General features: G+C 35.4%; 1 protein-coding gene and 1 pseudogene across 2 annotated transcripts; both read right to left on the bottom strand.

Moving 5' to 3' along the window:
• Nucleotides 1–41,581: 41,581 nt before the first annotated feature.
• Nucleotides 41,582–58,925, bottom strand: LOC149551266 (zinc finger CCCH domain-containing protein 28-like). 2 transcript variants are annotated; one of them, XR_016352713.1, is made up of 5 exons: nucleotides 58,283–58,772; nucleotides 57,859–58,191; nucleotides 42,340–42,466; nucleotides 42,131–42,257; nucleotides 41,582–42,049 (listed from the first exon to the last, which is right to left on the bottom strand). XR_016352713.1 is itself a non-coding variant. In XM_089786826.1 (2 exons), exons 1-2 carry the CDS (start codon nucleotides 58,656–58,658, stop codon nucleotides 57,872–57,874), a joined length of 696 nt encoding a protein of 231 aa, XP_089642952.1. In that variant the 5' UTR covers nucleotides 58,659–58,925; the 3' UTR covers nucleotides 57,761–57,871. The 2 variants fall into 2 exon arrangements, 1 of the variants encoding a protein (XP_089642952.1); XM_089786826.1 differs by lacking the exons at nucleotides 41,582–42,049; nucleotides 42,131–42,257; nucleotides 42,340–42,466 and having other exon boundaries at nucleotides 57,761–58,191; nucleotides 58,283–58,925.
• On the bottom strand, nucleotides 53,773–54,455 carry LOC149551267 (aldo-keto reductase family 4 member C11 pseudogene; annotated as a pseudogene).
• Nucleotides 58,926–72,089: the final 13,164 nt, after the last annotated feature.

The raw sequence follows: 72,089 nt of genomic DNA, 5'->3' as shown, positions 1-72,089 counted from the left end.
TGAGATTAATAATTCTCTCAAATTGCTAACAATGGACATTGTCATAGAGAGAACCTCTTAATTTTTAAGAAATATTACAAAGTCCCTCAAATTTTCTTCAAGAGATTGAATCTAGTCAAACTGAACAATAAGAGCATACTCATGGTCTCCTATAGGAGGAGAGTTCACTAGAGAAGAATTCTTGGACCTAGATTTAGGAGAATTATTAAGCCCCAATATAAGACCATTGAAGAAATGTGATCCCAAAAGATCATTAGGATATTTGTTCCTAGTAAACATTAGGACCAATCTAGATGACTATACTAGTTTGGAGGAATATTGGTATCAAAGATCCTCTTATGAAAGCTCTTTAAGTGGCTTGAGTTGTGAAGCTAATTAAAAAGTCTCACAACATTAAAACAATCGATTAGTGCTAGTCGAGTTCACCAAAATGTAGAGAAGAAAATTTTCCATCCACAAGATTGATAGAATTCCCATTGAATTGGTCCTTTTGCCATCTCACTTCTACTGGCACTCTAGTGAGCTAGGGTGATCGAGACAACTTGATTGATTAAGGATGTGTTCTAAGGTTTAAATGAAATGCTAAGTGAAATACATGAATTGAATTAATTAAAAAAGACTAACAGATAAAAATATTTTGATTATTTGAGAGTATCCCCCACCTTTTTCTACAATCACCACCCTGCTAAGAGAGTTAACTATCAAGATTAACTACTAGGCTTTGCAAGCTTACTATCTCGAAGACCCGAGAAAGTCTAGGACTACAATGCAGATGTAGGACATCCGTGCATCACACTTTCACCTGTATGAACAAGGCACAAAGAATGAGACAACAAATCTAGACACTAACTAGTTTAACATAAAGTCAACTAAACTGATAACGATAAATACAAATGTACAATTTCATAAACAGAAACAACATAAATGAAAGGAACAAAGAAGAGGAATATATGGTACACCAGCACCCAAAAGAACTTTGCATTTTTTATATGTTTTATGTAAGTTGATGCAATAAATCCTTTTGGCAACAAATCTAGTGTGATTGAACCAAAGGAAAGCAATTTTGGCTTTGCAAGTCCTAAAGTTGCATTGATGCAACTAATAGGTCAAGTTTACTAGGGGTGGTCAAAGTTAAATCAAAGGGTGGTTAGGCACGCTAGAGTTTATATTTGATGTTGAGATGACTAAGGTGAGGTGTTGGAGTTATTAGAGAAAGTTTTGCTTGGTGATGCAACAAAGTTGTCAAAGTTGCTCAAAAGTTGCAATGTTGAAACTTGACAAGTTTTGAAATTTTGTCAAAAGTGTAAGAAATGCCACCTATGACCCGACCATCAGTTGGAAGGTACTTTAACTGATCCAAGAGAATACAAAAGCCATGGAGAATTGAATTTGGCTAGTTGCTGATCAATCAAGACAATAATTTTGCAAGTTTATATTGTTTTTATGAGTTTTCGGTGCATTTTTCCATACTATTACGTATTGTCCCATCATCAAACCTATCGGAGTTTTTAAAGGTGATGCAATTGGTTTGAAGTCTTGAAGTGACTAGGTGTGCATTTTTTGTGAGTTTTAATGCAAACAGGTATGAAACCTTCCAAAACAAGGGTTTTGATTGAAAAATAGGCAAAAACATGACATTCTACAATTAGAATTTCAAATGGCTTAGTGGAATGTTAGGTTTGCTTGTATAGATTCCATTTTACGTAGTTTTAGGAAGTTCTTGATTGATTTGCTATTTTTGAACTGATGCACTAGGCTGAGCACTCTGTAGTGATGAGCTAGGAAAGCTTGGGAAAAGCCCATGAGAGGTAATTATTTGGATTGAACAAGGTGAAAGAGTGTTGAAAAGGTGTTTGACAACCTCTAATAGAACTCATCCAAGAGTTAGCATCCAAGTGTTAGATCGAAGAGTTGAATCCATTGTGGTTAGTTTAAATTCAAGATGTCAAATGTTGTAGCCTAAAAGCCTAAGAGCGGGGGTATTTTGGGTTAGGTAGGTCAATGAACAAAACCAGATGCAATTTTGTGATATTGTTTGAATCATCCAAATGGGTGTCTGGAAAGGTAAAAACATCATACCCTTGTTCAGTTGATTTCAGAATGAAGGTGGAAAAACTAGAAATGAAGGCCTAATTCTAGTAGATCTATTAGGCCTAGTTTACAAGCGTAGTTGAATCTTTCCAAACTATTGTGAACCCATGACTCCCCAACTTAAGAATTGTAATTGGTGTTGTCCTGCATTTTGTGACCACAAAATGCAGGTAACAATACGAAACTTTTTCAAACTAGTTTCACATCTCTCTAAGTTGAATTTGATATTCAATTGCTTAATGTTGATTGATCAATCAACTCCAATTCATGTATCAAATTCTTTTACTAAAGGCTTTCATCAAGAATTTTTTATTTTTCTGTCTGTCGAGCCTATGCTTGATTTTTGAGGCCTTCATCGTCATTTTCTTTGCTTTTGAGTGTGCGTTTGTTGGTTTTTAGTCCTTTGGTCTTGCTCAAGTCAACTTAGAAACATAAATCCATCAAAAGTTGACCTTTTTCATGTCTTTGCATGTAAAAGTCATCAAAAGTGAACCTTTTTATGCCATTGCATATAAACTCACTTGAAATGTGCAATGACATCAAAAAGGTGAGTTTTATAACTTAAACATGTTATTGCACCCAAAATGTGAGCTTATACTTTAAATATGAAATCACCCCAAAAAGGTGAGTTTTCAAGCTAAATGCATATTTTAAAACATGCAATGCCTCCTAAAAGGTGCGATTTACATCTTAGCATGTTTTTAATATATGCTATGGACACCAAAAGGTGCATTTTGCATGAAAGTTCATGTTCTTGCCCTCAAGAAACCCATTTTTGAAGAAAACACATGCAAAGAGCCTTCAAGAACCCATTTTTGAAGATTGTGGAAGATTTACTTTATGGTTTTTCATGAAATCTTCTCTACTAGAGTCGTTTTTGCCTATCCATGGGTTTTCAAGCAATGAAAATGGACTTATCTTGATAAAAATGTTATTTCAAACTCCTTCCAAAAGCACGTTTTTGGAAAAATCTTCAAAAAACTCCATTTTTGGCTCACATTTTTGCCCAAAGAGGAATCGATTTGGCATTCTTTGGTGTTTACATTGCATTGTTATACACGTTTTGTTTTGATTGGTCACCTTGAGAAACACGTTTTTGGTCAAAAACATCTCAAGAACATGTGCAACCAAAAACATTGGAGTTTAGAGCAAAGATAGGGCACATTTTTGGCATCTACCATTAAAAATGCCTCATTTGCTGCCTTCTCTAATTCGAAATTGCAAAGTTTGAAAGAGTCCAAGTGTTTTTGAAGAAATTTTCAACTTTGGAGCTTCTCTCTCCATTATTTTTGGCACTTAATTCTCATGTAAGTGGACATTTTCTTTCTTGCTATTTAATTTGTGCTTTTCTTGCTAATTTTATGCACATTATTGTTTGATGATTGCCACTTGTTGAAATTGATGCCATGGAAAGTGCATTTTTCCTTTAAAAATGATGAAATTCCTTATTTTCATGTTTTCGGTTTTTCCCCAAACTCCAAATTCGAAATTGCATGTTGAAGTTCTTTGCTTATTGACATGTTTGAGTCATTGGCCAAAGGTACGTTTTTCTTTTGAAGTTTGGTGTTTTGTGTGTTTTCTTTCCGGTTTTCTCCACTTTGGAGAAGTTACAAGTTCTTTCCCAAGAACTTGTTCTTGTTTCATTTTATGCGAAAGCATCATCACATACCATTTCCATCTTCCATGTCACAACATTTCGCATCTCATATGTCAAATGCGATTACATGTTTTCCATCTCATTCACCATCCCCACATGCATGTAATCTTATTTTCCACTTTCATTATCACTCATCTCACTTTCCATATCCACTAGAATGACACAATTACATGAGAAAGCTTTACATGTAATTGCATCTCCAAAACCCGTTTTTGACTTAAAGTCACTTTTTGAAAAGTCAAAAAAATGTCATTTTCATCTTTCATGTACTTTGACTTCACCTTTTCACCAAAGTGACTATAAAGTTTATTTTCCCTCTTCCATTTTCCATTTCCATTTCTCCATATGCACTCGCACCTTCATGACCAAATTCCTATTTTTCCATTTTCCGCATCTTTCCGCACTTCACATCTCATCTGTTATCTACACTTACATGTAAAGCTCATCCTCTGTTCGCATTTGCATCTCATCTCACTTTCCATCCCCTTTTGCATGTTGCACTTACATGTGATCATTTTTCATGCAATAATGTCTTGAAAATCCTAATCACATTTTTGGAAATCAGCAATCTCCATTCGCACACATTCCCATGCGTTCCACCTTCACACATTCATTTCCATCTTCCATTTCCACCTTCATAACACTTCATTCCACATACCATTTTCATTCACATTTCATCTCCGTTCACTGCATATGTATATGATTTCTCTTTTGAGATCATTTCATTGGATCTACAAAGTCTCTAATCTGTATTCGAACCCTTGTTGCTGATCGAGAATCAACTTGTATGGCAATTTCCTCTAATGATGTGTTTATGTTTTGGGATTTTTGTGTTGCAGCACAAGTGCAAGAGATGCCCTCACCATCAAAATCCAAAGGCAAGATGAAATATCAATTTGATAAAGAGTTGGCTCATGCAACTCCATCATCAGTTGCATCTATTCTTGATAACGTGCTGAACACAAAGACCGGTCATGTGGACGTGGCTAATTTTCTACGGAGCGTAGAAACTCCTGTTGGCCACGAGATGAAGCGCATTAAAAGAAGTAATATTCACTTGGTGTCTGCATTTCCTATGGCTGCCATGGAACTTGATTTCGTTCTTGGATGTGTAAGATGTTATTGAACAAATTTTCAAGGTACCACATGATGCAAAGTGTGCAGATCTAACCAAAGAACCATCTTTGGTGAGCTGGAATGAGAAGAAAGGTGATTATCAGAAGTACGTTAACCAATACTGGTTAGACAATAAAAGGAACAACTTCTCAAGATGGCTAGAGACCATTCATTAGTCTAACTTCAAACAAGAATACAAAGATCTCATCATTCTACTCAGCAGAGTTTGCGGTCTCAAGGATTCTACCGATTTCAAGCCATGGATGTACAAATTCATCTTCCAAATCATGAAAAGTAGAGAACACATCTTTTGGGGAGAGTTGATTAGCACTGCACTCTACTAGCAGTTTCTCAACCTAGGAACTTCAGCGCATTTTTACATGAACTCCTACCTCGTCTACATTGTTGCTGCTATGGGATCTTTCTCTGGTCTCTCAACCAAAGGAGATCGTCTTCAGATTCCAATTTTGGATTACTATGACTATATCACTCTGGCTAATAGTAAGTTTCATTACAGAAGAGTCCAAGATAAGAAGGAGATAATTTCCAGAGCAAGTCAAATTGTGATATTGCTATCAGGATTTAATTGTGTGATTTTGAGTCAAACTCATTGACCCATGTTTCATGAGTAGTGATTCAACATGAATCCATCTCTCATGATAATAAATGGAACACTTAGCACTCATTGAATCTAGGTGATGCTCACAAGGGTGAAGCACCGGGACTTCTCAGGAGGTCACCCATCCCAATACTACTCCAGCCGGAGTGTGCTTAATTATGGAGTTTCCTCCATGGTTAAACCCAAAGCTTGCAACCCCATATGCAAAACCTTCACCAAGTGTTGTGCCTTATGAACCATTCATTAGAAAGCCCCTTAAGCTCATCAATTGATAAATAGGAGATAATTTCCACAGCAAGTCAAATTGTGATATTGCTATCAGGATTTAAATGTGTGATTTTGAGTCAAACTCATTGACCCATGTTTCATGAGTAGTGATTCAACACGAATCCATATCTCATGAGAATAAATGGAACACTTAGCACTCATTGGATCTAGGTGATGCTCATAGGGGTGAAGCACCGGGACTTCCCGGGAGGTCACCCATCCCAGTACTACTCTAGCCTGAGCGCACTTAACTACGAAGTTTCCTCCATGGTTAAACCCAAAGCTTGCAATCCCATTTGCAAAACCTTCACCAAGTGTTGTGCCTTATGAACCATTCATTAGAAAGCCCCTTAAGCTCATCAATTGAAGATGCTTTCTTTGGGCATTTCTGGTGCTTATTCGATAAATAGTTATCTATCAAGAGGGTATTTGATGCAGCCTAGGAAAAGGTGAATCAATACGGTTGTATTTTCATTCAATTTCCAACTTTTACATACTTGAGAGTTGGGTATTTTAAAGGCGAGTTGTATGCCTTGCCTAAGTATGTTACTGATAGACTCATCCTGATGGAGTTAGCCAAACAACACATGGAAGTGCAGAGTGATCTGCATACTTTGCATAGGCCTATTACCAGTATCACTTCTGCCAAACCCTTGGCAATTGGTAACTATTCGATCAACTCTGTGCACAAAGCAAAGAATATGGAAGCAGAATTGCAGTTGACCACCTTGAGGAAGTTCAAAGCTAGATTCAATTTTGATTATCGAGAAATAAATTCTCAAATCAAAAGGGCTTTCACACATGTTCATCGCATCAAGGACATCTGGATTGATGTGAGAACAGAGATGGATATAATGAAGATGGACTACTGTAGATTATGTAATATCCCTATCCAAATCTGATTGAAACTTGCTATATTTGCTTTTAGAAATTTTGTCAAACACTTGTACAATAGAGGGATATATGATTGATTTTATTTTCAGTTTGTTTTCAAAATAAGAAAGATGACTTCCAATATCATAGGATGACTGAAAAATGATTTCTCTTCCACTTAGTCTATAGCGAACATGAAATGCAACTTTTTTTTATTTTTTCTTGATGCAATATATGACATCTATTCAATGAAAATTAACACTTACAGCCAAGTGACATTATGTCAAATAGTTGGCATGCAAACTAACATTATATTTCAAATTTCAAAATTGATATTTTGCTGATATAAAAATTCTGATATAAAATCAGGTTACAATGCCTTCAACAATCTAACTAGACTATCCATACAGAACCATGTAGATGTATTTTTAGATAATGCATAAACATGAAGATAAAATGAAGGGAACTTGAGATTGGTAGGCAGCTTTAAAACTGATCAGAATCTGTCATGCACTGTAACGGCATCGTTCACAACATTGTAGCAATACTATTCACAACCACTAAAGCAATAACACTATTCATGATTCCTATAGCAACGACACTATTCATGATTCTTGTAGTGATGACACTGTTCACGATTCCTATAGCGATGACACTGTTCACGATTCCTATAGCGATGGCACTGTAGCAGATGGGTATAAACTTCCTAATATGCCTCTGAATTAGCTGCTTAACTTCTTCCAAAGTGCAAATAAAATGAGGGCATCGAATGACCCTTAAATCTAAAGTGTATCTTCTTCATGAATTGCTGCAAAAGCTCAATAAGCTTCAATGAGATTATTGAAATATCACCTCTAGCAAATGCAACAATATCAGCTGATAGTTTCATAGCCTCAAAGTTGCCAATCAAAGAGAATTATCGTTCTCAATGACTGAAATGTCCTGTAGAAACCCTTGGCTCCACAAGTGCACAAGCAAATGTCAATATCAAATCTGGATGCCCTACAATGAGGCTCTCTCCTCTATTTATTTTATTTCTTCACCCCTTCTAGAAGAACAAAAATATTATTTTATTTCACTTTTCTAGAAGCTTCCTCCTTTCCAACAACAATTAGTTGTGCTTCTAGAAGATTCCCTTTTCCATTTAATATAATATTATTTTAGTGACATGATTTAATATTTATTTTAGTCACTTTTTAATTAAATTAATTAAATATAAAGTCACCTTGTAATTTTTAAATTATTTAATGACTTTATAAGAAATTAATTTAATTACTTCACCTTATTTCTCTACTTAGCTTTCAAAGAATGAAAGGCTAAGAACTCCATTGAGAGGCTAAAAAGATGGGGACATTATAGTCCGCCCCTCTGGAAATTGCTTGTCCCCAAGCAATCTCAACTTTGGATGTTGTAGAATCTCTTCACTCTCCCACGTAGCATCCTCAATAGGTAGGTCCTTCCATTTAATCAAATATTCTCTAATGACACGGCTTCTCAGCTGCTTCTCTCTAAACTCTAATATAGCCTTTGGTATCAAAATCAACTTACCCTCATAATCTAAGGGTGGTAGAACCGCAGAAGGAACCACATGATGTCCCAATGCCGTCTTGAGGCATGATACATGGAAAATATTGTACACTTTTCTGTCCCTCAGCAACTCTAGCTCGTAAGCCACCTCACCCACACGCCTAATGACCCTAAAGGGTCCATAGTATTGCGGCTTGAGCTTCTTTGCACCACTCTTCTTGAGAGTAAACTGTCTGTAGGGCTGCAACATCAAATACACCATGTCCCCAACCTCAAAAGAGCGTTCCACTCTCTTCTGATCTGCATACTGTTTTTGCTGGTTTTATGCCTTCTGGATGTTTTCACGAAGAGCCCTCATGATATCCCAATTTTCCTGTAACATGTTTCCAGCACTAAGCACTCTACTGTCACTCATCAACAAATCAAGAAAGCTAGGAGCCTCATAACCATACAAGGCCATGAATGGTGTCATCTGAATAGAAAGATGGTAAGTGGTATTGTAGCAGTACTGACAAAGGTATATCCACTTAACCCACCCTTTTTGCTGCCCAGCAATATAATTTTTGAGGTACCCTTCCATCCATTTGTTGACTATCTCCGTATGTCCATCTGTCTGAAGGTGGTAACTAGTACTTGAAGAAAGCTCGGTCCTATACAGTCTAAAAAGTTCCTGTCAGAAATTGCTCATAAACCGACTATCTCGGTCACTAATTATGTTTCGTGGTAATCAATGCAATCTGAACACCTCACGAAAAAATAGTTCAGCAACCTATGTGGCTGAATATGAAATAGTGACCGGAAAGAAATGTGCAAACTTGGTCAAGCGATCAACCACCACATATACGCAATCCTTACCTTGGGCCTTTAGCAACCCTATGATGAAGTCCATGGATATACATTCCCACTTCCTGTCTGGAATTGGAAGTGGTTGTAATAAACCGGCAGGATATGTATGGTCCTGTTTGTTCTGCTGACAAACAACACACTCCCTAACATATCGTAGAACATCAGATTTTAGTCCCTTCCAAGTGAACCTCTCCCGAACCTGTCGATAGGTTTTGAAATACCCAGGATGGTCTGCCAATGGTGAATCATGAAAGGACCTAAATACTATGTTCTTTACTTCTAATCCTAGAGTCAAGAAGATCCTCCCCTTGTAAATGATAAGATCATTCACCACCGTGTACCTATCATCCTGCAGTGACCCATCAATAATACCTGAAGCCCAAGAATCCTTAGCATATTCTGCCACAATCAAATGACTCCAATCCTCTAAAACCTCAGTCATAGAGCTCAAATGTGGTCGGCGAGACAAGGCATCAACGACTATATTCTGTGAACCTTTGACAAAAGAAATGTCAAAGTCATAAGATTGCAACTTGCTTACCACTTCTACTGACAGTCATTAAGATCCCGCTGCCCAAGGAAATGTCTCAAGCTATTATGGTCTTTTTTTACAATGAACCTACTGCCCACTAAGTACTGCCTAAACTTGGCCAATGCATGCATAATGGCCAACATTTCCTTGTCATATATACTGTAGCTCCTCTCAGGACCTCTCAACTTCTTGCTCTCATATGCAATTGGATGTTTGTCTTGCATAAGAATAGCTCCAATCTCCTCACCTGAAGCGTCACACTGCAAATCAAAGGGTTTAGTAAAATCAGGCAATGCAAGTATTGGGCAAGTAGTCATAAGCCGTTTAAACATCTCAAAGCATTCTTGTGCCTCACAAGTCCAAACAAAAGCCCCTTTCTTGGTCAAATTTGTAAGTGGTGCTGCATAGCGAGAATACCCATTGATAGAATCCACATAAGCCCAAAAATCCTCTAAGTTGTGTCAAATTAGTCGGAGTAGGCCACTCAACAATTGCCTTGACCTTATTCGGATCCATTCGAACTCCTTTTGCCCTAATGATGTGACCCAAATATAATAATTCTGTCATGCCCAAGTCACATTTAGATTCCTTGGCATATAGAGATTCGTTACCAAGAATACCCAAAACTATGTCAAGATGTGCAAGATGCTCTTCCCATGTCCTGCTATAAACCAAGATATCATCAAAGAAGACTAACACAAATCACCTCAACTATGAATGAAATACCCTATTCATAGTAGATTGGAATGTAGCAAGGGCATTGGTTAGCCCAAACAGCATAACCACAAACTCAAAATGTACACAGTGGCAACAAAAGTTGTCTTCTCAATATCTTCTTCCCTCACACGAATTTGGTGGTAATCCGATCTCAGATCAATTTTGGAGAAGTACTTGGCACCATGCAATTCATCAATCAACTCATCAATCCTTGGAATGGGATATCTGTTCTTGATTGTTCTCTTGTTAAGCATTCTATAATCAATACACATCCTTAGAGTACCATCCTTCTTTTTAACCAATACCACTGATGAAGCAAAAGGTGACTTACTTGGTCTAATATGCCCCATAGCTAGCAACTCCTTGATAATTTTTCTATCTCATCTTTCAGCCGTTTAGGGTGCTTGTAGGGAGTGACTATCACGGGCTTAGCACCCTCCTCCAATTCGATGATGTGCTCTATCCCTCTATCTGGAGGTCTACTGGGTGGAATCCCACTAAAGACCTTATCATGCTTGATCCTCAACTCTTGTATATCAGGAGGATAAACAGGTTTTTGCTGCTCTTCCTGTGTTGGCTTCAAAACACAACCTGTTGCCCACTCAACCATGTCATGACGCAAGAGACGTTCCATTTTCCTAAAAGAAATAGTCTTGCAACTAGTGTCTTTGAGTGCTTTCAACACATGAGTTTTTCTATCCATCTCAAATCTCATTTCCATCTCATGAAGGTTGAGGGTGAATCATGTAACAATGTCATTCCCAAAACCATATCTGTGTCTCCCATGTTCACCACATAAAAATCTGCCTTGAACTCATAATTATTCAAGCGCATGTGAAAATTTGAAATCATCTTGTCACACCTAAGAGTGTAACCATCAACCTTCTTAACTCTAATTCCCTCAAACTCCTGTGTGTCGCACCTGTATCAAGAAGGGTAATAATCTTTTGACCAGCAAGAACCCCTCGCATCCTAAAAGACCCTTCTCGCTGAATACTTGTGAGAAGAGCCTCTTTAAGCTTCACTTCTTCCTCTAATTCTTCATCATGTTCTGATTTTTCTGATTCTAAATCATTAATTTCAAATTGCTGGTCTGAATCAGAATCTTCAATTAGTGCCCACATTGCACGATTTGACTTCCCCTTAGGTTTCATAGGGCAGTCATAGTTAATATCATATGGTCCCTTACAATAGAAGCATAGTTTCCTCTTCCTTAAATCATTAAGAATCTCACGGTCAAATGGAAAAGTAGACTTACCTTTAGCTTTGTCCTCCTTCTTAGGAAGTTCTTGTCACGATTGGAAAATGTTCCCTTTGATGTAAACTTGCTGGTAGGGTCAGTGAACTCCATGCTTCGTGCCTTCTTCATTGCTTCCTGTAGTGAGGAAGGATCGAAAGTTTTCAATCAACCCTTCAATGGCTCCATCAATCCTTCCATGAATAAGACCACCAACCTGCTTTCACTGATGTTAGGAACCATGACCGATAACTATTGGAAGTCATTCACATAAGCATCAAGGGAACCATGTTGTTTTAGTTGTGCCACTTCACGGAAACTCACCTCAGGATCTTTGACATCAGACCTTTCAATCAGCCTATTGGTAAACTCTTCATATGTAGTGATAAGGTTGTGTCCAAGAATGACTAACCTATGATACCACCACTCGTGAGCAGCTCCTTCAAGATGTAGTGTGGCAAATCTTTTGGCATCCTATTCAGGCATTGGTCTCAAAGAAAGATAATTATCAAGCTTTTGAACCCAAAACCTAGCTGTGCATTTGTTACTTCCATCATAGTAAGGCATGTAAATCTTACCAAGTGTTTGTTGATAGTCATTTCTTGGAGCCTAGTGATCATTCCTTCCTCCTCTCCTATTTCTTTGCGTCATGAATTGATCAAATGTCCATATTTCTCTCATATTAGGAGGGACAGTGGTATACTCCAAGTAGGCATGTCTAGCTTCGTCTCCAAAAGAAACAGCTGGAGCACTATGTGGTTGTTCTTCTCTTGGTGTAAAGGTGGGAAAAAGAGGCCTAGAGGCTAATCCTCTAGTGTCTTCAGCACAATGTATAGACCTTTCCTCGTTAACTCCACTATGTTCAGCTGTGTTTTGATTTTGAGTGGCTTGCTGATCCATTTTTGCTAATAAGCATGACATCATATCAAGCATGGTATCAAATTTCCTTTCAGCTCTTGCATCCTTATTTTCTTCTTCTGCCAAATTTTGAACTATTCTGCCAGTATCTCTTTCTCTTAATGCTTTTGAGAATGTATTCCCTTCAACCTGAGGATTCTGATATTGTTGTTGTTCCTTGCTATAATATCTAATTTCTCTCTCACTCATTTGCTGTTTGACTGATCACAAGATAGCAGGATGAAAGCTCTAATACCACTGTAATATCCCTGTCCAAATCTAATTGAAACTTGCTATATTTGCTTTTAGAAATTTTGTCAAACACTTGTACAGCAGAGGGATATATGACTGATTTTATTTTCAGTTTGTTTTCAGGATAAGAAAGATGACTTTTAATATCATAGGATGATTGAAAAATGACTTCTCTTCCGCTTAGTCTACACCTAACATGAAATGCAACTTTTTTTTGTTTTTTCTTGATGCAATATATGATATCTATTCAATGCAAACTAACACTTACAGCCAAGTGACATTATGTCAAACAATTGGCATGCAAATTAAAATTATATTTCAAACTTCGAAATTGATATTTTTTCTGATATAAAAATTCTGATATAAAATCAGGTTACTATGCCTTCAACAATCTAACTAGATTGTCCATACAAAACCATGTAAATGTATTTTCAGATAATGCATAAACATAAAAATAAAATGAAGGGAACCTGAGATTGGTAGGCAGCTTTAAAACTGATCAAAATCTATCATGCATTGTAGTGGTATTGTTCACAGCATTGTAGCAATACTATTCATGACCACTGTAGCGATAACACTATTCAGGATTCTTGTAGCGATGACACTATTCATGATTCTTGTAGCGATGACAGTGTTCACGATTCTTGTAGCGATGGCACTATAGCAGATGGGTATAAACTTCCTAATATGCCGCCGAATTAGCTACTTAACTCCTTCCAAAGTGCAGATAAATGAGGGCATCGAATGACCCTTAAATCTATAGTGTATCTTCTTCATGAATTGCTGCAAAACTCAATAAGCTTCAATGAAATGACTGAAATATCACCTCCAGCAAATGCAACAATATCAGCTAATAGTTTCATAGCCTTAAAATTGCCAATAAAAAAGAATTATCGTTCTCAATGACTGAAATGTCTTGTAGAAACCCTTGGCTCCACAAGTGCACAAGAAAATGTCAATATCAAATCTAGATGCCCTACAATGAGGCTCTCTACTCTATTTATTATATTCCTTCACCCCTTCTAGAAGAACAAAAATATTATTTTATTGCACTTTTCTAGAAGCTTCCTCCTTTCCATCAATAATTAGTTGTGCTTTTAGAAGATTCCCTTTTACATATAATATAATATTATTTTAGTGACTTATTATTTAATATTTATTTTAGTCATTTTTTAATTAAATTAATTAAATATAAAGTCACCTTTTAATTTTAAAATTATTTAATGACTTTATAAGAAATTAATTTAATTATTTCACTTTATTTATCCACTTAGCCTTCAAAGAATAAAAGGCTAAGAACTCCATTGAGAGGCTAAAAAGATGGGGACATTATAGATTAACTTTGCAGTAGATAATTGATCTTAACATGTTGGAGATTCCTTCAGATTTCCAAGTCGAAGATGACGGCAACATTCTTGATCCAGAATTCCATCAAGTCGGTTTTGATAAAAGGTGCCCTTTTCCTATTTAGTGGCAGCAGAAAGAAGGTACATCTATCTTGGATAGATTTCAATCCATTTTGGCAAACACCAACAAGTGGCTGAAAATTAAAGGCCTAAAAAGAGTTAATTCCAAGTTGGGTTTGGATTGTGGAAGCTTTGGCCCTCCTGGAAGGAAGTCACAGCTAGAAATTACAGGCAAAGATGGTGCTTCCTCTTCTGATGCAAAGGGTTCCCTCAAATTCAAGTTAAAGAGTGGAAAGGGCTCTAAGTCACCTCGATCTCTGAACCAGTTCAAGAATCAGAGGAAGAATTAGAGGAGGAACTGGAGGAAGAATTAGAGGATGAACCAGTTCAAGAATCAAATGAAGAAGATGAGGAGGAAGAAGGGTAAGTCATGATCATATCTCCCCCAAGGTTTGCACAAACTCATGCATCGTTCATGCATGAAGCACCTTTTGTGGATGGAGTAGATGATGATGTGGATTCATTCTCCATTGTTTTCACATCTTCTATTCTAGTTTTAGACGTCAATACAATGACTCTTTGTATTTCTTCTGCTACTCCCAAACTGGTAAATGAACAATATGAGCATTTGGGGACCATGTTTGAGGATTTTTCAACTCTTATAAGTGGTCAAGTTTCCCAACTTGATACATCTTTGACAGGTTTTGAGCATTTTATGACAGAGTCCTCTCATCATGTAGCAATGAATTTAGCTGTGCAGATTGAATCTTGTTCAGTTCCGACGGAGATACTATCTGGATCAATGTCAATGGTCTCCATTGTACCTACTTCTATAGATGAAAGTTTTAGCTTGCCTACATGGTTGGGCAAAATAACAACAAAGAGAAGAAAAGTGGTTGCACCTCCGGATAATCTTCCTATCAAGAAAACCAAATTCAAATCTTTGAAAGATAAAATCGGTTCAAGGATTTTGGTTGATTCAGATAAAACCAAATTTGTAGAAGTTGTTGAGCCACTGGTGAATAAACTTGTTGAAAAACGTACTCGTTTTGATTACAAGTTCACTAAGGTTGAAATCGAAAAACAATCACGTTTGAGTTGTTTGCAAGATGCTCAAGATGCATTAGCTAATGTATCAAAAAGTAATCACGAATTACAGGAGAAGAATAATCAACTCAAATAGGAGGTTTCTTGCCTAAATGAAGTCATTCGGCAACAATCTTCTCAAAGTGTTGTTGTTATGTCTCAAACATCAAGGAAAGAAAGTTGGTTGAAGCCGCCAAGTCTTGGATAGGAGAAATCATCTCTTAAGGAGTTTGAGCCATCATGGAAACATTTACAGTTCTTAGGCGTGTCAAAGAGATGAATGAAATGAAGCGAAATTTGATCTCTTCTTTGATTCAAGAAGCAAATGGTTTGAAAGAAATCCTCAATGATTGGGATGAAATTGCAAAATTTGATCTAGATGCCTTGGTCTCATGTGATGTTCTTCCATCATGTGAAATGTTTTTCAAATTTCAAGGACTTATAGGCTACAAAGAGGAAACATTGAGGAAGTTGATTACAAAGTTGTAGGCAGCCCTTGGAAATTACCAAGCAGTTGAAACAGGCGTTACTTGTAATTTGGAACAAATGGGATGCCAGGTTCTTGATGAATCTAGTAATCTCATTGCAGTTGAAAGAGTAAGCTCAAAATATACAATCAAGATCAATGCTGATTTGGATTCTAAAGACTTTGGTTCGCACACGATGAACAAGTTTGTCTTGTATAAATCCTCGACAAAGCACTTGTTAGATTCTTTGACAACAAATTCCAAGGTTGTACAATCAGCGTATGCAAATGCAGTGAGGATTGAAGCCATATCAAAGCCAATGGAGATTGTTGATCTTCCTACAGTGCGTGATGTCATCGCCAAGTTCAAGGCATTGAAAGACAATCTTTAAAATTGTTATTTTTGTTTTTATTTTTGTTTTGTAGGTCTAAGAGGATGCATTGCATGAAAATATGTAATTACATGTAATGCGAGTTACATGTGCATGAAAAGATGTAATGCGAGTTGCATGTGCAGTTGCATGTAACCCAATAATTCCTCTTTTAGTTAGACTAGGTCAAAGTTGGTTGAGTTGCTCCCACTTTTTCCTCCATCTTTTTCTCAACTCTTTTGCCTATATAAAGGAGCAATTCTCCCCCTCATTGTAAAATAATCTTTTGTCATATATTGTGTGCAAGAGAGCTTTGGAGAAATTGTGCCAGTAGAACTTTGTTTGTGTAGCACTATTTTGAGAGAAAAGTGAATAGAAAGAAGCAATTTACACTTAACTTTGATTGAGTTAGATTGTTACTTGTGTGAATTAGAAGCTTGATCTATAATTTGCATACGTTATCTTTGATTCATGTTATCTTGTGTTCTTGATAATTGAATATAAAAGAGTTAAGAAGCAATTGGAGCCGGAGCTTTGACTAGGAGTAATTGTGGAAATGTATAGCTAGAAGTTTTATCTGTAGCTTATATTTCTTTCTTAATTCACAAAATATTTAAAATATCTTTAATTTTAGAAGTCTTTGTGCCCTATTAGTAAAGCTTTTTCATATAGAAGTACGACTGGACTTAGAGCCAAACCGGTATACTTTCAGCTAGCCTTTGAGTTAGTGTTAGTTTATTGGTATCACTGTTTTCAGCTTTAGATAGAAGTGTCGTTAGAGATTCACTCTGCCCATTACTCGTTGCACAAGTAAGTGGATTCTTTCTTGAAAGTTAAGAAGAAAGAATATTGGTAACACCTCTTTTACAAAATCTCTCGACTTCTTGCTTACCTTGAGTTGATCCAAGGAATGGTGAGAAGGGGGAGCCTTTCCTTTAAGGTAGGAGAGACTCTGCCTCACATGTTGTGGCTGGTCATCCTATTTTCCGACTGAATTTTTAACTAAAATTGTTAGTTGCAAAATATCCACCCAACAATTGGCTATGGAAGGACATGAAACCCCAAATAAGCATAAGATCGTGTTGGTAGAAGCCTTATGAGTTAGGTATTTGAAGGAGTTGAATCACCTAGGCTATTGGTATTGGATAGACAAGAGTGGAGTGGGTTAGAGAACACCTTGGGAAGGTCGAACCCAACTCTTTGAGCCCTTGGGAAGGTCTAGACATAGCTTATCCTAGGAGGGTTAAGAAAAATAGTTTGGGAAAGTAGGAAGAAGTTGGTGAACTCACAGAGCCTCTGCATTAATATGCTCATAGTAAAGAATGTAGAAGGATCTCACAAGATATTCCTCTCTCTTTTTCCTTCTCCAAAACCTACACACATGGAAAAAGGGAAAAATGTTGGGGTTGTTTGGAGACTTGCCTTAGTCAAGTCCCTGATTTGGTGTCTCCACCTCCACTGCAACCAAATAGATAAATAATTGGTGATAGATATCTCAGAGATAATAGATGAATAATGTTAAATTAGATAACAAAAAAATGATCAAGACAATATGATATGGTAAATAAAACTAGGTTGAGGGAGTTGTTGGACTTCCTTTTAAAGCCACAAAGTCGAAACTCAATGTAGTGAAGGTGAGATGACAAGGGTGATGAAGTTGTAATTCTATGAAGATCAAGATGTTGTCCGAGCACAAGAATGAGCTCAACAATATGTGAAGTTGTAAAGTGACTTCCTAAATGTAAAGAAGAGATTGTGTAAATGCCAATAGAAAGCAAAGGTGCTCAAAACCAGTTTTTACACCACTCATATTGTTACATCCCAAAATTTTCCCTAAGTTTTAAATTGATCATAACTGTTGGTTTAACGAAATATTTCTTTCCTGATCATGTGAAACAAGTTAGTTAATTATAGACATATCAATTTATTTCTTTCCTGATCATGTGAAGTGAATTAGTTAATTATATACGTTGTACCAATAGATAACGAGTTATTTCGTTTATAATCATGTGAAATGAGTTAGTTATTATATACATTGATGAAAATAATCAAGCAACCTATAACTGTCATTAGATGATCAACAATTGTTTGATTGGAATTAACAATCAATATATCTTTGAATTAATGTCTTGGTGAGAATGTTTTGCTTGGGTGATTGCAGGAAGAAGACTGAAGAAAGGGGAAGCATTGCTAAGTGGGATCATCGGAAGGGGATGGTCGATTGGTCCAATCATCAGGAATGACAGGTATGACCTAAGACTACTTTGGAAAGGATACAAAGACTTGACCACATATTGCATTATGGGACCGCATGAGTTATTAGGAAAATAATATAATAAAAACTTAAATAATCTAAATTAAAATATAAAATTCATACCTTTGAAGATTTATTATTGGAATTTCTTATTTTATCATTATTATAACCCTTAAATACGAACACGTGTATATAAAAATGAAGTGACACCAATAAATCATAATTTAATAATCTAATGATGCCATTTCACCAGTATATACACATGAACGTATAAAAGAGCGCGTAATAATAATAAAATAAAAATTAAAACTCTTCAAATTCTCCTTATTCTTTTTCCCTCTTTATTTCTTTCTTCTATATTTTGAATTTGGATGCTTTCGAATGACCTTGTTGATAATTGAAGGTAGCCGAAGAGCCAAGGCCGGCCAAATTAATAGAATATCTTGGATCATATTTGGCACAACCTCTCTATATACACTACATTATCTTTTACCCTTACATCTGCTGAAGCTAGCAAGCTGAGTTAGTCTCAATTGACATTTGAATTCACATCTTACCGTTTCAAGTTGAACCCATTATATTTCTTCTTCACCGTCAACTAGTTCAGAGCAAAGGGAGCCGTGAAAGATCATTTAATCCGGCCACGAAAGGAAGAAATTCCTTGCTACAGGTCACATTAAGTTCTTTTCGTTACTTGCTGTTCTATCTTTTATACTCAAGGTTATACCAAGTTTGAGCTCTGTTTTTGTTCATTTATCTTTGATAGTGTCAATACTGTCGTTGTATTAGAATACTGGATGGAATGTAATAAGACATAGATCCTTAGATAGAGCTTTACAAGAAATCGATATCATGTCACTTGCTTGCTACCAAATAATCATGACAATGTCTTTGTTATATGGAGGATGGAAAACTGTATTAAAATCCATGAGTCAAATATCCTATCCATAATATTATATTTCTTTCCATGCATTTACTAGAAGTGTAAATGATGTCATAATGATCAAACACTGAGGAATTCACTGGCAAGGACGCCATTAAAGGTGAAGAGGTATAAATAAGAAGAAATGGATATAATTTCTCAAGCGCCTAGGATTCACCGGCAAGAAGCCATGAATGGTGAAGAGGTGAAGATAACCTACAAGAATAAAAAATGAAATCAGTTAACTAAGTAATAGAAAAATACATAATAGCTCATGCATGTTCTGATAATGAAATATGTTGTCAAGTCGAGTGGTGGAGATCGGGTTTATGAATCCAATTTTGAAATCCTTGTCCTAAGTAGATATAGGCAGATGTGCCAATCATGAGATCTTTTTGTTTGTCTAGAAGCTTTAGTTATTTAAGAATAACTGATGGGACACTCAAACCACCAGGTAGCTCAGATGGCTGGACTTAAGAACATCCCAGCCAGATCTCGAGGTAGGGAGGGCTGTTCTATTAAGATAGGATGTGTAGGGATAAGTATGGTCCGCGGTTGGGAGGTTAAGCCTATGTCAATGCTTCTCCTCTCACCAATGCCGAGGCTTGAACAACATGTCAAAGGATTTCTCCATTGTTTCTGTATGTTTTCTCTTGAACCTTAACCTTTAGTTTTATAGTAGAATAGCTAGACAGTTGTTTCACTAATTTTTCAGCTTTACATGTTATCAGTTATTTTGAAGATATTAGATGATAAAGAATATAGTTGTTCTCACTTTCAGCTGAACATGATATTAGTTAGAATAAATAAAAATAGCAACATATTCATTTATTTATTTCATTTCAGTAGTTGAAATATAAATGGCAAGTAGAATAGGAAGCAGTTACTTCTTTAGTTATAATGGATAATAAAAGTTTTTTTCATGTGAAGTAGAATCAGTTATTAGTTAATTAGGAGATTAAATTGGTTAGGAAAATTTGTTTGTTACAGCAGTTACTTCTTTCTAGTTATAATTAGTTAATGGAAATCATTGTCATGTGAATGGGATTAGTTGTTAGTTAAATATTTGTTTTAAATGGGTAACGAAAATTCGTATGTTACACATACAATTCTCAATGTTGGTGAATGGTGTTGAGAGGCGTTTCATTATAGGAGTGGTTCTTGTAACATCTCAACAACTTGCTTCGTGTATGCCAATTTGTGGGATGAATATGCATTGCACAAGCATCTCTACGGCCATATTGTGCTGACCAGGTCACATGTAGGGACATGCAAGCTTATGTGGCATTTTATTTTTCGACTAAGGTGAGCATTGCATAATAGTAAATTACACATGGTACAATTTTATGATGCTACAAAATTAAAGAAACATCTCTACAATAGAATATTCATAGGAGGAAACATAAGGGGGCAGCTTGCCATTGCCAAAGTCCTAAGAAGCTTAAAATGTTTTTTAAAGACAATAGAAATATAAAAAGAGATGGAATGCACAAGTACCTCCACATCACTTTACACCAACTGTAAACCTAAACCAATTTGTGAAAAAGACAGGAAAAAAGAACAAATATGATAAGAAAAGAGAACAACAACGAGAAGACAGCAAAAGAGATTCAATCTGCATCTTTTAAGGTAAGTTAACTATCCATTTTCCAAAATTCAAATGCTCAAACTCCTGGAGCTTTTTTTGTTTTTTGAAAGTTCCAAAACTAAAGGGTTTTGTATTTGTTTTAGTTTTATGTTTGCACTCGCAAAATTGTTATGAAATAGTGAGGCTGAAAAGATTCAAAATTTTATTATGTCATAAAATTACTATTGTGGGTTCTTTTACGAGTGACTATTGAAGGGACTATACACTCAAACATATTTGAATACCCTAGACTCCTCAAAACCCCTCCAAAAGACCCATTAAAACCAATAAAATACCTATTTTAAAATTTGAAACAACCATACACAAAGATGAAATAAATCAAGGGAGAGTGCAACGTCTTTGTCATTTGTGAAACAAAAACTATTTAGGCAACTAAGAGGTCTACTCCCACATCTTTTGTACACAAGTGGGTGACGGATAAAGGTTTTAAAAAGAACCTAACTGAGAAAGTCAAGATGATTAGGTTGCACAAGAGGGGAATGCAAGAAATAATGAATGTCAATTGAGATCAGGTAGCCTAATATATCATTGCCTATTACGATATTAGATAGTTTTTATTTACTCTCTTTTCCGTCTTTTTCTAGTGGCCACTCTTTTTGTAATGTTTCCATAAACTCCTTTTGTTCGTTATGGTAACTCTCTTTTTCACTCTACAAGAATGGTTCTATTTCCTCTCTCCTATTCATTATAGAAACATTCTCTTATATCTTGTATATATAGATCATTCATGATCTTTGTTTAATAACACATTCATTATTTGACCATAATATTGCCTAATCAAACAATAAATTCTGAAAATCAAAAGCAAGAGGATTTAACTAAGGGAAATAAAAGAATACTAGGGTTGTAGGGATGTTTAATATGCAATCACAACAAGTAATTAAGTCTTCTATTAATAAAGTTCTCTTTGCCTATGCCATACAATTTCATGTGGCGTGTTCTTATTTCTAACGAATTTTCAAAGATGCAATTGCTATTTATCTTTCATTTGCACCCTTGGAGAACAAAAGCTACATGCCACCCTCCTTAATCAAGAGTATTCTAAGATGAATGTAATGATTGAGGAAATGAGGTGAATTTGTATGCATAGTTGCTCTATCATCAAGGATGGATGAACCAAGATTAGACATTATACACTTATAAATATCATTTTCACATGCTCGATTTATTCTTACTAAGTGATTGATTGTTCAAAGAAGAGGAAGGAAGAAAACTTTCAATTTCAAATTTAACGCATGCCATAGAAGAGTTTGGGCTCTCCAATGTTGTACTAAACATTCAGCCCATGGATGCACATAAGTTTGGGCGAGTGCCTCCATCCAATATTCAAAAATGCATATTAATGAGGGATCTACTATACATAAAGTGGCCAGGCTTTTTCATCTTTTCTGGCCAACATTCAACAAACCAGAGCCAAGGACAAATAGAAACACATAAGCTCAAATCCACCCTTTTAGATGGTGGATGTCACATGGCAAGGATGCACCAAAATTTGCACTAGCCACTCACCTCCTTTCACAGGTTGTTGGTAAAGAAAATGGCCCACATACAACTTCATTCAAGCACTCAACAGGTATATGCTTACCTCTTGCGAGAAAAAAAGTTAATGACATGTAAAGTGCCTTTGAGCTTGAAGATTTACGAGCTCCTAAGTATCATCAAACTCCACTCAAATGTTCGAATGTCAATCCTAAAGATGCCACTGTTTGAGAAGGGACAAGAGGGATTGGTTGGGTTCCATTGAATGAGGCGGTCCTTATAGTGACATTGATTTAGACTTAAGACTACAATTGTAGTGTTGTAGCAAATGCTAATTAAGGTCAACAAGCATCTTTTCATGTTTTTTTGCCATTTTGTAGTTCAAAATTCTAGGCTATGGGCATTTTATCATAATCTTTATAGATATATGTGCACATTGACAAAGAAAATAATTGAACTTTGTTAATTTGTTTTTCAACTTCCATGTTGTGCATTAATGTTCTATAATTATATAAGTAGAAAAAGCAGAAATTTTACGACTACTGTATTAATTCTGGTAAAACAACATATTATGGGTTATAACATTAATCCAATCAGTAGATTTTGAATCATGTAGGTAATAAATTTTAATGCAGCTTGGTACAATATAGTGATAGTTACAAAAAGAATAAAACAACGGATTATGGGTTATAATATTAATCCAATGCAGGTAATGATATTCCATGAAACGATATGAATCATGTCGTGAAACAAGATGCGGGGGAAAAAAACATTCAAAGAAGCTTTGCAAGAAGAAGAACCAAAAATTCCTTCAAAGAAAGAAGACTCCAATGTGGGACTCGGAGTAGACTATGCAAGGGCCATCAGAAGAAGAGGAGTAAGACTCAAAGCAAGAAACTGCTCAACTGCTAATACAAGTTGGGTTGTTGATGACCTAATTGAGGTTTATCAAGGAGTCCTTAAAAAAGGCTCCCTGAGTAAAAATAAACAGAAGAATCATAAAGCTATTACCTAAGCATGGGGATAAAGGTAATATCAAGAATCAAAAACCCATTATTCTTTTCAGTGTCCTGTAAAATCTTTACTAAAATGCTTCCCTAAAATTGACTAAGATCCTTCCTATGATTATCAATAAAACCCAAACTAAGTTCATCAAGGGCAGATATATCCTAGAAACTTCAACCAATAGCTGGGAATCATTGGACTAGGACAAAGGGAACTATCAAGACAATGGTATTCTACTGCCTGATTTTGACAAGGCATATGGTAGAGATGAATGCTCTTTTGTGATTTCTGTTCTAGAAGCAATTGGTTTCTCTGAAGAATTTGGCAGAATGGTTAAATTTTAGTTTAAATATGTCAATGCTCAGGTAGAAGTTAATGGTTATCTTTCTTATCCCTTCCTTTTAGATAGATCACTCAGGCAAGGTTTCCATTTGGCTCCTGCCTTGTTTGTTATAGGCTTTCTTTTTTGCCTTAAGCTCTGATTTAATTGGCCCCAAACTGCATGGTGTTGTGCTTCTTGACATTTATTTATTGCTTAACATTTAGATTGCAAATAGCATTTTTTTGTTCCCCTTTTTTTATAGAAAATATCATGTTCTCGATACGATGAATCCCTAAATCCATGAAAAAAAACATCTTATTTATAGGACCTCGTGATTTTTTGAGGACAAGAAATAATCAATTGATACCAGATGCATAGCAAATATGATCCACAAATAAGTTTTTGAAATGATATGGATGATGGATCTAAATGTGAAGATAATCATCAAACAAGAGACGAGTGAATTAGTTATAGGCACGATTAAGAAAGGATGCAAATCAGTTAACAAAGAGTGGTCAAAGAAAAGATGTAATTCATTCAATGAAGAATCAAGTTGGTTGGGGAAAAGGCATGATTTGAAAAAAGACACATCTCCTACCCTAGAAAGGGAAGATATAAATATCAAAAAGTAGCGTCCATGAAAGCATCAATTTCTCTTTCAAAGCATTTGAATATTATATGTATAACTCAGGCAAAAACTACGGCATCTATGAGAATGGGACATTACAAATGATAGCAGAGCATCATCCTTGTCAATGTGAGGGACAAGCAATAGTTGATTAAACTCAGTCAAAGGGCATTAAGGGCTCAAATCAAGATAACAACAGAAGTGAACAAGTAAAACAAGAATTTAGGGCCTTTATGGAACAACCAACCTAAGCCCTAACATAAGCACCACCATAAACACTCTTTGACTCAACCAAAGGAATGAAACCCCTAGCCAATTTGAGAGTGACAATGGAACCACCATAGGATCAACCCAAAGAACTTTGAGGCCTCTCTTCTAAACTAGGAAAGGGCTAACAAGAGGAAATGCGGAAATTAATACACCCAATCCTAACATGAACGAACTTGTCGAAGCATATGCAAGGCTTGACCCTAAAGTCAAGAAAAGCATCCCATTTACGGTGTGTTGTGAGGTTGAGGCAAGACCGAATCACAAAAACAAGAGTTCAAACTAATAAATACTTACAACACAAAGTGAGGAGATTGATTGTCCCTAATTTTGATAGGTTGAGAAAAATCATAGTCCAAAAATGGATCCAAAACTAGAGACCTACTTGACCCTTGGCCCCTATTGGGAAAATGCCATTACATTTTCATATTGAACCTAGAAGAGATCATTCATGATTGGTGGCACCATGGCTCAATCACCCAAGACCATCGAAGCATAAAAACCTATGATGCCTTCAAAAAGAGACTCGCTAAGAGATTTGAGCAAGAACACCACCAAAGATATTTTAAAGAATTAACAAGAAGGCAAAGGGACCCTTAAAGATGTTAAGCTTATAGCTACAGTCAGATTGATTTAGTCATAAGATACAATGTTGATATAATATATCATATATATAATATTATACATATATATTATATATAATACATATGTTATATTGTGATTTATATTGTTAATATATATTAACTAATAATGATTTATCATAGAGACATGTCTCCTACTCTTATATTTATAAGAGATTGGGATCTGCATTTGGAACATACCTATAACTATGGCAATATAATTACATTTTCTGAAACTGATCCATGTTTTCTAACAAGGTATCAGAGCCAATTGCAAATGTAACAAAGAAAAGAGAGAGGCTCCCTCAACAAGTGGATAAAGACATCGCATAGTAGATGTAGCAGTCAGCAAATGAAGGACAAATGTGAGTGATATTGCAATGAAAGAAAAGGAGGCGTCACAATTTAACAATGAACATTCCTTGACTTTTGTCGATTTGCGCTTGAGTGCATTTTTGAGGGTGTGGCAAATTTTTTAATGTTCAGAAAACTTCATTTGACTTTGGTGACTTGCACCGGAAGCACAAAATGGGTCTTGCTACAAATTCTCTATTTTCTCATTTCCCTCGCTTCATTTTTGAGGTCAAATGCATTTTAGAACACCTACAAGATTGTCTAATTCATTCACTTTCACCTTGGGCACAAAATTAGATTATTTAGTAGTTATTTTCTACATTCAATCATCCCTAACCATGCAGTCAAGATGATTTCTTCGTGGGAGCATGTAGATTGTAGATTTCCTTATTTCTATGTTTTGCGCTAGAATTGTTCGTGTGTCTCCAAGTGAGTGATGTACAATGAGTGGAAATTCTTGAGCAATTAAACACCATTATTGTCAACCGAAAATAACTGGTGAGATGACAGCAAATCCAAACATCATATTGACCAAAACAATAAAAAAAAAGTCTTAAGGTTGGACAAATTAATTCTTTCATCTAATTGGTTGGAGCAAGGAGTTCAGGAAGATAAATTCTAAGGGCAAGTCTTGGTAATCTATTCTTTGAAACTCGAATTACACAAATCATGTGGCGATGAAGTTGCATTCATCACAATACGAAGGACATGAGAACGTAGTCACCAGCAGAATTTTAATGTGTAATATTTGTGCGGAAATCGAAACAAGTATTTATGGGCAAATATTATCGAAGGGCATACAGTTCAAAGTCAAATACCCAAGCTCTTAATAAAGCTTGCATAATTGTAATTTAAGTTCTATATAGTCTCATAAATAAGGAGGAAAGTATGCATTGGCTGGATTGAATAAATATTGCTGTAATGCTTGATAAATGAATTCTACTCTCTTAGACCTGCAAATTGAGCTATGCATCTGCAGTAACCATCTTATTTCTCTATACACCAACAAACATCAACCTAGGGGTTATTGACTATCAGCTGCAATGATTGGGGCATATTGTAATCCAGATAGTGAGTGCATGAAATGGTATCAAACAATAGCTAAGTTTGTGGGAACCAAAACGTATGGGATCATTCCTTATGCTAGTAGAGTACTGTTCAGGCCAAATAGAGTTTGTGCTATTATAACATTATAACATTCACAACATATCCTATGATCGGGAAATAATGGATGTCTCATTCCTGGCGATTGTTGTTACCTACCTATTGTTGTGATGTTTGACAAAGATTGTTGCAGCCTTTTCTTTGCTTCTATTACGAAGTCACGTGTATTGGAGGCAAGCATAGAGTTAGGCCAAATTGCAGCAAGAGAGGATAATCTTCGTAGATAACACAGCAAGGGGCATGAACGAAAATGAATCTATGGGAACATGTCGATTGTAACATGAGAGGAACTATAGATCATATTTGATTACCGTTCACACCAAATGAGTTTGGAAAACTGTGGGATTGATGCTCCTTATTGTCTATCCTGTCATAGGAGAGAATGCTACATGGAATCTCATATATGGTGTGGACTTCATATCAGTACTCAAATAATTGAATAGCACATTGGTTAATATAATAAGTGGATGATTATAAGGTGTCAAAGGCACTGGCCAAGACATGGGCCTCGTTATTGTAAAGTGTGCAAGTATATCATATCATTCTTATATAAATTATAATTCATTTAAATGTTATTATTCTTATATATGAATTTACAATAATTCAATAAGAATGAAATTTATAAAAATGATTGATATGATAAAATAACATAATATGTTATTGAATAAAAAGAAATAAGAAATAAAGTTAGTAATGAATAAGGAAGTCATGTGGAGAGCATTGTCCTTTGACTACAAGAGAAGTATTTTCTGATTATTATATTTTGAGAACTACCTTCTTTTACTTATATAGTAAATATCTCATTTTTATTTTTATACATACTATAAAAGCGACGTGCCTTGATCTTTTCTTTGAGAATGTTATTACAAGAAGAGAAAGATTGAAATTTAGAGGGAGACTAACATTTGAGGCAACCTTAAAAGAGAGGGAGCATATAGAGGATATGATTCAGTCAACCCTTGGTGATCCTAATCATATTAATTCAAAGGGAGTAAACCACATTGTGATAGATTCACTAATGATATGAATTTAGAATACACAGATTGCAAGATGTGCATAATATAGGTTTAATCAAAAGATCAAACAAATACCCTTGCATGAACAAAAGAAATTTGAGTTGTTGTGAGACGTTAATAAAGGCTTTAAGAATTCATTTGAATCATCTACAAGTCTCTCTTTGATAAATGAAAATGGAAGGACGTGTTCACTTCTACTATTAAGCTAAATGAATGTTTGGACCTTCAATGTACGAAAAGAGCAAATTGGAACTTAGAAAGGAGTTGTCATATTTGATACCAAATTGTTCAACAATATAAGAATGAGTGGAAATTTTACAGTTTGGGGGAAATAATAGTCAATGATCCATTCCCTCTTGAAACTTATTTAGAGGGGAGATGTTCCATTCTCAAATAATCTAAAAAGACAATTTTTGAATCTTCATGTGCGGATAAGTATTCTTATCTTTTACATTTATCTACTCTTTGTAGTCTATCTCTTATTTGTAATTCTATACATAATATAAGAGTAATTTTCCTTGATTATTTCCTTTATGTTTGAGGATATTCTTACAGGAAAAGAAGGTTGGTAGTTTACATATGCTACCTAATATTGTGCAGACTCAATCTAATGATGGTAGCTCCAAAGACTTTGATGATCAAGATGGATAAAATGAGGCTCTTGAAGCAAACATTTTTATGATTGAGATTATGAGATTCTTCTACATTAAGAGGGAGTATGACACTTCTAAGGCAACGTAGGAGCTTAGAAGATTGCTACTCAAAGGGAGCCTAGAAATACATGTGTGTGATTGCACAATTTTGTTGGACCTACTCCTATGTATATCATAAGGAAGTGATGACTTATCACCAGAAAATTAGATATCAAATTCAGAGTGTCTAATAAGAATCCTTGGGGAAGAGAGCCTCTAAGGGAGTAACTACTGGACCTGACTTCCCAGGATCATTGTTCAAAGGGAGAAATTTTTGAGGTGCGATCCTTTGTGAACAATATCTTCTCTATGAGGAGAAGTTCTAAATGAAACTCCTTGTAATGCATTCTTCTATGTAAGAGAAAATTAAGGTGAAAGCCTTTGTACCACCCCTTGACAAGGTTCATGGTGGTTACTATTTCACATATGATATGTAATGAAAGGTGACGATCTTTCATTCACATATATAAACAAAAGGTAACCATTTTAAGGTGACGAACTTATAAATGGTAGACCTATCATGACAAACTTCATTAAGTTGTTGTCCCAAAGTGTTGGAAGTCATGATAATGAACGTATCAACTAGAAGGTAACCACTATAAGTTGACAACCTTATCAATAGTTTGGCCTATCTCCTAGATACGCTACATTAACTTGTAGCACCTAAATGTGTTGGATGTCTAGGAGCAAGTGTTATCATGGTTCTTTGGGCCGGATTTTTTCGGACACCTTAATAACCAACTCATCATGGTTCTTTGAGCCGGATTTTGCCGGACACATGAAAATCAATTTGTTATGGTTCTTCGGGCCGGATCTTCCTAGACACCATAACTTAAATCTATCATAGACCCACACTTAAGGTGGTGTTTAAACTTATATTGAAGTTATAGAAATTGCTTCAATTTCCTCTTTGCTAAAGAGGAAGTGTTGAGAAATTTAGCCTCATGGAGAATTGAAGCCAAATTCCATCTAAATATATGTTAATATATATATATATGTGTGTGTGTGTGTGTGTGTGTGTGTGTGTGTGTTGATGGATTTATGTTGATATCCTTAAATATGTCATTCCAAGAATATCACATTGAGATGATATATCTCCATATGCTCGAGAGCATAATATGTTCCATAACAAATCCTCCCTAGCTAAGAGGTAGTGTTAAGATTATAGCCTTAGTTACCGATTCAAGTTTAGTTCAGAAGACGGGTTTGAAGAACCGGTTCACTAGTACGGCAAATTTAAAAAGGGTTTTGGGTTCGTTTGGGTTCATTCATACAAAAACGTGTAAATATTATATATATATATATACATATTTTTGAAGCCTAAAAGCATAGAGTATCATAAAATCATATTATGTAAACTTTACCTTGCTCAAACTTCTTTTGCTCAATCACCTATTTTCTCACAAAATCACCTATTTGCATAGCACAAATGATGTTAGAAGCCAAAATAACCTCCTTGCATTCACTTTTTAGCGCAACTGGACCTCAAAAAATATAAAATTCGCCCAAATTCGTCCCAAATTCGATCTGGGCAGCCAAAATTCGCCCAAGTTCGAATTCTGGACTGCAGGTTTGAACCAGTCTAGGGAAAATTGAACCCTTATCTAACCTAGGTTGAACCGGACCAGTGTTTTGAACTGGTTCGAACCCAGGAAGGGTTCTTGGGCCAAAACAGCGAACCAGGGTAACTAAGGAAATAGTCATTATATTTGAATATAGATTCCAATGTGTTATGTTTTACTTTTGCTTTGTTCCTCTCGGTCAAATTCTGATTTATAATATACATCTTTCATACTCCCAACGACAATTCTATTCAAATGTTCATAATTCTCTTGGTATGGGTAAATGCTCAGTTTGAATACTTTGTTATGTCCAAACGTCTATGGTCTTTCTCCTATACAATTCATCGCTGACTTGTCTTCTCAAAGACAATGCAACCTCTGTGATTGCCATATAAAACTCCATAGCCACGTATATAATTATTTGTTGTAGATATCACTTCTTTCATACTAACGGCAAGATGAATTTTGTTTCATATATGTTCATGGATAATATATAGTCTTCGAAAACTCCTTTGATGATTTGGAAGATGAGTCATCCTATGATATTGTTTATTCCGGAAGCTGTAAAAAGTCTACTCCAAATCTCTGAACTTCACCATTGACTAAGTTTTCCTTTCAAAAGTATTATCATTACTTCCAGTATTTGTTTCCTCTATTGTATGTACCATTCTCAATGAGGCGTCTTTTTATTTTACAACTTGGAATAGTTGTTGTTCTTCATATAATTGGTTCATACTTTATCAAACATAGTCTCTATTTTAACATTATTTATTCTGCCACAACAAATTAATGGCCTTTAATCCTTGCATATGGTATTTCACTTTGTCCAAACATTCCTCTGTAACGTGAATGCATGATTATCTGGTTTCAATGTCAAACACATCCTTTTCACCATATTAAACCCTCAACAGACAAACTAGAATATTCACTGTTTGCATAGCTATTTTCTTTGAACATAATCGGCTTTAGTTCTAAGACATAATATTATTAGGTTGTCAATATTTGACTTGCTAGTTAATATCATTTCTATAAAGCCCCTTCTTTACATTTATCAACCTCACAAAGACTAGTTATTTTGTGAATGTGTTCTCTCTGCTACGTCACCAGGCACATAATACATCTCTTTGCACGGCCAAACATTTTGCCACATATTCTCTTCCTTATGATAGAGAATCTATTTTATTAGGTCTTTATGCTTCAAAGGATTCCCAAGGTTATAGTTCAATATATTAATTTCATCATTCACTTCAATTTGTATTCAGTTGTTTACTGTATCACCATCATAATAACTTTAATATTTCATACAATCATTAATGATAATTCTTCTTTGCACTTTTTATCCTTTAATGTTCGCACTTATTATCCTTTCGAATCTACACTTCTCTTATCAGTCTTGTCATAGACATAAATTCTTCTATTTATATATCTTCCATTTCCCTTGACATTAATGATGACTTCCGTCAATCTCACGTATGCCTTTGATGTCAATGACAATATTTCAAAAATCTCCCACTTTGTCATTGATGGCAATACTTTCTCATCTCTTCTAGCTATCCTCCTTTCTATATCTCTGCCCCTTTGACATCAATGGCAAAGGGATGTCTATCAAGATTCCATCTGTAAAACTGTCATCAAATGCTCCCCCTGAGAAGAATTCCTCAATGTTCATGCATGCTTTATGATGTCATCAACCCCTTTAGAGGTTTCTCTTGCATATTTTAACATCAATGCAACATCTTTCCGACTTCTTAATCATATATCCTGAACATCAACTCATATTGAACCATCTTACTCTTTTTTGTAAGGGTTTAATAAAAATTTCGTACGTAGCTCCCCCTGAAATCATGCTTCTTTCAAACTAGGAATTATATAAATTGCAAGTTGCGCTTGAATTGGTTTCATTTTCTCTGTTGAATTGGTTTCATTTTCTCTGTTGGCTATCTTCTTTCTCCAAAGCTCCAAGAAGAGAAAGCAAAGTCTATTGATAAGATTGAACCAATCTATTCTCAAGAAGAAAAAATATATGGAAAAGGTATGTACGGGCATTTGTGAATGTTTTCTTCAAAGTTCTGAAATCTAATGATAACGCTTTCAAGTTTGAAATGCATACCAAGGGAATAGGTGATAGATTTGTTGGAAAAATGGGATCTTATGGTGAAGAACTTGGTTAAAGATTGCCAAGGATATTTTAGCCAATTGAAGGAAAGGTCACTATTCGTGGGGCTTGGTTAGAGTAGTGTAGATTGGTGAATGCTCTTAGGTGCCTTTGTTAATCACACATTAAGGAAAACACATTAAAGATAATTCTTTTCTATTAGATATAAAATCCTCTATTATTTTTTTTGTAAAACCTCAAAATGATTGTATAGTCTCTTAAACACGAGCAACAATGTGGCGAAATAGATGAGAGTGTAACTCTACTTCGGGAGGAAAAAAAGTATCTACTCATCAAGACAAAGGGCCTAGAGACACATAAGGAACAAGAAAGCTGATTTGAGAATGATGAAAGCTAACAAATCTCACTGCCATTGCAAGGTTGGAGGAAGTTAGGATGACATGTGTTGGAAGCTCCATCAAAAGCTTCACTCCAAAAATGGAGAAAGCAAGAGTAGGTAGCTACTTCAAAGGACACATATTTTAGATGACCAAGTTCAAGGAGAAAGCAACTATAACATGATGGATGCTACATTGCTATTGGATGGTAAATATGTCGTCAATGCTTGGACAAAGCGTTTACTTGATTGTGTAGGTTGAATAGTGAGTTTCTTTCCCCATTTTCTTATTAAAGTGGCGAGCACTATCAACCTAGAGCTATTAACCATTAAGGTCACAAACGCAGCACCTTATTGCTGATATAATCATACAACAATAACACTCCAATAAGGTTTGAACCATGGCCAGAACAACTACACCATAATTTAACCATCCCACTATGCCAAGGTTGGTTAGTAGTGGAAAATATTGGCAAGTTGCTTCCGCTACTAACCAACCTTACCTATTACAAGTGTTTCTATACTATAGTTTTTGTTAATAATTAAACACAATATTAATTAACCAAGCAACTTTATATTGTAACACTAATCTCTCAAGGTAAATACAAAATACAAACACCATCGTGTTCCTTTATCTAATGAAAAATAATATGAGCAATTCGCTTTAGAATGAGGAAGATCTCTGTATTATAATGACCTTGTATGCCTTTGTGGATCAACTAAAGTGTGTAAAAGAATGTTTTTCACCGAGGCTTCCTTTTGCATATGTGTTCTTGGAGTATCCATATGATCCATCAATTAAAAAAACTAGAATAGTGAACATATTAATAAGTTCAAATGCCAATAGCTTAAATAGGAGGCTCCTCATTTCATGTTGACCACTAAGCGTGAAAGAGTCCTAAGAATTCATAGTATATTTTTTATTATAGTGGAACGGGGCAAGATAATCTCACTATATGAGTAAACATTACCTACTAGAAAGGTGTTTGATTGAGTAAACAGCAATAGCAAGAAACTTATAAATATCAGAATAAAAGGTCAACGATATAAAGTTTGGGGTTTCCAGAATATAGCCAAACAAACTATTTTTAGATGACTGTGTTATTATTGGGAGATATGCATTACAAGGATAATAGATATGGGCAATCGGGTTCCAGATTTCTAGAGCTGAGACAACGACAATAAATATTTTTGAAAGGGAAATAAGAAAGTGGGGTGCTTTGACCAATAATTAGCGGCTTCATAACTCATGCTTTTTTCCTAAAGTATGCGACCATCGTGTCTTGACCAAGTTTTGACCAATGTCATCTGCCATCAGCGATTACATAGGAGATGTTATTGTTGAGAAGGGCGAGACACTGTTAACAAATGGACGTGTCCATTCATAAACGTCTCCCCCAAGCCTTTAAGTCTTTCCCATTTATATAGTAACGTGCAGATTTATGTCATAAAACATATTGCATATTCCAAAGTCTTCCGTCATCGGTTATCAGTCATCCATGCCAGCCATGTTAGACAAAGTGCTGACATCGTGCATCCACCACGAGGACTAGTGGGGCAAGTATAAAGTATGCTTTTGGCATTCATTTGATTTCCATATCAATATATGCGATATTATAGTTGAAAATACATATGTTTCATAATATGTAAATATATTGCATAGAATATTTTTTTTTTTAAAAATAGACAAGTAATGTTTATTTAAGAAATAATTGATATCTTTTAAGATCAATATAATATCTTAAGTATAAGGGTAAAAGAAATTCAGTGTTATTACTATATCAGCAATGTTGAGGACAACCAAGGATGTTGGTGTATAGATAACTATTTATTATCCTTGAGTATTATTACAATCGCTCTCTTTTATTTTATTTTATTTTTTCTTTATGTACTATAAGAATGATGTGCCTTGAAATTTTCCTCCAAGAATGTTGTTGTAGGAAAAAGAGGGAGATTGAGATTCAAAATGAGCCTGACATTTCATTAGAGGCAACCTTGAAAGAGAAGCAGATAGAGGATATGGTTCGATCAAACCTTCGGTGATCTCGATCGTACTGATTCAAAGGGAGTCTGAAAACCTGTGTGATTGACTACATGATTTTAATGGGCCTACCCCCTATGTACATCATGAGGAAGTGACGACTTCCAAATGATTATCACTTGTATTTGTAGAAGTTACTGAAAGGTGGTGATCTTACAATAACTCAATTTTCTATTATGATGGATGTCTTATGATGCAGATCATGATAGGTTATACTTTGCATGGAGGATGTTCATATGATAAGCATTATGAAAATGTGTATGCACATACCTTATGAACATTTTGAGTACATGGTGAATGTTATGCAAATTGATGTTTAGGAGGCCATTATATAGAGTACATGGTGAATGTCAAATGATTTGACATTCAAGAGGCCATTACTCATAATACTTGGTGAATATCTTACAACTCAACATTCAGGAGGTCATTGCTTGAAGAGTACTTGGTGAATGTCAAATGAGTTGACATTTAAGAGGCCATCACTCCAAATATCTTTACTCAAAGTATTTGGTGAATATCATTTGTTGATATTCTAGAGGCCAATACTCATGATATCAAATGTGATATCAAAAATGTTGAATGTCTTCTAATCAAAGATATTCTTATATTACATTGAGGTAATATATAGTCATGTGTTTATCCTCCCTAGTTAAGAGGGAGTGTTAATGTTTGGTAGCTTCAGTTGGCTAAACTCACGAAACTAAACTGAAGTTACATATATATTATGTAACTTTATATATAAGAGAGATGGAAACTAAACTTTATATATTGGATATTTATGAAGAAAATTAGCTTTGATACCAATTGTAATGATCCTTAGATCGTTCTCTTCATTTTTGCGTATATCTTATATATTCTTCCTCTATCCCCCAGAAATACTTTTGATATTCTTTATATACTTGTCATGTTTGAATGGGTGTGACTCTATAATGTTCTTATTTTAATTATGATTTAGTAATGTATAATTATATCATTCCAATTAATTAACACTTTTTTATAATTCTATAATTATTTTATATTATATTATAATATAATATCACGTTGATATTTGGATTATGTTATATTATATAATATTATACCATAATTAAATAATATATTATATTATATTAATAGTTAATAGTAATGTTCAATTTATTCTTAATTTAATAATAATAGGTTATATTTTATTTTCTTATTATTTTATATTTATTGATTAATATTAATGTTTAATATTGTATTTATTAATTAACAATTGTAATAAGGTATTTAAAAAGAGTGTATGTATTTCAAGTAAACTTTAATTGTAGACACTAATTTGGGGTCATGACAGGCCATCAAGAAGTTTTGAGTCTTGGTTTTGATGATGTTTTTACTATGAGTTTGAGATTATGCCGACAGTTTTTGGTATTGCTCTCGTCGATTCACCGTGTGAAGGCATCATTTCATATTTATATTGCTGTATAATGTTTGCCTCGTTTCATTTTTTTGTTGTATGATGTTTGAATGTATTGCTATACACGGCAAGTGTTCAACTGTTTGCCTCATCGAAGTCTGGTTGCATGGAATGCAATGATTATAGCATGTGGACATCATGGAAAGATGAAGGAGGCTCTTGAGCTCTTCTCACAAATTGAGATTTCCAGCACGATTCCCAATGACATCACAATTCTTTGATCCTCTTGGTCACTCAGAGCAGTTACAGGAGGCAAACAAGTTCTTCCAACAAGTGCCAATGGAGTCGATTGCATCTGTGTGGGGTGCCTTCTTGGCGCTTGTGGAATGCATGGCAACATGGAGTTAGGTCAGTTTACTATAGAAAAATTATCTAAAATGGATTCGTCAATTTTGGAGATTGCGGGCTGCTATCTACATAGCAGCTGGAAGGCTGTGCCTGCTCTAGTGTGAGGAGTCGGCTAAGGAAACCAGACAACAAGGAGATAAGTATTTTGTACTGATTAGAATTTTAGCATTATATTTCTTGCTCTTGATTTTATGATTTTGAAATTGGAAGACAATACTTTGTTTGATTTTTACTATAGATTTGCAACTTAAAAAGTTTGATTTAGAAAAAAAAAAACATTTTTTCAGCTCATATTTCTATTACATATTTAGATATCAAAATAAAACACAATAAGCAGTAGTGGGAGTACTAGTAGTAGTGGTGATGAGGAAGAAAATGTGGTTGGGGTGATGTTGCTAGTAGTGGGACTAGGAAAAGAGTTGATCCAAAATCTGATTTGTTTAAATGCCCTTCCACCATCATGAAGGATTTTGCAAAAGGCCCTTACAATAGGAAAAAACCTCTTCTCCACTATGTCACACCTAGGCCAAAAGATAAAAAGAATTCAAGAGGAACTAGGGTGTGGGATTGCTATGTTTGTCTTGATGATTTTAGGAGCAGCTATACAAGGGTGAAGTCACACTTTTCAGGTGTTGCATGTCATGGAGTCAAAGCTTGTCCTAACTTGATTGATGAACAGATATTTAGAATGCCAAAGATTGCACTTAGAGGCAGAAATGGAGGGGCAAAATTTGATAGTGACATCACCATCTATTCTGTCTCAATCATCTAGGCATATATCATCCGCCATTGGTACTAGTGGCAGCCCTTCTGGGTCTAGAGGGAAGAGAAAGATGAGAAGTGATGAGAACGGCTCAGTGGAAAGTATGTTTAATGCACAAGCAAAGGAAAAGTGTGAGGCATCCATTGGTAGATTCTTTGTTGCTAATGGTATCCCATATCATGTAGCCCGTTCCACTTATTTTAAACAAATGGTGAAAGATATATTGAATATGAATCCCTCATTTGTATCCCCTAGTGAATATAAGCTACGAACTCCCATCCTAGATAAAGAGTACTTAAGGGTTGCTTTGTTGTTTGAGGATATGAAACGCACTTGGGTTAGGACGGGTCGCTCTATTGTGAAGGATGGGTGGACCGATATTAGACATCGGCCATCAATATCATTGTCACATCCCCTGTTGGCTTTTATTTTTTGAAAGCCATAGATTGCTCGAGAAAGAAGGATGCAGAATTTCAGTTCACCATTTTGAGAGATGCCATAGAGGAGGTTGAGTCAGCTAGTGTAGTACAAGTTATCACAAATTTTGTACCTGTGTGCAAATCAGCCAGTTTGATGATAGAAGGTGTTTATAGGCACATCATTTAGACCCCTTGTTGTGTTCATGCCTTGAACAATGCATTGAAGGACAGGGAAGATTGAATGGGTGAAATAGGTGTTAGAAGCTAGTGAAAGAAGGATGCAGAATTTCAATTCACCATTTTGAGAGATGCCATAGAGGAGGTTGGGCCAGCTAGTATAGTATAGGTTATCACAGATTTTGCACCTGTGTGCAAATTAGCCAGTTTGATGATAGAGGGTGCTTATAGGGACATCATTTAGACCCCTTGTTGTGTTCATGCCTTGAACAATGCATTGAAGGACAGGGAAGATTGAATGGGTGAAACAGGTGTTAGAAGCTAGTCAAGTGCAAATGTTTATATGCAACCACCACACTTCACTTGCTCTATTCAGGTCCTTCTCTAAAGAGTTCCTCAAACCAGCCGAGACAAGGTATGTCAATTTTAATTATAGTTTACTTTTAGTTTGGTTTAAGTTTATTTATATTTATAATTGTTACAAACTTATATGTGATATTTTTAATCATTAATGTTTACCTTCGTTTTAATGTATAATTGTCTCTATAGGCATTGCACATATTTCATCTTGATGGAGACAATGATTGAGGTGTATGAGGTCCTTCAATTGATGGCGGTGAATCTAGAGTGGGGACGATGGTCCAATTCTGAGTCCTCTAAAGGAAAAGCAGTGAAGCAAAAGATCCTTGATGAGAGCTAGTGGTCCACAATGAGGTAAGTTGCTGATTTTTAAATTTAATATTAGTCTTTTGCTTGCTGATTTTCATACTAACAGACTTAAATATTTCAATTTATAATTCTGATTTTAATTTTTGTTTGCATCTTGCAAATATATTTGCTTTGTCATAGCACCCATTGTAGATGTCATTAGATATGTTGATACTGACGCTCCTAGTTTGGGAGAGATATGAGATTATTGACAGCATGTTGGGGAAGATGAAGAGAATTGTTGCAATAAAGGATCCTAAATTGGGGTTTTATGAGGAGCATATTAGGTCTATTGTGACGCGAAGGTTGAACATGATGAATACCCCACTTCATATGGCAAACTTTACTCTAAATCCCAAATGGTATGTACAGTTGGATGGAAGGGGGGCCTCCCATGTGATGATCTCGAGGTATTGGATGGCTTCACAAAAGTCATTGATAAGATGTATTCAGCTCAAGAGGCCTCTACTTTTCGTGCATAGTTCCTTGACTTCACCAACCTTCATGGCCCAAACTTGGGAAAGCCACAAGCAAGGTTGAATAGAGTGGTTTTGGCACAGAGTGATCCTATTGGATGGTGGACCTGAAATGGGAGAGATACACCTGAGTTAAAAGCACTTGCCACTCACCACCTTGCACAGGTTGTTAGTTCCTTAGCTGCAGAGAGTAATTGGTCCACATATTCATTTATCTACTCCATCAAGAGGAGCAAAGAAGCTAGTGATAGTGCATCATGCTCTTCGACTTGCGGATCGTCAAACTCCAAAGTATAGGCAAACACCAACTTTGGAGTGGGATGTTGAGCTTGAGGATGTGGCCCAAATAGATGAGGATGACACAGCACCAGGATTGGTTGGGGTTCCATTAGATGAGACTACACTTCCTGTGAATGATGATAGTGAGGACTTTGATTTTGATGCCACGACGGCAGAGGCAGAATAGGAGCTGCAATCTGCTTCATTTTTCTATGTTGAACTTGAACATGATAATGATACATTGATACTTTGTGGTAGCCCTCTAACCTTTGGGCATATTTAGATTTTCATATTTTTATAATATTGTCCAATGCTAAACTTATATTTAAATATTTTTGTTCACATATATGATATTGATATGCATATTGACAATTGAGTACTGAAATGGGTTATTATTTCCTAGATGGCATTCCAATGTTGTATGTTAAGGTTCTATAATGTTTAAATAACATGCTTTGTGCTTAGTTTCATATGACTGATATGTATATTTGCAAAAATCAATGTATATTTGCAAATTTCTCTATATACATATATATATATACTCATCCTCATTTTTCGTCCCCCTTGTCCCCAAAATCGCCAAAAAAAATTGCCGTCCTAGAAACCTGTCTCGTCGTCCTTGTCTCGAAAACTCAGGGGAACATAGCTTTTATTGTTGTTTCTCTATTTTTGGGCTAAAAAATTAACAATATCAGGTTCCAAGAAAGCATAAATGGAGCACAGATTAATACATATCAAAAACGAAGAATTGAAGAACAAATTAATTGCCTTTTGAATAGAAATTGATGGTAACACAAAACCGAAAGGACAATAGGCTTGCTTCCATTGAAGTGATAAACATGTGAAATGTGAGTAAGACAAGAATCAATAGCCTAAAGACTCTCTAAATAGAATCTATATCTAATTTTGAAGCTCAACTTTCATCATTGAGATGATAAACAGGTGCAATACTATTAACCCTATTCCTTGACCTTTGTTGTAGTATTACAAAATGGTCTATGTCTAGAGAAGAGAAACACAACTATAGGTAATTAGATGCTGAAACTTAATACATAATAACTGACCTAAATTATACAAGAAATACAAAGTTCAAAGATGTTACTTCCAACTCATTGTTCTCTGAAATAATTATTGTAAATTAAATTAATGAACATATAATTAGCTTTTTAGATTATAAACTACTATGAATTTGGCATATGGGGCATATTTTGGGGGATATGCAGTTGTGGTTCCTAAAGATCTGACCCGGATCTCTTCAAGGAGATGGCAATCTAGATTCTATGTGCAAAATCCACAGGGAATCTCAATTGCAATGAGAAATCCTAGAGGGATCCTGTAATGGGCACCCTGGAAATGCCCAAGAACTAAACCAACTATTGAAATAATATTAGTTCTCAAACTAATAAAATCAAATACATAGCAATGAATTCCAAAGGCCAAACCCCAAGGGAATGACGTCTAGAATGTCACAAGAGAGGATAGACGTCCTCTAATGCCAAGAACAAATCTATTACTCACACCTCCAAGCTCTTATCAAATGCAATTCACAATAATCCGATGCTAAACAATGAAGCTCTCACCTCTATTTATACTTTTCCTTCACCCTTCTAGAAGGAAATAAAATATTAATTAATTGCATTTACTAGAAGCTTCCCCCTTCCAATAATTAATGCACTCTCTAAAAACTCCTCCCTTGAAATACAATAATTAACTGTGCTTCTAGAAAATTAAATTACTAGAGGCTTCCCCTTTTCCAATAATTAATGCATTGTCTAGAAGCTTCTCCTTGCAATACAGTAATTAATTGTGCTTCTAGAAAATTAAATTAATTAAATATAAAGTCACCTTTTAATTTTAATTTATTTAATGACTTTTTATAAGAAATTAATTTAATCAATTTCTTATTTCTCCACTTAACCTTTGGAGAACGTAAAGGTTAAGAACTCCACTGAGTTGCTAAAAAGATGGGGACATTACAGATCCAAGAGGAATCTGGATTTGGATCGCACCAGAATTAGGATCTTAGGCATATATAAAGTATTCAATATCTTGGTTAAATAGTTCTAGGGGACATAGAGTATTGTACATAATAAACAAGTACAATGTAATTTACAAAAGTATACCTAGCCGCTTCAACTCCCCTTTCATTTACAAATCTTGCTACACATAAACCAATAAGATGGGAATAGTGATTCCTTTCAAATTCTACTTCTCTCTCTCATTCAGGCAAAAACACTGCTTTCAAGTTTCAGCAAGGGGAAAATGTAAAACTGTCCATTTCAACGTGAAGTGATTGCAAATTCACTAGGGACCCTTTTAAAAATACCATGTACATAGGCCATCACACTTATTTAGGAGACCAAATTTTCAATACAAATTTGAAATAAGGTATCTTTTTTTTAAATTGCTTAGTTGTTCAAGGGGAAATTGAGTATAAACTTTTGATGCCATATAGTAGCTTTCCGTTCTACAACACATGAAAGTGTCTTTTCCTTTAGGATAACCAATCAATTTCACCTCTTTTTCTTTTTCTTCTTCTTCCTCTTTTCTTTTAATTTAACTGTAGTTATAAGTAATTTATATTTTATATGTATCTCAATACACAGTTCAACCCTTAGCATATGCTCAATCTCTATTATAAGTAAAGTGGGAAATGCTCCTAATGTTTACCCTTTTGTCTAACATTTTATTTATGTTGTTCAACTGTTACCAACCTAGCTAACTCTCAAGATACAAAAATATAATATTGATGTTGTTGACTCTTAACATATAATGATGATATAGCTATCACTACAAAACCATTATTGATGAATATCAACACTTCGTATCATTCAATGTCCCTATAGGTAACCAACTAGCCAAAATTAATCTGAGATAAAACACGAAGATTTTACCTATGGTTCATGATGGGTCAAGAACCTATAGACTTTGCCAATTCTCTGCCCATTTCACTTTTGGCACTGCTCTGGCATGACATCATCTTCTCATATAATACCTTTTATCTTCTTAGAGAAAATTTACCTTGCAAAACCCAAACAAGGCAGAAATTAGTCTCCACTAATAAACATGGGAAAACATCAAACAATCAATACTCTATATTACCTATGGCTTAGGATGGGTCAAGAACCTCTAGACTTCTCCATCTCTCTGCCCATTTCACTTTTGAAACTGCTCTGGCAAGACATCATCCTATGACATAATACCTTCCATCTTCTTAGGAAAAATTTACCTTGCGAAAACCAAAACAAGGTAGATATTAGTCTCCAATAATAAACACGAAAAAACATCAAATAATCAATGCTCTATCTTACCTATGGCTCAGAATGGGTCAAGAACCTCTAAACTTCGCCATCTCTCTATCCATTTCACTTTTGAGACTGCTCTGGCATGACACCATCCTCTCACATAATACCTTCCATCTTCTTAGGGAAATTTTACCTTGCAAAACCCAAACAAGGCAGAAATTAGTCTCCAATAATAAACACAAGAAAACAGTAAATAATCAATACTTTCTTAATAAAATCAAATGCACAAAAATACTACAATATGCTATATTCATCGTGTTATCACAAAATCCATTTACTTATAAGAGAAACTAAATGATATGAAACAATCTATGATAAAAAAAGATCAATAGAAATAAGTACAATAAAGATTATTCATGTGTAATCACAATAAAAATTTTCTTATTATTTCACTAACGGTTTTATGAGCTTATAGTTTGTGGCAGAATGCAAAAAGCAAGGTGTTTTCAACCAATCCATCTAATCTTTTACAGCAAGATGGTTAGCTTAATCGTTCGAATTATATCTCACTATGAAACACATATATCTTGGTCAAATGGAAGGCAAGGAATATTAAAATAACCTTCATATTTTTTTTTAATGCTCCCTATTGTATCTTATTATATCTCTGTAAATATTAGAATGTTTCCAATATTTAGGTGTAGTCTAGAATAGAATGTTTCTATTCTATTCAACTCTCCTCTTTGTATATATAGATCAGTTTGATCTCTAATTAATTCATTCAAGTATTCCGTCATTTACATTTGTAACATGGTATCAGAGCTAGGGTTTAAACCCTCTGTGCAAATCGACTGAAAAATTGTGTCTTCAGCTATTGGCATTCTTGGAAAATTGTGGATTTGTTTTCTACAATTTTTTTTTCTTGGAAACCGGTGGCTTAGTCTGTAAATCACAAATCTGAAGGTCATTTTTTCAAATCTAGAGGTCGTTTTTTCAAATCTGTTCACACCTAGATCTCAAAAAAAGTGGGATTTTTTGGGTTTTTTTTTTCAAAAACGGGTTTGTCTATCCCTATTGGATATTCTATTCGCATTTCTACTGCTGGGTTTTGTTATTTTTTTTTAACCTGCAAACATCATTTTTCTGCCTTTTTGACCTCTTTGGCTGCCGACTATTATTCTGCTCGAAACCCTAGTTTTTTGACTTCGGAAAAAATTTTTGATGACATATTCTTGATGAGTTTTTTGAAATCTCAAATGGGTCTTCGTCAGATTTTTGTGGGTGCCTAATTTTTGTGCCTCGATTTTTGAGCCAAAGGATCTGGATTCTGACAACATTTTATTTTTGAGTTTTTCGAGCTCTTTTTTGGGTACTTCTCCAATTTTTCTAAGTCTTTCATTTTCTCACCTCGAAGTTTGTGCCATTTGAAATATTCACATATTATAAGCATTTGTATTAGCAACATCAGAAGTCAACCTCAATTAAACAGCAAGCCAATGCTGCCCAACACTCAGAGCAGAAAGAATCTATCTACCATGCCTTTATGGCCAGCATACCTGCAAATCATGTGAAATCTTCTGCCTGGTACATCGATTCTGGTGCCTCCTGACATTTCACTCATAGGCGTGATTGGTCTGTTGAACTCACTCCCTATTCTGACTCAGTAATCTTTGGAGGCGGCGAAGAATACAATTTTGTCGGCAAGGGCAATGTTCAAATTCAGTCTGGAAGAAGAAAACTCATGTTTCTCAATGTATGTTATGTTCTTGGCATGAAACATAATCTTCTGTCTGTAAGTCAGATTATAAAGCACTCTCCTCAGTTGGATGTCGTTTTCAGTGGAAATAAGTGTTTGATTATTGATCGTGCTTCTGGCACTACCCTTGCTTTCGGTCTTGAGGATCATGGTATTTATAGGCTTGTAGATTCAGGCAATTCCCTTGAGCATGCCTTCATCGCCGAATCATCTGCTCTCAGCAGTCTTTGGCATTAGCAATACGATCATCTAAACATTCAATATCTAGCAAAACTTGCTCGGGATAATTTAGTCCATGGCCTACCTAATATTCAAACCCAGAACCATCGCATTTGTGGAGCTTGCCAAGCAGGGAAGCAACATAGGACACCATTTAAGAATGGTGAATCATGGCGGGCATCCAGAGTACTCCATCTGGTCCATGCTGATGTATGTGGTCCTATGAATACTCCTTCTATTACTGGGAACAAGTATTTTTTACTCTTTGTGGATGATTTCAGTCGCAAAAAGTGGGTATATTTTCTTAAGCAAAAATCAGATGCCTTTCTTGTATTTCAGCAGTTTAAAGCTCTAGTAGAAAAAGAGTCTAGTTCCTCCATCTGTACTCTTAGGACCGATAATGGGGGGGGGGAATTCTGTTCTACTTTCTCTGCCTTTTGTACTACTCATGGCATTAGACATCAGTTCACCGCACCTCACACCCCTCAGCAAAATGGTGTTGTAGAGCGTCGAAATCATACCATCACAGAAATGGCTAGGGCTATGCTAGAACATAGAAATGTTCCCATAAAATATTAGGCAGAAGCAGTATCCACAGCTATCTACCTTCTTAACCGGTCACCCACCCTTGCAGTTAACCATAAGACTCCTGAGGAAGCCTGGTCTGTTCGCAAACCTAGGATCAACCATTTGAAAGTTTTTGGCTCTCTAGCATATGTATGGATTCCTAATGCCAAATGCACTAAGTTGGATTCCAAAAGCCAGAAACTTATGTTTACAGGATACAGTCACACATAAGGCATACAAACTGATTGATGTAAATACTAATTGTTTAATCTTCAATCGTGATGTTGTGTTTGATGAGGAACTCGGACCATTTCCGCTCTTTGACTCCCCACCACATTCCGAGATTCAGTCTTCAACAATCTCTGACTTGGGTTCTTCTATTTTATATGAGTCATCTAATGCTACTAATACACCACCTCAGTCACTTCCAGATAATACAACTCCTGCTCCTGCTTCTCATCCAGCTATTCTGACAGCATCTGATATTGGTTCCTCGACTCTTCGGCCAAAATGGTGGGCTCAAACGATTAGTGATCTTCGTCCTGATGAACTCATTGAGGGTAGAACCTCCAAAAATAAGAGCCTTCAGCACAACACAGTTAATATAGCTCTTGTGGCCAACATCCACGGGTTATCCCTAAGCCCCAGATATATGCAGAGGCCGAAGGAATTCCAGAATGGGAACAAGCAATGGATGCTGAGCTTCAGAGTCTTCAAAAGAACCACACCTGGGTTCTTTCAGATCTCCCTCTTGGGAAGAAACCCATTAGCTGTAAATGGGTCTATAAGGTCAAGTACCATGCAGATGGTACCTTGGACAAATACAAAGCCAGACATGTTTCTCGAGGATTCACCCAGCGCGAAGGCATTGATTATGAGGAGACATTTGCTCCGACAACCAAGATGAGCACTATTCGCATTCTTCTTGCAATTGCAGCTCAGTATGGTTGGAAAGTTCATCAGATGGATGTGAAGAGCGCCTTTCTCAATAGTGAATTACAGGAAGAAGTCTACATGACGCAGCCCCCAAGTTTTAAGGTTGCCGGTTCATAACACAAAGTATGTAGACTCCAGAAGGCCCTCTATGGTCTTAAACAGGCCCCTAGGGCTTGGTATATAAAGATTGATCATTACTTGGTTGCTCAAGGATTTCAGCATAGTCCATCAGACAGTAATCTGTATATTAAACACTCTGGTAATGATATTCTTTTTCTTGTTGTCTATGTGGATGATTTGATCATTACTGGAAATTCAGAACATTTGATTTCAAAAATCAAACAGGATCTATGCAGAGCTTTTGATATGACAGATCTCAGATTGCTTCATTATTGTTTAGGTATTGAGGTTTGGCAGACTGACAATAGTATTTTTTTGTCTCAGTCCAAGTATGCCAGAAGTTTTCTTGATAGGTTTCGAATGTAGGATTGCAAATCTGCCTCCACTCCTATGGAGACTGGTCTAAAATTGTCCGCACAATCTGTTTCTCCTCCTATAGATGAAACACTCTTCAGGTAGCTAGTAGGTAGTCTCATCTACCTTACTACTACTAGACTTGATCTCAGTTTTGCTGTTAGCTGCATCTCACGGTTCATGACAAACCCCAAGACTGATCATTGGATTGCAGCGAAACGTGTGTTACGCTATGTACATGGTACTTCAGATTATGGTCTTCTTTACACAAGGAGTACTACTCCTCAGCTCATTGGATTCACCGATTCCGATTGGGCCGGCTCAGTTGATGACAGGAAATTTACTTCTGGCTATGTGTTTAGTATCAGATCTACAGCAGTTACTTGGACCAGTAAGAAGCAACAGGCACATGTACTCTTCTCTACAGAAGAAAAATATAGAGGAGTTGTCAAGGCAGCTTGTGAAGCAGTTTGGCTCCGACAGATGCTTGCAAATATGCATATTCCTCAAGCAGGTCCGACTTCTTTGTTTTTAGACAATCAGGGCGTACTCAAACTTGCCAAGAACCCAGTGTTTCATGAACGAACCAAGCACATAAAGCTTCATTACCATTACATCCAACAATTAGTAGAAGATGGATCTATTCAGTTACGCTATGTCCCTACCTCAGAGCAATCAGTAGATATTTTCACAAAACCCCTTGGTCCTGACAAGTTTGTTAAATTCAGGGGATCTATTGGTGTAGTAAATAGATTGAGCATTGAGGGGGGGTATTAAAATAACCTTCATATTTCTTTTTAATGCTCACTATTGTATCTTATTATATCTCTGTAAATATTAGAATGTTTCTAATATTTAGGTGTAGTCTAGAATAGAATGTTTCTATTCTATTCGACTCTCCTCTTTGTATATATAGATCAGTTTGATCTCTGATTAATTCATTCAAGTATTCTGCCATTTACATTTGTAACAAGGAAGACTTGACAAATCCCTTCAATGAGTAGTAAAACAAATATTTCAATCATCGTAATGAGAATCGCGGAAATTCATGCGATTCAATGATTCAATTCAAGCCAAACATTTTTTTGTGAATCGGTGAATCGAATCAGCGATAAAGGGTTTATGAAATAAGTTACTCACTGAATTTCAAGGGTTTTTTTAATTTGCCAATTCATGGCCGATTTGATTCCGATTCATGGCCGATTTGCGATTCAATTCGGCCTTGCCGATTCCAATCCAATTCTGATTCTAGTTACTTTGATTTCAATAAATGATGTAATACTGGGGTATGCCTCTTTTAAGCATGTAAAAGAGTAAAGGACGAAAGTCTGGAGGTTTTCTTCTCCATTCTTTCCTACCAGTGCCCGTTTAAACGGAGAACTTGTAACTTATCTTTTTTTATAAATAATATAATTAAATGGCTTTGGCCTTTTACCGATCGAAAGAAGAAAAAAATGCTTTTTATAGAAACAAAATAATTTGAAACAATCTATAACTTAGCATTCATCATAACATCAAACATCAACAACTAATTTAATTATTAAACAAGTATTAGAGGGGCGCTACACTAAAATTAACCATCCACTAGACAATTATACTTTTTTACAAATAAAATCTGAATTGTCTGAATCAGTTGTCAGCATAGAGTCCCTGTTTTCCACAACGTTTCGGGAACAGGGATAGTAGGATGGCAGAGGATGTGTTCCTTAGACGTTTCCTAGAGGGCCAAAAATAGGGGACGATTGTGTGTGTGTGTGTATATAGAGCGCACACAAGCACACCACACACACACACACACACACATGAAAATTTCAAAATCTATTAAAATATTATATGTTTTAAAAAATTGAATGTTTTATATAAATGTTAATGACAACATTTATGGCGAAATAAAAAAATGTCTTGTCTGAGACACAATAGAAGCCCGCAACTCCAACACTTCTATGCATGCACGAAACTTAGATTCAACTTAGTGCCAGCTTAGAGCCATTGGTTATTTTCAAAGCCTACTTGGATTTGTTTCTACTTTTCTGTCTTAAGAAAAACATTGACTTGTGTTGGTTTTTAAAATGTTCCACGACATTTTGGGCACAGGGATGGGGGGACGATAGGGGACATTTTTCCCTGTACAATAAGCATAGACTGATTGTAATACAATATGTGTAAGAAATAGACTATTATGTATCAAGGATCAAAAAAGGCATAGCAGAGTGAACAAAATGTTATTAGGCACATAAAATGGCTAGTATACAATTCTAAGATATTTTAAACCCATGGATGCTTCCCTTGAGAAGGATATTTGAATCTTTGCAAGCTGGGTGAAAAATATTAGGAAAAAACTTGTAGAATACGAATCATTGTTCCTTTCCTAAATTACGTTTACTTTCTTCTTTATATAGGTAAACGGCCAAGGCCTTTGATTATAAAGATTACTCCAAAAGTAGGGGATTCCTAGAATAAAGCAAGGGGGATTCCTAAATTAAAGCAAGCTTTTACTAAGAAACCAATTAACGCCAAGAGTTGAGAACTATTGATCTTATTGAGCCTTCTTGTAACCTGCTCATAGTCTCGATCTCCATCCCATCTCTCCCGATATCTGCAAACACCCACCTCAAACCGACTTGCATAACACATTAAATTTCATCAATAATGATAACTGAAATTGGGATATCATATTAATTGCCAAAGCATATTTTCAAGAAATATAAACAATCAAACATCATACATGCAAAGTATCAATCTTAAAATTAACTTCCTCCAAAAAGGTACCATAGTAACATATTACTCAATATCAAATTATTAGTCAAAATCAGAATCTTTGAATTACATAAACAAGAAATCATCTAATTATAACATTACCTATTTTCAAATGTTATATCCTTATTAATTTAGAGGTTTTCAGGATATCCTAGATTTGCTGATTCATCCGTCCTATGATTGCTTTCTCGATATATACGGTTAATGATGACCTTGTCAAAGGTTTGGCATAACGTGCTAGCCTTTTATAAGATTGAATCCAACCTCCAATTAAGGAGAGATCCTTTTCTTAAGACATTGATAATAATTGCCGAGCCTCCTTCAATCTCTAATTTCTTGCAGCCGATGTTTTTGCATAATACAAGGCCTTCCTCTAAAGCCAATAATTCTGCCCAATTATTGGTTTTTATACGTAAAAATTTTGCTATCATTGCTACCTCTTCACCTTCTAAGTTGTGGATAGTACATCTGATGCCTTCTCTACCCGGATTTCCTCGAGACGCTCCATCAAAATTGAGTTTGAACACCCTTTTCGGGGGGGAGCCACTAACAATTTTCACACGCTTATGTAATGTCCCCCCCTATTCCACAAAGGGAGGAAGTTTAAAACCTATCCATTTGCCTCTCATTTTTTCATCCCAATGAGACATCCTATTCTCCATATACTAATTATTCATGATCCGATTATTGGTAAGTTCTATAGTTGAGGTCTCAATCTTATTAAAGAGTTGTTTTACATCCATCATCTTTTCTTGAAATATCCTTCTATTGCGTTCATTCCGAAGTTCCCATAAGACAATGGAATGGGCAGAAATCCATAATGAGCCATATATGCTTTCCTTTTTAAGGAGAGGCCAAGCTTGAAGCATGTCCGAGATCGTCCTAGGGAAAGCTGATGTCCATCCGAATTGTGAGCAAAGCCGAGTCAAACACTCCCTAGAGAAGGGGCATTCTAAGAATAAGTGATCAATGACTTCTTCCTCATTTTCACATTAAGGGCATCTGCTTGGACCCTAGTAACCCATTTTCTTAAATCTTTCAGCTGTTAAGACCTTCTTGTTCCAAACCAGCCAAGTAAAAAAGTCTTGCTTTGGGTAAACATGCCTTATTCCAGCATAAAGTAGAAGAAAGAGTATTCTTCTGATTTTTGTTTAGGTTTTTTGTTTGCGTATCAGCTTGTTATTTTTCGAGCTTAATTCAATATATAATCAGTTTGAAACTTTGATTCAATACTGATTAACAGTAAACTTTATCACTGTTCAAGTCAGAAGTTTATCATTTGCAATATGTCATTGTTGTATGATTTATGATCTTCTTGTTCATGATTGAAGTCTGCCTTCTCTGTTATGCATCTAAAGATTTATCAAAAATTATTAGTCCCTGCCTTGCATAAGGCAGGGTACTAATGTTTTTGGTGGTGGTCCCAAATAATTTTTATTAGTCCCTGCAGGTAATGAATTTCTAAAGTTGAAAAGACAGTTTATTTTTTAATTAATTTGAAGTCAAGAATTTCTATTTTCTGATTGGCTGAAAGCAATAATGATAGGGGTTACAATGATTTTCTTCCACCAAAAATTGAAAAAAAAGAGTTTCTCGAAGATTCTTCATTCTTCCGATTCAACTTTCACACAGAACCCAGAAGATTCCTCTCACCGAATGAGCCCATGGTTATCCAGGTTTGACAGAAAATTTGTGAAGAAATAGCGAGCCACTCCCTTGATTATGAATCAATCCCTCCTTCACTTCTCCTGCTGGGCATCTGTCCTTCCATTCTTGTGCTGGGCGATTGATTATGTGTTGTATCCCAGCTGGCTTATGACACCAGCACTGACTGAGGAGGGCAACACTAATCATGCAATAAAGGGAGGGCAACACTAGGGAAACCAACTCTAAATCATGCCCTCAATTTAATCAATCAATCAGGCAGATAGGCAATCAATGAATCAGGTGGATATGCAATCAATCAATCAATCCAAAACTGAACCTCTCACAATCAATCCAAAACGCTCTCACTCAGGATTGCCCATAGAATCAGCGCTTCCTATGGCTGAAGCATTTTAGGGAAAACACTGAGATTATAAATTGTATTTTTGAGCTTTTCGTTTTTAGTGTGGAGTAGGAATAATGCAACTGACTGAAATAATCAAGATTCTGTAGATATATGATTGAGAAGAATGACGATTTATTGAAAGAGGTAAAACATAAATTCTGGGGGCGTTTTGGTATTGAAAGAAGGAAAATGGTGGCTGTGAAAACAGTACGAAATGCACTGCTTTCAATGGGACAAATCTCTATGTTAGTCGATATTATAATTTTAATGGTGATGTTGCAAAAATATTAATTTTGAATGAAGTAGCATTATTTTGAAAAATTCAATTTCTTTATTATAAGACTCTATTATGATATTATTTGATTTATTTAAATTCTTTAAAAAATCTACAGTCATTTTAAAAATTCATTAAAATTTAGAAGTAAAAGACAAAATCTCTCTACAATAACTAATTTTTGAATAATGACAATAAAAATATTCAGTAGTTTTTTTATTTTCTTTTTTCATTTCTTTCAAAAATTCTAAATTTTATTATTTTATATTTTTGAAATGTACTGTAAATTATTTTTTAAAATTGTATTTAATGTTTATTGTTCTCTTCACTATTAAAACTCAATTTTTTATTCATAAAATTTTAATCAATGTTTTAAAAAAAAACAGTTTGAATGCTCCAGATTTTAAGGCCCTTCAAAATCTGATTCAAAACTAAACAAAAAAAAAAAAATCATTAATCTATTCCTTTTCCAATTTGTTTATGTTTTTCTTTTAAAAAATTTAAATGTGTCGTACATTTTTTGCATCATATTCTTCTTTTCTGAAGTCCAAATCTTCACCATGTACTTTGTCTTTTGCCTTCATATTTGTAGCGGCCATGGTGAGTCTCAGTGGCATTCCCACCAAGTTCAAGCCAATAACACAAGGCAGGGACTCAAGCTCTGTGCACAAAGCTCTTATTATTACAAACATATTGCAAATCTGAAACTGAATAGAATACATAACATTTGCAAACCCTATTACTGTTCTTGTTTTCAAAAACCATTGTCATTACTCATAATTTCAGATTTTCTATAAATATCAAATTATATTAAAAAAAGTTTGACATACCCAAGTACTCCTGCCCCCTATTTTGAAAAATAGTCGTACCCATACTGGTAACCTAAGTATTCCCATCCCCATGCAACCTTGACTAAACCCCAAAATTCACCAAAGTTGCAATATTTACAAAACATTTACACGAATATCAAAATTGCAACTTTTTTCGACTATTCTCATCATGTGATATTGCTATCAGGATTTAACTATGTAGTTTTATGAGTCAAACTCATTGACCCATGTTTCATGAGTACTGATTCACATGAATCCGTCTCTCATGAGAATAAATGGAACACTTGGCACTCATTGGATTTATTCTCATAAATGTTAAGTGTTCCATTTATTGTCATGAGAGACGGATTTGTGTGAATACTCATAAAACATGGGTCAATGAGTTTGACTCAAAAAACTACACAATTAAATCCTGATAGCAATTTTACAATTTGACTTGCTGTGGAAAATATCTCCTACTTATCAATTGATGAGCTTAAGGGGCTTTCTAATGAATGGTTCATAAGGCACCACACTTGGTGAAGGTTTTGCAAATGGGGTTGCAAGCAGAGTGGGTTTAACCATGGAAGAAACTCCGTAGTTAAGTGCGCTCAAGCTGGAGTAGTACTAGGATGGGTGACCTCTTGGGAAGTCTCGGTGCTTCACCTCTGTGAGCATCACCTAGATCCAATGAGTGTTAAGTGTTCCATTTATTCTCATGAGCAATGGACGTGTGTGAGTCACTACTCATGAAACATGAGTCAATGAGTTTGACTCAAAAAACTACACAGTTAAAACCTGATAGCAATATCACAATTTGACTTTCTGTGGAAAATATCTCCTACTTATTCTCATCATGATGATGTTGTTCTCTTGGCACTGAAATGCTTCTGGTGATGCTCCTTGTTTCTTCTTCTCACATTCAGAAATATATGTTTGACGAAGACCTTATCTAAACTTTCATTGTTTTTCTTATTGTAATGGTGCTACTTTGTATTTGCTTCTTGTTCACCTTTTATGGTATTATTCATTTGATGATTGACCAAAACAACACCAGCATGAGAAAAAGGTAATGTGGAAATGGAATTGGATTTTCTTATATTATCCAAATTGTTGTCATTTTCAGGATTGATAACACCATGATTGACCCTGTTTGTAACATGTGTATCCTGATTTAAAGCAGAATGTACATCTCTATTCTACTTATCATAATCATTATTAACATCCACAATAAACACGTATCCATTTCCCTGCTTGGTCTTATAGACAGACCTTTTAGCTCAGATAGTATGTCGTTGTTTTCTCATGTCTTTGCCATGTTGACAAGGTCTCTTGCTTAATAACCTGTGTCAACGCCTCTTTCCTTCTTGGAGTTTACAGATTTACTTGCATGGGGCTTGCATTCAAGGATAAACTCTTTACATTCAAGGATTGTTCACCTTAAAACTGACCATAGCTCTGAAGGTCTATTACTTATCGCTATTATCTGTTCTGACAGGCCTTAACAAGACTACCTATCTGTCATTTATAGCCTTGCTCATTTTTGTCTATTTCAGGGACCTCAGATTGACCTTTCAACAACTTGTATGCATAGGACACTTTCGAGGCCTATGTTCATCTCAAAAATACTCATGACAGTACCTTTATGCTGTAATGCTTAAGTTTTCAACACTTTCATTATCTTCAACAGCCACAAAACAGTGCCCTTAGACTTGCAAAAAGTTTGAAGATTGTGTTGTTGCCACAATGGATGGCATTCAACTTGGTTCACATCTGGCACCACTTCTGCATCTTCTTGGAAGAGAAAAATTGTTTCCACCAATAATACAGACTTTTCCAGTATCAACAAGTTTCTCCATTGTCTTCCATGTGCCAGAAATATTAGCATTTGGCCAATGCATAAGGTAAAGATCAATATATTCCAACTGCAGGTCTTACAAAGTACTATCCAAAGTTCTTGCCACCTTTTTGGGGACATGATCATTGATCACAGACCCAAAGTTTGAATGTAATCCACATGCCTTCACTCTTCAGGCTTAGGCACATTCATTCCAAACATTGCTTTCATTGCAAGACCAAGCTCTTTTTCAATATCATGTCTGCATCCTCAATCAATATGTCTGTACCCAACCTTTATATCTGCTTTAACAGCAGGTGAAGTCTGCCATGTTCCCAGTTGCTACAGCTGGTAATTTTGCTCCTGTATTCAATTCAAAGGACAGAGAGGTTGATCCAAAAACATCTCCCATGCTTCCAACTTGATCTAACCAAGACATAAAATTCTGCAATCAATTCCACTCCTTGAGATGACTGCTCTTTGTACTTTTTTGTCGAACAACTCAAGTTCATTGTCCATGATGGCACATTGTGCATCCAGCTCAATTAAGCATCGCAGCTGCAATTCAAACCTTTTCAACAAACTCATTTTCTCCCTTATCTTGCAAATGTTGCATTGCATGAGCACCCATTTCCTCTGAGGCATTCTATACTCAAAATAACCACCGCGAGCATGAAAAGGTAAACAAATATACCAGATAATCAACTACATACATTAGGCAATTAATGTGACTTAAGTCTGTATAACCCTCACCCATTAACCAGAACACATACAAAGCTTGCAATGATAGGATGTATTCTCAAGGATGCTTTTCGATCCAAAATTCTTGAGAGCCCCTTTTGCAAAGTTATTTGTGCAAGACCACCTCCAATTATCAATTCGGGTGTTCTATCAATGATTCAAAGTTTTTCTCACATATCCACCTAAACTTTTCAAGAAACCCTCTGTCCTTAATGCTTTAATGGATGTCCCGACTCCCAATAACCTGCCAAAGCTTTTAACCATACATGTACTACTGGCAGAGTACTCTGAGTCACAAAAACTGGCCAAGTTTTCTGGCTTGGTGAGTTTTTACAACTTTACTGGCACTAAAAACTTGCTGAGAACTTGCGAACTTTTTGTTAGAAACTTGGTTTTATTTTATAATAGCACTTAAAGGTAAAAAAATCACTCAATTTAATTTCATTTCTCATTTCTTAATTTGTATTTTGCTGAGGGGGGAAATAGCCTTCCCAACACTTGCAGACTGATTTCTATCGATTTGAAGTGGATTTGAGGTGATTTTTGAAGAGGATGGCATCAATAACTTGGAAAGGCACGCTATGGAATAGGGGGGTTGGATTTGGTTTCACACTAGATGACATTGAGTTGAATGAGTAGTTATTGCTAGTACCAGGAGAAGCTAGAGGCAAAGCTACATCCAGGATGGAGGACGAGGCACAGACTGAGTCAGACATATTGAGTGAGGAGGCACAGTCATGCCAGTGCAGACTTCTAGGACTAAAACTCTAGTTCTACCTCTCCCATAGTTTTTACTAGTGCTGCGAAGAAGAAGATGTAATTGTAATGATGTATTTAGTGATATTGCTATCAAGATTTAACTATGTGATTTTGAGTCAAACTCATTGACCCATGTTTCATGAGTAGTGATTCAACATGAATCCATCTCTCATGAGAATAAATGGAACACTTAGCACTCATTGGATCTAGGTGATGCTCACAGGGGTCAATGAAACATGAGAGATGGATTCATTTAGCACTTAGCACTCATTTATTCTCATGAGAGATGGATTCATGTTGAATCACTACTCATGAAACATGGGTCAATGAGTTTGACTCAAAATCACATAATTAAATCTTGATAGCAATATTACAATTTGACTTGCTGTGGAAATTTACTCTACTTATCAAATGATGTATTTACTTTTAGTTTTACATAAATTATTTACTATTTTGCTTCCAGCCATCAACATTCCTCACGAGAATGCAATTTTTGTACCCACTTTGTGTTAAAATATATCTAGACTAAGTTTGTTTCTTTTGTTTTCACATTTATTGACCCATTGGATGCATCTTCTCAATGAATTTTGCTTTAAAAAAAATACATTTCTAATTAAATTTAAGCAATTTTTTAAGTTCCCGAGTTTTTGCCAAATACTGGCCGAATTTATCCCAAAATTTACTTTCATACCGTGGCAAGTTTTTGGCTTTGGCGAATTTTCCAATTACACTTTCGACTCACATGTATAGTCTATGGTTCAGTGTTATGCATATTCACATGAGCATGTTTATAGCCTTCTCAAACAGATCATTCTCTTCAAATCTTGCAAACATCACATCCTATGAAATGACATATCCTTTAAAACATTCTGTGAAATAACTCAGATGCACAACGTTTTAAAAGCCTACTCTTTGGTGACTTACAACCACAGCATGCCTGAGACCGCATCCCTTTGGGACATTTTGTCAAACAATTCAGGTGCATTGGGTATGATTCCACATTTTGACTGCACATATACAAGAGCCTTAATATGTATGCATAATCTGTTTTGAAGGGGTACGACCAAACGTTGTGGACTTTCCAACTGCTAATGGCATTTCCTGAAAAAGTCCCTGAAACTTGTTCCAAAACCCATTTTGTGTACATCCTGCAACCAAGAGTCATCACCGAGCTTTTCTTCCAACATGAGCATAAAAACTATGGCAAACATTTGCAGAAGACTCAAAACTTTCCAACTTTTTGAAGATTATTGAAAGTCACTTACAAGTTTTCAAATTAGAGATTTCAGAAGTTCAAAATTTAGAGCAATAGACGTAAAAGTTAGAAATTTTGGGGCAAAAGACACAGAAATTGGGGTTTGGGCTTCTCAAAATGTGAAATTTAAAGTTTGGAGCAAAACAATGTGCTAAGTTAAGATTTTGGAAAATAATCTCAAAAGTTAGTATTTGGAAGTTCCAGAAGTGTGAAAGTCAAGGTTTTTAAAACTTTTGCATACAAAGGTAATATCAAAAATCAAGGTAATAAACATACAAACCCATTATCAAGTGCAATACAGCTTCTGGAATTGTGTTTGAAAGATTCAAAAAAGACTCTAGACCATGAACCAAATTTAATATTACTTCAATTATTACAAATTTATCACACGAATTGAAATAAATTGTTATCTTAGGTAATGTTCGGCTTAGTTATACAAGTGAATTTTTCAATGATTAAAAATTAAATGGATGCAAATTATTTTTGTGATTATATTATTGCAATTTGCTAAAACAGAAATTGCTGCATGCATCATCTCATCGTGTGTTCTCTTTCGGTGTTCAAAATACATATGCATCTTTTTCAGATGATCAATGAGTTCTCCTGCATAGGGCATTCAATCCCAACCACAAAACACGAAGCAGCCTTTATTTGAGTGTGGGGTAAATGTCAATGGCCAAAGGAGTCCATTCAGGGTTTACAAGCCTAGAATGAACACAGACTCAAAGGATCGAACAAATGTCTGACTCTCTTGTGTGATCGAACAAATGTCTAACTCTCTTGTGCCTGCGGTGATTTGGTTTCAGGTATAAGCATTCGTGCCCTTAGTCATAAGAAGGGCTCAATTTAAAATTAAATAAATAGATAAAGGCATTGCCCTGGTGAAACCATTCTTTCAGTTGCTTTTAAAACTCAATCCACATAATTCTCTCAAAAGGAAATGTTCAATAATGCATTAACGACATCAATTGAGGGGTACAAATAGAGAGAAAACAATTACACAATATGTCGTAATTTCGCAAGTGTTTTCAAAATAAAGAATAAAGGGAGCAGTTATTGAGTTTGCCAATCTTTTTCATTTATAATCTTTGTTTTCCACATATACATTTCTTAGCAATATACACAGATCATGTGCAAATGTACAGACAGACCTTCTGAATCGTCTTATTCATCAATCCAATCACCATAGATTCTGCTGATTTTCTGGGGGCCCTTCCACCTGGACAATATCTTCTGATTTGCAGACACCTGAATTACGTTATTATTGTTGTTATCGATATCATTTATGGGCTTGTGAGTCAATGTCGGATGGGCGCTAGCAGTCTTGTCCGTGACATGAGTGGCATCAATGACAGCACAACTGTTTGAAGCTGGGCATGGATCAGAATACCCATTTGGGGTTTGGAGTTTCCAATCAGATTGGGCTTTGGGGTTGATTAATGAACCAGCATTCTTGAAATCCTTATGGCCTTCTTCCAGAGTTTCTGCGCATGCAAACCATAAAGAAAACATATTTATAACCATTTTTTTGGCTTTTGCTAAAATCTTAAATCAGGCTTGGATTTAAAAATGTACCATGTGGGTAACGGCAACTATCCCCAAAAGAGCAAGCCCCTGTGGCCTCGTACTGATAACAGACGCGACGCCGCTTAAAACCCTGTTGCTGTCTTTGTAAAGGAACACACCCATTGTTATTTGACGCCTCTTTATTTACAGAATAATCCTTTCTGCTGACATCATTATTGTTATTTCGGGCTCTATGAAATTCATGATCTGCGTCTGCCATTTTTGCAGGGTTTCTTAGCTCGTGCATTCCGTGGGCAAATTTGCAGGAACTGAAGCGACATCTGCCTTGCATGAACTTGAAACATGGCTGGGTTTTATAAAAAACACTAGTGCGCGTGCATTCCTCTGAACTTTCATCGACACTTTCCGGTTTCTTGTTTTCCATGATGCAAATGTTTGACAAAAAGTCTGGGCGAAATAAAGTAAATCACGAGACCGTTTTGGTCCTGAATTGGAAGCTTTGAAACAGTTCCCCGCCATATAAATAAATTTGTAATGAAGATTTTTCAATTTATAGCCACAGAAACACCAAATTTAGAGGTGCGCGCTGTTAGAATTCGCTATCGGCTAAAGGGTTTCGCACAACGGATTATTGAAAAAAAAACTAAAATTTCTAGTTCGATGCTCCCAATTAGAAAGAACACAAAAAACTGATACTAACTATAGTAATTTCCTATGGTTATGGCGGTTTATCTAGATTTTTAATCAGAATATTATCTAATTTAGAATCTCTCTTTGAAATACGGGTTTGGTTACACTTTAGGATTCAATATCCTTATGTGACGCTGGAGATTAACTTGGATGATTTTTTAAGGGATGGTTTTTGATCTCAAGGAAATATGGTCCAATCATAAGGGGATCTCTTGAGGCTAGAGTTATCCCTTTCTAAATAGAGTTATCCCTCTCTAAATAATTAGAAGATTAACTAAAGTATTTTTCATTACATTTGTGTAATTGATGGGTATTCTCCAAATCAACAAATAAAGTGTTTATGGGCTATCGATGCAAGGAATGACCTAAGCGATGGGACCAAGTATGTTTAATGATAACAAAATACTTTATGCTCAAAGGGAGGTTTAGGGTATAGTAATTTTATCATATGCCTTCATTGGACCACTTTTTGTAGCTTTATCCTAATCTCATTTGTATTCTTCTTATTGCATTCCTTGGAAAACTTTATCAAAGAAGTTGTTGATTCTACCAAAAGTAGTAGTAAAATGCTAATTCCCTTGCACCGAGGTCTCCTCATTATGCTTTGTCAGTTTCATTTGGCTTTACGTCCACTGAGGTCATTTATTGTCTAAGAAGCCCCTAACTATGTCACTCCTCCCTATTAGTCTGGTGGACTTACCCAGGTCGAGCAAGAAGAAGGGTATTAAAACCTTTAGCCTTAAATCTAAGGTTGGGAAGCTCTGAAAACCCCTAGTTGTATTGGAAGTGAGGGAGAATTGAAAGATAACAAGTGTAAAACCCAATCCTTGTACAAGAAGAAAGGAAAGGCTCCAAAAAAGCTAAATTTACTATTTATGGAATAGATTCTAACATAGAGTACACAAAGGAAACTAGCACCTCAAGGCAGTCTTGTCTTATATTGGTGTCCTCCTAGTTGATTTTCTTCTTATTGTGTTTCACTTATGTTGGTGTTTCCAAGCAATGTTTAAGATTAACTTGAGAATTTGTATTCAACTATCTCAACCTTTACCCAACTTCTTGAGGTCTCTTGAAAACAAGACCTACCTCCTTCACTTCAAGTTTTGCAACACCCAAGTAGGTTAACCTATCAATTTTTACAACATTTATGTACTTTGCTAATCATATTTTCTATTAATAAAAAAAGACACAGAGATCGATCAATCAAAATAATGCATAATATATATTTGAATTGGCGTTATTCTAACATATCTTCTATGCACATTTATTTCAAGAGAGATAGTATTGACCTACTTCCCAAAATCATTAAATAAAATAAAATATTGAGAAAACAAGGACCTCTCAAATTTGTGGCTACTGAAACTTAGCTAGAAATCAAACCAATGTTTTATCCCATTGGGTCAGAGTCCAACATTCAACTAATCTTAGCAAGCATGCAAATATATCATGAATGCAAAAGTTTATTGTAAGCATTCAATAGACTCTATTACAAGTCATACTTTGAGTATATCAATTATCACTTTCAAATTATCTTTGAGATCTAGAACAAGTATTTAATTCTTTCCTTGAAGGAAACCTTGAGTCACAGGAAACCGATGAAGGTGAATTGTTTTTTCATCGATAAAATAATTCGTGGGATAACAAGAAAATAAAATAGGAGACAATTTGTATATGATTTTCATTAACTTTAAAAAACTGAAAGACTTGCAACGATTCAAATATATAACTCCATTAACATAGGATCCTAAAACTATAGCTATTTACTCTATATGAACTATGTACAAAATTGTCCTAAGTTCAAATCCCTTGATTGAACAACCTTGATTCCCTTTATAGAAACAAGGAGAGAAACAAGCCACCAGTTGTTGATACTTGTAAAAAGTAATTCATTCCTAATGGAATATGCCCTAAGGCATTCTCTTGTAACCTTAACAAAATGAGAATAGGACACTACTTCTAAAAAATGATTCTACACAAAAAAACTATGTTACAATAATAACAAAGAATGGTTGCAAAATCAAAAGTAGTAAAAATTTTGAGCTAAGAACTATTGAAAAGAATAATATGGATGGGAAATTTGAGCATACCAAGCCAATTTTATAATGCTCTAATCACCAACAAGTCCTCATTCAAAATTAGTTAAACTTGTGATTCCATCTTTACACCTAGCTATCATAATCAATATTTCTCACATTGTCATTTTCTTCACTTGTAGTTGGGCCTACCTCACTTATGGAAATAGTCCTCACACCATAAATTATTCATAGATCTCATGGACCAATTTAAATCTTTGATTTCCACACTACTATATTTGGACCCATTTTGGGATGGGAAGTCATCGCAATTGTGATGTCTACCCGTTGCCCTAGTGACAAAACCATGAATTGGTTATCGTCAAACTGTCATCAGACTTTTGCTATCACAAATTGCGATGGTGAGAGCATCTGTCATAATCGTGATGGCAGATACAGTCATAACTTGGAAGAACGAAGGGACAAGAGTTCATGTTCACAATGTCACAATTGTGACAGTAGTCTGTCATAATTACAACAGTTAAACTTTGACTTTGACATCGCAATTGTTACATATTTGCAATAATTATGCAATAGAAGCGGTAGTTATCCATCAGGACTAGCCCTCATAATTGCAAAGGCTTGTTGAATTATTAATAAAAATAATAATTTCACAATTTTGTTGGCCACTAAAAATGACCCTTTTGAAATAGCAGAATTCACTATTTCGGAAAGGCATGAAAGTAAGCTTTTTGAAATAGCGAATTTCGCTATTTCGGAAAGGGCATGAAAGTAAGCCTTCTGAAATAGTAAAAATAGATAGCACGAAATGTTAACTACAACTTTAGTGTGTTAGCCCACTATTGTTTATATCACCTAGAGGCCATGTTAAAAATAGGAGCTCTAGGTATGAAAATAAGACATTTAATTTAGAATATGAACAAGTCAATCATCCCACTCCAAAATTTTATGACTAAATAGTACACACCAAATCAATAGACACAATATGAGTATTTAAGGTAGAATATAATCAAATAAATAATCTTTGTCCAAACCTCGTGGTTAAGGAATAAACACCAAACCAATAGACACAATATAGGCATTTAATAAGGAGATGATCAATTGAATCATCTAAGTTCAAACTAACAATGGGCATGACCTTTATGGATAAGGAGTACATACCAAACTCATAAAAATAGTATGAGCATTTAACGTAGGAAAATATAGTGTAGAGTTGTGAGCACCAACATATAAGAAGAATATTGAACCTAAGTAAATAAGTCTTTCTAGTTTAGATGTTTAAGATGAACACAAACCATAAGGAAGTACAAAACTAATGCAGGAAGGCTATAAAACTCATAAATAAATACTCTTAGTCTTAAGAAAAAGACACAGTTTTGATGCTTAACCTTTGCAGTAGTGCAAAAATAATCAATAGCAGAATAATGGTTGTGTTACTAGACAAAAGGAAAAGTGAAGAGACTTACAATTTATTCTTCATTGTGACTTCAGCTATTGGAAATTATGCTAAGTTCTCTGCATTGTGACTTCAGCTATTGGAAATTATGCTAAGTTCTTTGCATTGTTGCCTTCCTCATTTCTCCTACAAGGGAAACAAGGGTACCATGAAAAAATGAAGCATCAAATATTAAAAACTTGAGCTTAAAGAGAAATGGGGGATAGCAAATAAAATAGAATTGTGAAGAGGGTGCCCAAATTTCCCCATTGTTCAAAACTTAATTCTTTATCACCTCTTGGGGTGTATGACAAGGCCCAACACAAAGTGTGTCAATGTTTGCACTAGGTCCATAAACATGTATATCACAAGAAGCATCAAATCATTGTAAAAGGCATTTTTTGAGCTTTTACATGATAGAATGAAATTTGCGATAGAAGACATAGTTACACAAAATTGATTACTTGCTAAAAAACATGCAACATCTTCAGTAAAGTTTGATGTTTAATAGTTTTTAAAATTGTAATTTTAAATAAATTACACATTATTGCAGCCTTATGAGCTGATAAATACAAAGCAAAACTGATGTACAACAACACTACAAGAAATATTGTTTCAACTTGCTTTTGATAAGAAAAAGGATGCCTAGTATAATAAATTGTAGAATGTGAGGATTCAAAAAACATTATGTTCATCATTTGCACGCAATAGAAATGTAATCAATTAAGAGTGGATATTTTTATTTCCACTTGTGAACCATGTGGGTGTTAATGGAGGTCAGAACCCTTTTTGAGGCTACTTTGCATTAGGCAGGGAGGAGAGGAGTTCTCCATCTAAGTAATGCAAGTAATAGGTGTAAATAGCTAAATCATTGACAAACTATGCACTTGGCTTCTCCTAAGCCTTACCAAAAACTTTTCAAATATCCCTTAGGACCTTCAATAGGCTAGAGGTGTGGGGCATGCATCTCATTTTTCCCTCACATCCAAAATAAGATTATATCACTACGAATTGAGAATGCACATGCAACTGCACTCTATATGCATGGACAATAGGTGGAGCTGAAAAAATGCACCATGTTTACATTTATTTAATAGGTCTATTAAGTTTTAAAAATTATAGACCATCATGAATGTTAGAACTCTAGCTGTTATGGCCGAGAGAATATCCTCAGCAAGCTAGCACATAAAGTCTCGATTTGTTTGCATGCTAAGGACATTACCCTTGCCTATAAGAGTCAAAGTTACAATGTTCATGATGGTCTATAACTTAAATTACATAATTAAAGACCTCTAACAAAAATGCAAACCTGTTGCATTTTTTAGTTCCACTTGATGTCCTATGCATATGAATTGAGATTGCATATTGAAGTATGGCCTCCTTCTGTATTGCCTAAAACCAAGAGATTGACACAGTAAGTTGTCATGCAATCATAGGTTAATGTTGATTAAAATTCTCTACTAATGAGGGCAAACCATGTGAAGGTGGAAGCTCATTTGCCCCCCCTTCTCCTCCCCCCCCCCCCCGTCCCCCACCCCCCAACATCTAAATTTCTTGTGAATGTCTAAAATTCATTCATTCATCTATTAATAAAATGTAACATTCATGAATTATCAGATGATAACATTCATTAACACATAAGATTGATTAGAACATTCACATAAACATTAAAAAATAAGATTCCTTAGAACATTCACATGAATATTCAATAGCACATAATTAAAACATCAAGACATAAACATCAGTCATTATCAAATAAGTTGCATAAATGTGTTATTCACAAATCCACCAGGAATGGCTACAATAAAGAGCTCATTCTCATTCCCCCCTCGGTTGTCTATTTTGTGCAAGAGAGTTGATGCCATCATAAAATTGAGCCCACTTCCTTGGGTTCTTGTGCATTGTCAGAGGGATAATCCCAAGAGATTGAATCCTTGCACTGGTCCTTTTGATGATAGGATGACTATTGCTATCACCTTTTCTAGCCTTTGCAATCTCCAAAATTTTATGCCATATATATGATGGTTGTTGTTGTGACCTTTTCCTAGAACATATATAGCCATCATCTTTTTGAACCACTTATTTTTCTCACAAAGATGATCATAAGGAAAATCAATATCCAAAAAGAGATATACACAAAATGCCCTCATTCCAAAACAACACTATTTCCCCAGAAAAAAGAACTAGCAAGAGAGTACAATAAAATGCACCACTACATCCATCTCTTCTATGTTCAAATTGCACTTGATAGTATCATAGGGAATGTTGTCTTGACATGTCCCATAAGTGAATTTTAGAAATTGGAACTAATATGGATGGATTAATGGAGAAATTGAAAATGCATAGCGCAAAAACAATATGTCCTAGTACAATATCTTTATGGACTTAAGAGATACATACTCCATCATCTCCATAAATGGCCCTGCTATGCTTGATTGCACTGGAAATTGTAACACCCTACCCTTTCTCACCATGAACAAGATGGTGACCACCCTATGAGACCAATAGGGAACATGAATTATCAAGCAGAAATGCATGCTAACTTTGAGTGAAAGATACATGGAGAAATATATTCAATTTATGGACACAAAACATCTATAGTAGAATGACAACATACCTCCTTTATTGATTCTCTCACCTTCTGAAGAGAATTTTTTCCTTTCTTCCTATCCCACCTTCTGTGCATCTTAGAAGATTGTCGTGAATTGTTCTCACCTCCTGCGCATGGTGGAGGAGGTTCTATTGGTGGCAATTCTACCACAGCCTCCTAAGGCCTTCTATGAACTTTGAGTGGATTTCCCTTTGACATTTTCATTTAACATTGAACATCACATACATAGGAATTGGATGATTAAATTGAAATTAGCAAAGTTAACAAAACCAACTTTGCATTCAAGAATGTTGGCATGACATGGTACTGTAATGTATCCAAACAAGAAGCAACATACATGTTCTAAAGTGTCATTTCAATATACTTGGTATTCCTCTATTCTTACATCTTTCAAATTGATTTTTTCCTCCTTTCCAACAACCTCTTTATCTTGTTAGAAGAGTACATTGGATATTTCTTCTGTAACTTTTTTTCAAATGAGGAACTTTGTCTACCAACTTAACTAATCCATCCAAGCTCCCACCATGAGTCGTGTCAAAAACATCCTACCAAAATAGTAGTGTGTGGTCCCATTGTTAAAAAAATCATGGCAAGGATTAATCAACCTTGTAACTCCAAATAGCGACCTCAATTACCTCTACAAGCACATCATTAGTCACCCAAAAAAATGTGCATTACCTTTACTATTGATGAAGCTTTTTCATGCATGCTAAATTTGTTCCTCTTTTAATATCCCTCCTCTGATCACTCTTTGAAGACTGTAGACTATCTCTATGATCTACTTCAACAGAAGCCTACTATAAAACAATTCGTTACTTCACAAAACATTATCTTGCATGTAAATACCATGCTGCACTTGCAAAGATGAAACAAATTAAATATACGTGACAATTTTTGACGACCTTTATGTGTACTTTCTTGAACTGAAACAAATGCAAAATCCTCTTCCTTCTCTCTTGCTTCACTAGAGAATTGTTGTAAACAAGCATTTCGTCAGCAATCTCTTTCTTGCCTTCCTCGAGGAGATCATTGTAACATTGTACACCATATTCTATGCATACTTGTTCGCACACACATTTTCCATGCACATTATGCCTCAATCTCATCTAGTAGTTAATGTTTATCTCCCTCTTCTTGCAGTATTTCTTTAACCTCTTAGGGAAACCTCCTCTTTGTGAGCATTATTTGCCCCAAAAGAGCCCACACGTTCATGCTAGAATAAAATTTAGGTTGTGCTTTACCAGCCTATGCATGTTCAACCTGATCAAATCCTAGAACCTATGACCTCCTAAACTTCCACATGCTCCATACGTACAAAAATAGAACAGTCTGCCTCCCAGATGTTCGGTTTGATGATATGTGTAGCCCTACACAAAATATTCTTGTTCAAAGTGAAGCATCATACTGCCCTAAAGAAACTCTATTTACAGTAATGTCCAAAATATGTGCATTTGTTTTCCTTTCTCACATTAATCAATTACACTTCACTTATAGTATTGTCCAAAATACTATTAGCATGAATGTTGATGATACTACTTTGGGGGAGTATCATGAGCATTGGAAAGTATTGACATGTTGCATTCATGAGTATGTTTATCATTGATGTAACATAACATGGTTTTTGTAAAGACTGGTTGAGCAGAAAATAGAGATCTTAGTGGTACAAAAAATGGTTTAATTTTTCGGTGATGCATAGTCATGGACATGTTCTACACAGTGTCTTGACGGTGTGGTTGAGCATGCAAAGTCTAAGTAAAAGACATATGGAAGTTGTACCTGATTTACAGAGAGCAATTAAGAGACATAGTATTGGGAAAGTAGCTCCTAAAGATAGTTCATTATCTTACATTTAAGATGCAAGAAAGCGATGCACAATTAGGTAGTAACAAAGGACAGTCAGCAGGTGATGTCAGTGAGTGCGCACATGTGAAGTTTTGTATAGACTATGAGCCGAAAATGCTATTATAATTGTAATTAATTAATTATCTTATTATAATTAATTAGGTAAGCCTCAAGGCTGACTCAAGGAATTATTTTGAAGATATGGTATAAAGGAAAGATGTTTTCATTGTTAGTATAGAGAGCATGAGGTATGGTGATCATTGTATGAAGTGCAAAAAGGAGAACAGTACTTGAGGAATGTGTGTAAGCGATCTAAGAGATTATTGGATGCGAGATTTGTGATCTGGTTACAAGATCAAAAGGAGTAGAAGTCCAGTTGGCAAGATAGAGAAAGAGGAAAGAACATTAAAATACAATTCTATTATTCTATAAGGAATAATACAAAGATCATTTGGACAATGGGTTCATTGGTCTTACCCTTGAAGCTATTTGGGCAGTGGGTCCAGCTGTCTTCCACAACTAATAGGGTTGGCACAACTTCTAACAAGGTTGGCACAACTCCTAATAGGGTTGGAATCTCCTAACAGGGATTCATAGTCTCCTAATAGGGACTTATATGTACTGAATGTATTCATAGACTCCTAACAGGGTCCATCCTCTAAAAAGGAACATTTATATTAGTACATCATCTTGTGGGTACCATCGTCACCAGGGTTTTCGCTCTGATCAAGGGTTTCCCTAGTTAACATATCTAGTGTTATTGTGTATGAGTATCTTGTTGGGGTTTCAATTTATATTTCTCATATGGTTAAGTTTGTTTAAGGTTTTGTGATAATAGTTGGATAATGGATTCATCCCCCCCCCCCACAACTCTTAGTTATATTAGTGGACTATATATTCTAACAATTGGTATTAGAGCATCAAGTCCTTGAAGGATAAGCTTAACAACTTTGGGAGATTAGTGGTGACTCATTTTAGAAAAGATAGTCCCAAGTCAGATAGAGGAAATTTTGACACCCGGAAGATGGAGCTTCTTGGCGAGACATCAGAAATGTGTAATGAATTAAGCATTGAGTTTCCAGATCTAGAATCCTTTTGTTGCATACAAAATAATAGAAGCACAAGCAACAATAGATCCATATTCGGAGAAGACATGAAGATCAAAGAAGGTATTGATTTTCTTATGGAAAGAGAGCCAGAAGGTATGAAAATTTTAGTTTGTTGGACATGTAAAGAGTTTGGTCATTTTTCATCTAGATGTCCTAAGAGAGTAAGAAAATCTAGAAAGAGTTCACTTTCTGATGAAGATGAAGAATTTAAAGCAAGTATGGAAAGATTCTTGAATGACTATGATGATAAAGATAATGAGCTTGAACTAGTTAAGAAAGAGGAAGTAGTAGAAGGGATATCTTTGGTAACTATTGTTGATCCAAAGGCTAACCATGAAAATGTGGAAGTTTTCTTTAAGACTGACAATGATCTATAGAGTGATGTGTTAACTGTTGATCAAAGAGGAGAGAAGAGATCTAAACCTAGAGATGAGATAAGAGTTGAGATGTATACTCCTACCCGTAACACGAATCTGACAAAGAATCACCCTCTTGAGAAGATAATTGGAAGCAAAGACAAAGGTGTGATGACAAGAAACATAGTAAATGAGGAGATATGTTTGATATCTCAAGTTGAACCTAAGAGTGTAGATGAAGCAAGTAAAGATGATCATTGGATTCAAGCAATGAAGGAAGAATTAGATAAGATTGTGAAGAATGATACATGGGAGTTAGTTCCTAGACCTAAAGACAAGAATGTGATAGGAACCAAATGGGTATTTAGAAACAAGATGAATAAGCAAGGCAAAGTTGTGAGAAACAAGGCTAGACTTGTATGAAAGGGATATTCATAGAAAGAATGCATAGACTATGAGGAAGCATATGCACTTGTAGCTAGAATTGAGATAGTAAGGATGTTCATGGCTTATGCAGCAAATAAGAAGTTCAAGGTTTATCAGATGGACATTAAATCAACCTTTCTGAATGGAGAACTTGAAGAAGAAGTATATATTGAGCATCCTAATGGTTTTCCTTTATTAGAAGACAAAGACATGGTATGCAAACTAAAGAAATCTCTATATGGTCTGAAGTAAGCACCTAGAACCTAGTGTGCAAGTTTGGACAGTTATATGGAAAAGCTTGGATTTGCTAAAGGTACAATAGATTGTAATGTGTATTTGAAAGAAGTTGAGAATGGTTTTTTGATTACTGTAATATGTGTTGATGATATCATTTTTGGAGGTAATGATGAAACAAGTGTTAAGTTTATTGAAGAAATGAAGAATGAGTTTGAAATGAGCATGATAGGAGAAATGAAGTTTTTCCTAGGATTGCAGATTTTGCAAAATAGTGATGGTATTTTCATTTCACAAGCTAAGTACTTGAATAATTTGTTGAAAAGGTTTGGTTTGGAAAGTTGTAAACCTATTGGTACACCTATGATAAATGGTCAGAAGTTAACTAGTAAAGATGAGACACCTGCAATAGAGTAGAAGAAGTACAGATCCATGATTGGAGGTTTGTTGTATTTGACTCACACTAGAATAGATATAGCAAATGCAGTTGGGATTCTAGCTGGATTTTAAGATGATCCTAAGGAGTATTATTATGCAACAATAAAAAGAATATTTAGATATTTGAAAGGGGCACCTTATTGTTGAATTTGGTATGACAGATCAAGTGGTTTCACTTTATGTGCATATACTGATGTGGATTGGGAAGGCAATATGGATGACAGAAAGAGCACCAGTGTTGAAGAATTATTTCTTGGAGGAAGATTGGTTTCTTGGCTAAGAAAGAAGCAAGATTGCATTTCTTAGAGTACAACTAAGGCATAGTATGTTGCAACAACAAATAATTGTAATCAAGTTATGTGGATGAAGTAGATGCTGAAGGATATCAAAATTGAGTTTGAAGAACCTATTATCATTTACTATGACAACACAAGTACAGTGAGTATGTCTAAGAATCATGTATTGCATTCTAAGACTAAGCATACATCTATTAAGTATCATGTGCTGAGAGAGAAAGCAATAGAAAAGGAGATCAGATTGGAGTATGTGAGTACTAAAGATTGGATTGTAGATATCTTTACAAAGCCTTTGCCTAAAGATACATTTGATATCTTGAGAGGTATGCTTGAGGTTATGCCCCTACCGACTTCTGAGTAGATGATGCAGAGAGTGCAATAGTCCAATGGTATAAAGAACTATTATTAGTCTCTAAATGTTGATTCTTCCCATATGGGGGAGTATTTGTGATGATCTGAGTCACCGAGGACTCTTGGTATTTGGTATTGAACAATGTCTTTGGACACTTGAGTTGGTTGAAGATTTGGTGCAAAATATTAGCAATTGGTATGTTGTAACATTGAGATTGAGACCTTTGAAATTGATGTTGACGGGGGAGAATATGCATGAAAATCATCTCCTAAGTTATGGGGGAGAATAACTCCTAAGAAATGGGGAAGAGATATCTCTTTAGGGATATTTAGAAAGATTCATGAAAGGAAGTTGGAATATGCACCTGATGTATTGTAAATTTTTAAGTGTGAAGTAAACAATTCATGTCTAAGAAGAAGAAATATGCACCTCATGTGTTGAGATTTATTTAGCATGTGAATAGTTGATGTCGGTCCTAAAATCTAGAGTATTTTAGATTTTCTTGGTGAAGAGGATTTGAGAAGATGAGAGCAGCAACAACAAAGTATTACTTGGTATTCTTGGAACTTATATGTTTTTCATCTATGTTGCCATCAATTCCAAAGGGGAAGATTATTAGCATAAATGTTGATGATACTACTTTGGGAGAGTATCCTGAGCATTGGAGAGTATTGACATGTTGTATTCATGACTATGTTTATCATTGATGTTAATATAGCATGGTTTCTGTAAAGACTAGTTGAGTAGTAGACAAAGATCTTAATGGTATGGATAATGGTTTAATTGTTTGGTGATGCACAGTCATGGATATGTTCTACATAGTGTCTTGATGATGTGGTCAAGTGTGCAAAGTCTAAGTTGAAGATGTACAAAAGTTGTACCTAATTTATAAAGAGCAGTTTAGAGACAGGAAAAGTAGTTCCTAATGATTGTTCACTATCTTACATCTGAGATGCAATGAAGAGATGCATAGTTAGGCAATGACAAAGGACAATCAACTGATGACATCAGAAAGTGTGCAAGCCCTAGTATTACACATGTAAATATTACACGTGTAAATTTTTGTATAGATTGTGAGCCGACACTGCTATTGTAATTGTAATTAATTAATTATATTATTATAATTAATTGGCTATGCCTCAAGGCTGACTCAAGGAATTATTTTGAAGATATTATATAAAGAAAAGACATTTTCCTTGTTAGTATAGAGAGCATGAGGTATGGTGATCATTGTATAAAGTACGAAGTGAGAAAAGGAACAAAGTGCTTGAGGAATGATTGTAAGCAACCCAAGGGATTATTGGATATGAGATTTGTGATCTAGTTACAAGATCAGAAGGAGAAAAAGTCCAATTGATAGGACAAACAAAGAGGAAGGAACAATACAGTACAATTCTATTATAAAACAAAGAGTGACATTTTGAAAAAAATTGTTGTTTTATAATAGAATTGTATTGTTTTCTCTTACAATGGTGGAAATGTAATTGTTGTTTTCATTGTCCAGTAGTGAATCCAAAAACACAAAGTATGCAGGCACTTCTTTTACATCACAAAAGCAACATGTTGATATGACTAAAACTCCAAGAAGAAGTGACGGATTGCGATTGTCTTCTCACTTTTTACAATGTAATTGATTTACATAAATGGAAGATGAGGGCATGAAATGATGGTAGCCATTGCTAAATTTATAGTCCTCTACCGGTCTTACATACTATATTTGTTTAATGCGCTTATGTATCTCTTTCTTTAAATAAACCAACTCACTCATCTAGACGTGCATCTCTTTCTATGGTGGTCCTTTCTTTTCATGATTTTGTATTGTTTGTAATCCTTCTAGTACTATCTTCAGCATTGACTTGATCTCATTATTGTTTTTCACCCCCTTTCTTTGGATTATAGAATTTCTCTTTTTTGTTTGGTTACTCACTTGTTTGAATTGTCCACCAGTCCCATTGGTTTTACAAAATTGTGCACCTTTCTCCTCCAAAGTCTGATGCAACTCCTTGGATAGTTCTTTGTAAAAAACTCTTAAA

This window comes from Cupressus sempervirens, chromosome 6 (genome assembly GCF_028749045.1).
Source record: "Cupressus sempervirens isolate cs-2001-9-10 chromosome 6, ASM2874904v1, whole genome shotgun sequence".
NCBI lineage: Eukaryota > Viridiplantae > Streptophyta > Pinopsida > Cupressales > Cupressaceae > Cupressus > Cupressus sempervirens.
This window is presented reverse-complemented; position numbering and strand designations above follow the sequence as displayed.

What these genes read in the sequence shown, in the direction of transcription:
- LOC149551266 (XM_089786826.1), bottom strand. Translation starts at nt 58,658, where the DNA reads ATGGAAAACAAGAAACCGGAAAGTGTCGATGAAAGTTCAGAGGAATGC. An exon ending in TAGTTGCCGTTACCCACATG is followed by an intron (nt 58,192 to 58,282) that starts GTACATTTTTAA and finishes TTGCATGCGCAG; the next exon opens with AAACTCTGGAAGAAGGCCAT.